Raw genomic sequence first — 72,089 nt, forward strand, 5'->3', positions numbered from 1 at the left:
TATCTCGATCCTCTGTTGAAGCTGAATACTGAGCTATGGCAAATGCAACATCTGAACTGACTTGGATCCTTGCCATTCCCAAAGATTTTGGTGTCCCCATTTCCACAACGCCTAATATGTACTCTGACAACAAGGCTGCCATCCACATAAGTGAGAATCCTCTCTACCATGAATGGACAAAACATGTTGAAATCGACTCACTTCATTCGAGAAAAGGCAAGCAAGGTTCTCTCCAACTGATGCATGTCTCCTCTCACAACAACCTAGTTGACATATTCACAAAGGCTCTTCTCCCTTCCCATTTCAACAACATTGTATCCAAGATGGGTGTCGTTAACATTTACAATCCATCTTGAGGGGGCCTATTAGAGTTAGTTAGTACTGTTAAGTTTATTATTTAGTTGTTAGGAGTAAATGTCAGTTAGTTAAGGTAGTTAGGTTCTCATCCTAACTAACTCAGCTGCCTACTGCCTATATATAGATTCAGCTCATGTATTCCTTTTAATTATCGAGTAATAAAGATAATATTCAAAGTCTTTTGCTTATTTTTCTCTTATAAAATCAAAACACACATAACTAGAATAGTCCACATTACTACATGACACTATTACATGCAAAAATAAAGGATTGTAAAGCATTTTAGGGTCAATTTGATTACACAAGCCCAAATACGTAAGATAAAGAACTCGATCTTTAGCCCTAGTGCAATGATTCCCAGTATGCTTGCAAAAGTAGTGGAGTTGATTCAGTGAAAGAAATCCAAGCCACTATCCAAGAAGCAAGAAAAGCCAATTGATCTCCTTTTTCTTCTTAGAAATCACAGGTACGACCCCCTCCTTGTGGCAGTAAATGCAGGTCCGTTTAATCTTTTTGACCCAAATATCCAGGGTCGGGTTGTTCATGTTGCCCTTCTCCAGAGCGATGAACGATTCCAAATTCTTGTACTCACATATTAGTTCATAGGCAATTGTAAACTTTTGCGCAGAGATTGTGCACATCACCTCTCCCCATATAGTGGTAGTGCCATTGTTGATAATACACCATGTCATGGACCACGACGCGCTTCGTTGTGGCCAATAAATAAGGCACGGGTACTATTTCTTTCTTCCCAATCTTCCGAGCAAGCAATTTTTGAATGCGCCGGTGCAGTCCTGGGTTATGTCGAAGAATATTATTTCGCTGCCGAGACAACCGCAGTGTTGCAGTCTGCCGCCGCTGCTGGCTGGAGGGGGACTACGGCGATGTAGTACTACTGATCAAGATCATCATTTGATTGATCATCTGATCATCTTCATTAGAAGTAGCATTGTTTGTTGTTCTTTTCTCCGTTGAAACAGAGCAAGAAGCCATCTTTGTTTTTACAAATAGGAGTGAAAGTAGTTGAGATAGAAAAAGATGAAAATTTTAATAGGAATAATTACATAAGACACTATTTTTTGTTAAAAAAAATTACATTTTTTACGATTTTTCATAGAAACAGCACGAAAACAACAAGAAAACTACATAAAAGTAACATGAAAATAACATCTAAATAACATCAAAACAACAACAAAAAATAGCATACAATTAACAACAAATTAACAAGAGTACAACATAAAAAGACTGTATTTTCTGTAAATAAAATAAAATAAAATCATAAAAATATTTAAAATTTCGTGAAACCGTATTTTTGTATTTTTTTCTTGTTTTTGTGTATTTGTGAAATAATCCCATTTTAATAGGTTGTAACAATTTAGAAATTATATGTATACTTTTTTTTTTCTTTTTCTGAACGTAAAAATATGTGTACTTATATGCCAAGATAAAATACTTAAGTCAAGAAATGATGCATGAATTTTAAGGGGTACCGTTTTTTTCGTATCCAATGTGTGAAAGAGTAGTATAATAAAAATAATTAGTTACGATTATTCAAAAAAAAAAAATTTGTTACGAAATAACAACACCCTAATAAATGGACATCAATTTTCTATTCAGTTAAACTTGTACAAGCTCACTTTGTTATATGTTTCATATTAGAGAAATGACATTGGGTACTCATGGTGCCAAGCATTTTTGTAAGGTATGATATAACTATTAGTGCAATTTAATATTGGGTCCTATTTATTTTATTTTAATAAATATTATAAAAAATTGCTAACTAATTATAAGGTCACACGTCATTGTGATGCTAAACACCATATAAGTACATCAGCTCTATTTTCATATTAATTTGTTTTTTATAATCTCCTTCTTATCTTTTTATACTTCGTAAAATAAAAAATTGTGAACACACTTCAAAAAACTGAATTTAAATATTTTACCGTGATGTTTTTTATATTATTTTAATATTTTTTTAAAAAAAATACACTATATCTATACTATCATACATTATTATTATTATTATTATTATTATTATTATTATTATTGGCGGCTTGAATCATATGTTTTCTAGATTTATCAATTATCCTTTTTTTATAGATTTTTATTTTATGTGAAAATTAGATACAATTTTATCTATTTTCTCATTATTAATTAATAGATTTTATTTGACATATTTCTTTTATAAAAGAAAATTATGCAGATTCACTTATTTATAAAAGTGAGTAGTTAACCCATTATTTGATTTGTTTTATTTATAAAAGTGAGTAGTGAGATATGAAAATAACAACACCCTTGAATGTAGTGTTGACTACAAGTGAGATACGTGTTGGAATTTATTTTACCAGGAACTTAGATCTACTCACAAGTATGTTATTTAACATCCTAAATATGAACTTTCTAAAACTATGATAAACACATATAAAGTTAAGAAAACCTTACATTGGTTGCAGCGAAATAATATGTATCCTTCCACTCAGATCTCTAACCCTTGTATCATTTCTGTCGCAGAGTATTATCAAGATCTGAGTCCGAATGTCCTTCTCTTTGATTTGGATTCTTCACGATCTTCCAAACTATGATTGAGGCACCACTTGCTGTGTGTGGGCACTACTTTTTCACTATGGTATTTCAAAATTGGAAGAGGAAAAGAGAAATAGGAGGGTCGGCCATAGAGAGAAAGAGAGAAGCTCAATTTTCTGAAAGAGGCAGTTTCCTGAATTACTGAATAACTGCTTTTTCTGCTTTTTTTTTTGTGTGAGTCATCACTTTCTATTTATAGGCAACTACTAGGTTTAGGTTAGTAATTAATTGGCATTAAAATAATGAAAATAATAATGGGAAAATGCTATTCAAGTGGTCGGCCATGGTGTTAATGGGCCTCACATAGATTTTTGGCAGTTTTCACAATTTTCATTTCTATTTTCTCAAAAACGCCAATTTTCCAATTCTAACCATTTAAATGTCAAAACTAATTATTTAATAACTAAAATAGATTATTAAATAATATTGTCATTTAACATAATTATTAATTAGACATATAGAGTCTCTTAATTAATAAATTAAACTAGAATCTCTTTTCTTTACAATTTCACCCCTGCTTAGTGAAAATTCACAAACTAGACATAGTCTAAGTTTAGAATTACAATTGATTAAACATAAATCAATTATTGAGTCTTACAAGCAGTATGGTCTCAACTAGAATGGGGACCAAGGATCTATATTACTAAGCTTCTAATAAGCCGAACCGAATTTACCAAGTAAATTCCCTAACTTATTAATTCCTTGTTGAATCCACTCTTAGAACTTGGAATTGCACTCTCAGACTTATATAGAGCGTTCTATATGTTCCACGATATAGATACGCTATCTCATTTAACCATCGTTATAATCTTAATTTGATCAAAGATCATCTATATAGATTATTTACACCGAGAAGGGATAAATTTACCGTTTCACCCCTCAATATATTTGGCCCCTTAAAACACTTAGCTACATGTAAATGATGTTTTAGTGATCTAAGATATAGTCACTTGAAGGGAATCATCACTTGACTTCTATACACCAGTAGAAGCTATAGATTCCATATTTATGTTCAGCGCTCCCACTCAGCCATACTATCATGTTCCCAAAATATACGTATCACCCTGACCCAAAAGTAGGCTTAACTAATAAATCAAAGAACATGAATAGCACTCCTGAGATTGAGCCTAAGCATATCAGGATTTAGGTTCTTTTAATCTAAGATCAACTAGTGATATTGACTTGGAAAGATACAACGGTAAGTTTATAATATCTTCACTAAGTTCAATATCGGTCCAGTCCAATGTATACTCCATACATTCGAAACTAGTATACTTTACCAATGTCCTGGAAAGAACATAACACTTACTCCAAGTGTAAGTATACTTCATCGCTGATTATCACATCAGTGTAAATCCAAAACACTGATGAAAGAGGGACTTAGTCTTTTGAATCATATAATCACAATCACATTCCACTGTGTTGACAATACTGTAATTGTGAATAAATATATGTTCTGGACTTAACTGATTTTATGCATATATTAAATATATATATATATTAAACCATAAGCATGAAAAATACATGTTAACATAAATCACTTCAAATCTCTTAAATTGATAACTAATCAGATTGTAATGGGTTTTATTTAGGGCACAAAACCCAACAATACGTTGATGAGAACGGTTTTGAAATCATATGATAAGTTTTCTATAAATCTATCAATTTTATAATAATTCAAGGGATCAAGCCTAACATTATGTTATGCAGCTCGTGTCTGACTTCTATTATAATAACAGTATTTGATAAATATGAGTTGAATCGGTCATTTTGTACACACCTAATTTTTTATACAAAATTATATAAAAAATTATATTAAAATTTGATACAATTTATTATTTAGTTATTATTAAATAAAAGTTATAATTTATTTTATATATATAATTTAAATTTTTTTAAACATTGCAAAGCGCGAGTTGTTTACTAGTTTTGAATAGAGTAAGGGATGTATTTGATTTAGATGGTGCACTAGAGAAGCTTCCATCAAATTAATACTTAGTTTATAGGGTAATTTGCGACATAACCTCCTTAAGTGGTCAGGTGTTTGCAATTAACCTCCAATTTTAAAATTTTGGTGGTAAAACCTCCTAAACCCATGTTCTGTTAGCAATTAGTCATTTCCATCCATTTTTTGGTGTTAAGCGCCAAGTTAGAATATCTACGTGTACACAGTGTATACGTGGCACAATTTAATTAGTCCACATGGGTTTAGGAGGTTTTAATTTTTTTAATTGAGAATCAAAATTTTAAAAACAAAAAAAAAAATCACTTTCAATATTTTTTTAAACAGTTTTTTTTTCTTAATCAATATTTTAGACTTCGATCAAACTCGGACCCAAATCCCCCCACGGTCCTGGCGCTAAACCCGACCTCTGACTTGAACCCAAATCCGACCCCGGACCTATACTCGACATAAATAAAATCAAAAAATGAAAATAAATTTTACAAAACACGCTTTTGTTTTCTGTTTTTAAAATTAAAAAACAAAAGTGGTTACAGAACGTATTTTTATTTTTCAAAAGTAAAATTTTTAAAAGCAAAAATTTTACTTTTATTTTGTAATTAAAAAATTAGAAAAGAAAAGTGTTACCAAACGGCACCAGTCATAAAATCAAAGAATAAAATTTGACTTTGACTATTTACACATGGTATAAAGACATGATTTCTTCTTCTTCAGTGTCCGTCTCAAACATAAAATTCACAACATGTCGTCCGAGTTCTCCGACTCGTTCACTCAGCCAGGCGATGACTCAGTTCCCACCACCGGCTCCACTCGTCCTTTCGACGACGATGGTTACCTAGGGTACGACCCCCGCCTCTCCTCCCAGCGATTCGAATCCTTCTCTGCCCCTCAATTCGTCGACTCCGAGTCAATCAAGGACTCGACCACTGACTCACCCATCTTCCACCACAGTTCAACGGTTGACGACGGGTTCGCGGCGCAATCGGTTCCTGAGGCCCAATCTCCGCCATCGGTCTTTACCCAATCGAACGGGCAGGACTTCGATGAAGGGTTTGGTGGATCGGGCGGTCCGATTTTGCCTCCTCCGTCAGAGATGGAACGCGAGGAGGGAGTGGCTCTCAGAGAATGGAGGAGGTAGGGTCTCGAATCCGCTTGCGTTTGATATTTAGTAAAAATAATGGGTGTTGAACCTTTACTGATGTTTAGTTAACAATTAGTTTAATTTCATTTTCAATTGTGTCTGAAATTAGAATCCGTTTTGGTTGATAATAGAAAGAGGAAATTTTTTGCAGTAGATTGTCAGAGTTTAATCAAATATTCTGGAATTTGTTTATTTTTTGTGCTTCAGTTCAGTTAATTTAGAAGAAATAACGTAAAGTTTAGTGAAAAGTGATAGGTGTAAAGAATTCATGGGCTATTTTATGTTCACATACAGACAGAATGCGATTCGGCTAGAGGAGAAGGAAAAGAGGGAAAAAGAGTTGTTGAACCAGATTATTGATGAAGCTGATGAATACAAACTTGAGTTTTACCAGAAGAGAAAGACTGTTTGTGAAAACAACAAAACTTCCAACAGGGAAAAGGAAAAGGTGAGAGTGGATATCTCATATCTCTATTGAAGTTAAAGTTTAGGATGAAATTATTTACAGTACTTTTTCCTTTTATTTTTTCTGGAAATGTTTTGCATCATGCTGTTAGTTCTTACCTTTTCCATTGGTAGTTGAGTTTTTGGTGGCAAAACATCAAAACCCTTTATCATCGATTGTAGTTTTCATTGTTGACCCTCAAGTTCAATTTAGACAAAATACCATTTACTTTAATGCTGCTCGTTTGTTATTTATTATGGCTAAATTAGGTTATGGATAACAGTTTGACATGCATTGAATAGAATTTATGCTCACTGGAAGAGTCCACAGCAGAATGGGTAAAAGTTTTTTTTTTATTATTTTTAATCTAGGTGATCTTTTTTTTTTGCTGGAGTAATCTAGGTGATCTTGCCCCCTTCAAGTGATAGCTGGTATGGTAGTAGTGAGGATTGAGATACTTAGAAATTGCATGGTATGTGTTTGAGCTGTAGCATAGCACATCTATAGGCAATATTTAGCTAACTAGATTTTAGCGGATACTTTGCATCCCGAGTTTAAAGTAAACGATCCTCTTGCAATTGTGAATGCAGGGAACTTATCTCTACACCTTGATCCCTCCTGTATTACATGTTTAACGTAACAATTTCTATTGAACTCCCAGAGTTTCACACGAATGAATCTATAGAATCTGAGGAGACTTTGATTGGTTTTTCATTTGTTTATATATAATAGCAAAGCTTATCATAAAGTGAAGCCTTAAATGGCATTTTAAGATATGGAGGAATTATATATTCTCACAATATCATATATCCTTTTGAAATTATATCTTTTCTTTTATAGGTATTTCTGGCCAATCAAGAGAAGTTTCATGCTGAGGCTAATAAGAACTACTGGAAATCAATAGCTGAGCTTATTCCTAAAGAAGTGCCAGTTTTAGAAAAGAGGAGAGGGAAGAAAGACCAAGAAAAGAAGCCATCTGTTGTTGTTGTCCAAGGTCCAAAGCCTGGCAAACCAACCGATCTTTCTAGGATGAGACAGATACTTGTAAAACTGAAACACAGTACACCTGAGCACCTAAAGCATGCTCCACCACCACCGCCGCCGCCAGTTGCTTCCCCATCAAACGAGGCTAAAAACAAAGCTGCTTCCGTCCCAGCTGCTCCTGCTAAGGCTGTTGCTGTTGCCTAATAGAAACGTTAGTCTGTTTAGGTTAAATTATGTAAGTTGTACTTGATTAGAATGTATGGTGTTCATTGAAGTTTGCCTCTGGTGTAATAGTCAACAGTATTTAAATTTTACCTTTTATGTATAAGAATTTGGCTATTTGAAGAGGATTCACCCCATGTGTGTTATATATGAATATATATCGCGTTTGTTTCACTGTTTCCAGCAATGCAACCTGTCAATGAAATCACCGGGTTCCACATTAATAATTGTTAGTAATGAATGCACTTATTCAATTTATTTCTCTAGTTTAAATATTCTTTTTTCTGACAAATTCAATAAGTCACCAAATTATCTACTTATGCAATCATGTTGTCCCAAATTATTGTCTCTTGTATTCTTCTACCCTTTCCTTCTTTTCTCTGAGAAGGTTAATAATTGCTCTCTTATCAAATTACTCTTGTTCCCTTCGTTTTCCCTTTACAGCTTTCCTTCCCCACCAAGTGAGAAGTCGTTTTTTTCGTTTTTAGTTGAATAGTGTTCTATTGGAATGGATAATTTTAATTGTACAGAGATGAGAGACCGTTGGTGCTTTCTACGAATTTTGCTTTAACAACGGTGGGTCGCAATCTAGGAAGGAAACAGTTACCATGAAGCTTTATTTTTCTGGAAATGAAGTAAAAATTTGTGGTCCTGCTACTAGATATTGTGATCTTGATGATATATGTGATTAAAAATGTATTGCTCGACTTCATGAGTCGGAGATAACGTGGTCCAGATATTTCATCTGAATAGATCTTTTTGATCAGTTGGCTTCTTACAAGTCTGTGCTATTGGATGTGACATGTAATGTTCTTTACAGGCAGTTTTAGAACAAAAGTAACTATTTTGAACTGGGTGACTTATCATTTGCACCATTTCTTTTTCTTTCTTTGAGAATTGAAAATGGGGATATCTCAACAAGTTGCATGGTAAAATGGGTACCGTTTTCACTTCAAAATAGTGATAAACAAGAAACGATGAAAAATTACCGAATAACCATTTTGTTTTTCGAATAGACAATTCAGGTGAAAAGGAGCAACTTCACATGGATTTCGATCTCTCTTGAAAACAAGAACATGACATGATACTATTACTACTACTACTACACCGTGTAGAAAATGAGAAATCAGGAATGTTCAGAACATAACTATTCTAATATTACAAATAATATCATAAATTACATTTTTTAAAAAATTTGAACACCCATCTCTCTAATAAATTTCGGATTACCAATCAAAGCCCAACTCTAGTTAACTCCCTCTAATTTGGTTTCTTTTGAACATTAAAATGGATGCAACTCAAATTTTAAATATAAGAATTTCATCAGTTTATATGCAATGTATGGCAACAGACCAATCACCTACCACGCAGACTAGCAGGAGATCGACCACCTCGCTCACTGCCAATGTCATCTTCTATTTCAATCCCATCTAAGCAAATGCCATTATTGTTAACACTGACTTCAGAACTTGCATTACTGCTCGTGGCAAGAGGAGAGTCTGAAACACTTATTGTTCTGCTTCGTGCAGGGCCCGATCTCACACTGTACATAGAGGATGCCGGAATATTCGTCATCAATGGTCGCAAATTACCTGGAATGGTTCTCCTTATATCCTGTAAAGTGCAATCAGAACATGAATTAGAAAAGGGGAAAAAATGATAGAATTGACACCTTTTTTAACATCTTTCTCATGAGTTATAATACGAGGAAGAAAAAATAATTTTAAGTAAATATAAAAGATAAGAGGGAACTACAATCGACTGATCCAAAAATATAGTACTGTGTGACATCACTTGTTTCATATAATTAATATTAGAATGAGATCTAAGTAATACCATGTGTCGTATAGCCATATCCAGAGATTTCTTTGAAAGTGTTCTACCAAATCCTGAACTGTCTGGGGATGAAGATTTTGCAGAGACGTTGCCATGAGGGGAATTTTTATCATCTTGTCTTGGAGGCACCAGTTTCCGCATATTTATTACTCTTTCCACCATTTTTGTTCCAATTAGAACAGGGCTCACATTGTCATTAGCTTTATAGTGAGTGCGACTCACTGCAGGAACAGAGCTTCCACTCAAATGAGGAATGCCATTTGGAGCACGTCCTCTTGAAGGAGAGCATGATTGTCGTCTTGGTCTTCCACTTGCAGCAGGCTCAACAGACGAAGAACGAGAACTTGGTGCTCCAGGCCTACCTCTAGTGGCTGAAAGTGGCCGGTCTGGAAGAGTTGTTCTTAAATTTGGTGGAGCATCAAGTGAAAAGCCAGGCATCTCAGAGGGCTTCCATGGTCTAGACTTTACTGTAGGAGACGTACCCCGTGAGGGTGCAGGATTTCTAGTTGTCGTGGAAACTGGATTTCTCATTGTCGTGGAAACTGGACTTCTCATTGCCGTGGAAACTGGACTTCTTGTTGTCGTGGGAACTGGATTTCTGGTTGTTGTGGGAATCGGATTTCTAGTTGTTGTGGAGGTTGGCTTTGTAACTGAAGAAGATGATCTAGATAAAGGTACTGATACACTGGAGGCAGATGATGGCGTTGAAGGTCGACGAGTAGGTGTTGCTGCCCTTGATGTGGACTTCGGAGCAGTTACAGTACTTCTAGTTGGTGTTGAAGATCTCATTGTAGACCTTGATAATGGCGTTGTGGATCGTGAGGGAGCTGTTGGCTTAGCTGTGGACATTGGCTTAGCTGAAGCACCTGTGGGCTTAGTCACAGAAGACATTGGCTTACTTGAAGGCAAAGTTGCTCTAGAAGTAGGTGTTGATGGTCTGGATGGTCTTGATGCAGTATTCAAGGAGGGTCGTCCAGTTGGAGTCCCAGGCCTTGATCCTGGACCACCTGATGATGATGGTCTTCGAGCCCCAGCACCCGAGGAATTTAACCCAGGGGATGAAGCTGATTGTTTTGATACTAAACTGCTTCTAGGAGGATGATCCGGCTGGGAGTTTGCCAACTATATTACAATGAAGAGAAAAGGGAAAATGACCACAATCATTGTTTATGTAAAAAAGGTAGCGAATTCATAAACAGAAAATATCAAGGGACAGAACTTGCATATCATACAAAAGAGAACAGAATACAATAAAGTGGCATCTATTTTCATGAAGCCACATGTTCTCACACTCCAATTAATTGAAATGAGACTTTTTTTCAAGAATATAAATCAAAATGACAGAAGTTTTATTAATTATTTCAGATATGTAAATGAATGTGCATGAAATGCTTCCTCAAAGATATGCAGTGAGTGACATATCCTTTCCGTACATTCTTCTCCCTAAGAAAATTCAATATTTGCATCCTAATCTATAAAATTATGGCACAATTTAGCATAATCTGACCAAAGACTTCGCAAATACAAACCCTGATCAACACAAACAGAAATGGCAGCAACCACATGAATATAAAAATTCTAAAGGCTAAATATACAATTTCTGAATTTAAAACAGGAAAGAGAGCTACTAAACTATTAACTGTAAAAAAAATGCTTACTCTGGATTTCAGAGCCGTGGGACGAGGCTTTGGTGTACCAAGTTGACTCATTAAGGTCTTTTGTGATTCCATCTCCAAAGAAGGAAATAGAGGGGTCCCAGGGGGTGTGAGGAGCCTGACACAAAAGAAAATTTTAATTGATACCAACTTAGGAAACAGTTATTTGCATTCCAAAAATGTTATGAGGATATGATTACATTAAAGTTGTAGTGTGAATTCAATACAGCTGTATGGTAAAAAACACAAAGGAAGAAATATTTAATCATAAGTTCATAACTATGAAGGAAAATGTATGTAAACATGTTTTTCATCTGCAAAAACATATCTAATGGCTTTCACATTATTCCCCAAAAGTGCAAACCTCCAAAACTCATGTGGGCGGACGACTGTTAATGGATAAGATTATAATATAAAGAAGAAATAATGCAAGATCTGACAATGGAATCCAGTGGGAAGTGTTGAAAAGAAAGAAAATGAGTAACTTCATAATTGAAGTCTCGTGATTCCGGAGAATATAGAATTGCGTGTTTCTCCATTCCAAACAACTACTTGATCTTTACAATTTTAAGTTTCTTTTCTCCATAGTTTATTTAATTAGCTCCGTTTGTTATTGAATACAAAAGATAGAAAGTACATTAATCTACTTCCCCATAACAATGGAAAACGAAACTTACCAGTCATAGTCATTCTTATCATTCTCTGAGTTCAGAAAATCATCAGCAACAGTCTTGCGTGGAGGTGCAGTCGTTGAAGAGGATATGTTAAAAATTGGAGAAGTTCCTGGTTTCGACCCTGTAACATGAGCACAGAAATCAGACCAATGCCTACAAATAATAAGATTTTAAAAATAAAGAAATAAATAAATCTGCCCAGTAGAAAAATGAAGAAGAAAATCTATAATGAAGTCATAAACATAAAAGTTTGGTACCTAATGGTACATCGAACTCTTCAGCGTTGTTGAGAAAAAGATCGTTTCGTTCCTTTTCTCGCTTTTGCATCTCTAAGAATAATGCAAGCTCTTCTTCTTTCTCTTTCATGGCCGAGGCTCTTAACTGCTGCCTCTGCTTCATCGTCGTTAAAATCTGTGACTCTGGAGCCCTAAAACTACGATTCATCTTCGAAACCAAAATAGCCCCCAAAAAAATCAGATAATTTTCTGAAAAACCTCTTAGACTTTTTTTTATATATTTTTCAAGTCTCCAACAACCACAACAAATTCTACACCAAACGCTTTTTCGTCAACATCATCACAATCAAAATGGCGCTTCGAAACCAAAAATTCGACAAACAATTAGATCTGAAACGAAGTTCAGACGGCGCGAAACTCACACAGCACAAATTACAAGAATTAGTATCACCATTTCTAAGAAAAAGAAGAAGAAGAACTCGGTGATGAAGCTATAGTCTCAAGTGGAAGGAAAATACAGCAACCATCGTTGACGCACGAAGCTCAGGTCGTATACTGAGAGAGAAAGTAGGGGAAAGGAGCTTCAAAGAAGCGCCATTTTTGCAAAGAGGAAGCTCAAAAAGAGTTAAAGATGGGAAAATGAGAGGGTTGAGGGGAAAGGTGAGAGTGGCAGTGAATGGTAAATAGTGAAGGTTTTGGAGTCCGAAATGGGGAAAATGAATGAGGTTGCAGACGAACTGTTCTCGTTGTTTCTCTCACTTAAAGACTACGTTTTCAGGTTTGTGTGCTTTTTGGTGGTTGGGATAATCACGAGATTGCCCTCTTTTTCGTTTTTATTTTTTATATATTTCTTCTGTTTTTTGAATTTTGAAACCATGGATTTTGCTACTCCGTCCCTTTATTTAACTAATATTCTCATACAGTCCCGAATTGCCTTGGAGTTTTCTCATCACGGACTAAACTTCAATCGTACCGGAGATCAACGGTGGAGATTAACTTTTGTTTATTTATTTTAATATTTGTTTTTGTTAAAGGGGCCATACCCATACTAATTAATATTTGAATTTGAAAAATAAATAAATAAATAAAAGGTGATACTTCATTCATAGTTCCGTACTTTGTTTTCCTCAAACTTATGTCTAAAATAAAAATGTTGCCATATTTCTAAGGAACATATTTTTAACTAATTTTGTAAAATTGCTTTTATTTCTTGTTAGGAAGAATAATAGCCAAACATAAATAGTAATATTAAAAAAAAAAAAAGGAACAATGAATGAGATATGGTAGTATCATAGTTCAACAGCAGGTTTTATTTTCATTTTTTTATAAATATAAATATCATTATTGAAGTTGTTCAATGATTGTAATAGTATCTTCATCAAACAAAGAAAATGATTGTAATAGTACTTTTTTTTTTTAAAATAATCAGATGGATATGTCACAGCTATAAACTATGTATATTTAATTGGAAAATAACTGGCTTCAGAAGCCATTTTTAAAAGTTCACTTTGTTTCCCATACATATTATTATTATCATCATTATTAACTAAAAAATAAAAACAATGAAACGAGGCCATCTTCAACGATTTTAAGTCTTGTTATCTTTTTTATTAATAGAGCAAGTATAAATTTTTTTACTATGATGCAATGGAGTGTCATGTGATGCAACTCTATATTTTTCACATTTTGTTTATTAATTTTTTTAAAAATATTTTATGAGAACATTTTTGATGAAGTGCTAAAACCAAGTGTATTATTATATTTTAATATATTTTAAGAAAATATAATTTAATGGTACATTAATTGTTGAAAATTATTTAACCAGAATTTTAAGTTTGGTAACACTTTTTTAATCAATTTTCTGTTTTTAAAATTGAAAAAGTGAAAATATTTTCAAAAACATGTTCTATAAAACTGTTTTCACTTTTCAATTTTTTAATTGAGAATCAAAAAATTTAAAAACAAATAAAAAACTTACTTTCAATATTTTTTTTAAACAGTTTTTTTCTTAATCAATATTTTAGACTCCGACGAGATCCCGCGCCCCCACGGCCCTATCGCTGAACGCAGCCTCTGACCTGAACCCAAATCTGATCCCGAATATAGACCCGACTTAAATAAAATCAAAAAATAAAATAAAAATGAATTCTACAGAACACACTTTTATTTTCTATTTTTCAAATTGAAAAATAAAAGTAGTTACAGAACGCATTTTTATTTTTCAAAAACAAAAATTTTACTTTCATTTTGTGATTAAAAAATTAGAAAACAAAAATGTTACCAAACAACATCTTAATTTATTATTTAAGTATATTAGATTATTACTAATCTAACTCATCTAACATTCTAAATATAGAATTTCTAAAACAATAATGTAAAGCATATAAAGAGTTTATAAAAATCCTTACATTGGTTGCAGCGGAATTCTCCTTTCTGTTGCAGGGTGATTAAGAACTTAACTTGAATTCTCCTTCAGTTGACAAACAGACTACACATTCTTCCTCACTAACCTGAGTATTGCATTGATATGTGTAGGCAGTTACTTAACACTCAAAGTACTTGAAAATAAGAGAAGAAGAACAAAAGAATTTCAAAAATTGTATGTAGAATATAATAGCTCTCTCTTTGATTCTATTTGTCTGATAAAATGAGTCAAAAGTGTTATGGTAATCAAAAGCTATCATATTATATTTATGGTGTTACAACTAGGGTTAGAATTAAAATTAAATAGAAGTCAAAAAAAAAAGTTTAATTAAATCTCTTGGCCGAATTATACAATGAAGCCCATGAGTTTGAATTTTATCATTTTATTGAAACTTATCTTTTCTTCAAAATATTTTTTTTCTATTCTAATTGTTAAACGCTAATTTTATTTTTTTAATAATTATAATTAATTATTAAACAAAATTACCATTTAATGTATTTATCAATTATAGACCTACCAAAGTCTCTCAATTAATAAATAAATCATAAATTATCTTTTCTTCTCAAATTTACCCTTACGTAGTGAAATTCATAAATAAGATATATTCTCATTTAGAATCTTAATTGATTATTAAATCAATTAATTAAGTCTACAAAACAATATTATGGGCTTATGTAACTAAGCTCCCAATAAATAGTTTTAGAATTTACTTAGTAAATTCTCTAACTTATTAATTTCTTCTGACTCCACTATAGAATCGAATTACATTCTTGACTACATAGAATGATGTATTCACCAAGAATAGATACACTATATATTATCCATTGTTTTAATATAAACAATCAACGATCCTCTATAGATAGTCTACATCGAATAAGAACAAAATTATAGTTTTACCCTTAAATATATTTTATCCTTAAAACACATAGCTGCTTGTAAATGATATTTTAAGAAATTAATATAATTACTAAAATAAGTACTCCACCATGTAGCTCATTTAGCCAAGCTTTAAGGAAACCATCACTTCACTTAGAAGTATTTATAAGAGTTATACATTCCATATCTATGATTAGTACTCCCACTCAATTGTACTACTATGTTCTCAAGATGTACGTATGGGCTAATCCTACAGGTAAGTTGGTAACGAATAAGTCAAAGAACATGTGCAATATGATTTAGAACTTAACCATCTCAGGATTGAGAGCATTGATCTAAGATCAGCATATAGTGATATTTACTTAGAAAAGATACTACAGTAAGTTTACGTATCGTTCCACTATAAATATTGGTCTAGTTTGATGTATAGCCATTACATCTAATACAAACTTACTAAACTGATGTCTTGGAAAAGACACTCTACTTATATAAGTTGAAGTAAACCACATCGTTGATTATCATGTTAGTATAGATCCAGTGCATTGATAAATCATAGGACTAGATAGTTTAATCATATAACCATGATTATTTTCCACTATGTAGAAAATACTATAATCATAAGAACAATGTGATAGGGATTTAATAGAATTTGTACATCAAACATATGATCATGTATAATAACATGTGAAACAAGCAAAGTGCTAAATAAGTAATAAAATGAATTTTGTTCTTTATTGATGAAAAAAAAAATAAGATTACATTGAAATTAAATTTTAGTTAGGGCACAAAATTCAATAAACTCTCACTTGCACTAACATAAAACAATCAATACATTTAAACTAATTCTAAATTTCTAAAATGCTTCTCATAGGCAGCCTTTGGCAATGTCTTTGTGAATGGGTCAGCAAGATTATCTTCGGTATCGATCTTCTCCACTTTCACGACTCCTCTAACCATGTATTCTCCAATAATGTGGTATTTTCTCTCTCTATATGTTCGTTCTTCTTGTAGATTCAAGGCTCTTTACTGTTGGTGATAGCCATAGTGTTGTCACAAAGTAACACTAGTGGCTTTTCCATGTTCGAAATAATACCAAGCTCGATCTGTGAAGAACTTTATTAGCCTGACCAATTCCTTAGCAGCCTTAGCAACAACTATGTATTCGACCTCCATGGTAGAGTCAGAGATCGCGGATTATTTAACACTTCTCCAGACCACTACTCCACCCCAAGAGTGAATACCATCCTAGATGTAGACTTTCAGTCATCGACACAAGCCTAAAAATCTGAGTCAGTATAGCTTAAAAGGTTGAGTGAACCACCCTTATAAACCAACATAGAGTCCCTTATTCTCTTCAAGTATTTTAGTATATGCTTAAATATTATCCAATGTTCCTTTCCTATGTTAGAGTGATACCTACTCATAATCCCCATTGCATAGCAGATGTCGGGTCTAGTACACAGCATATCATACATTAGACTTCTAACAACTGAAGCATAAGTGATTCTTCTCATGTCTTATATCTCTTGAGGATCAGTAGGACACTATTCCTTAGATAGAGGCAAACCATGTCTAGAAGGCATGCAAGCAACTTTGGCATTAGACATTGAGAAGCACTTAAGCACCTTATCGATATAAACTGCTTGCACGAGAGCGAGTGATTTATTCTTCAAGTCTCTAAAAATTTGGATCTTGAGAACATAATTTAGCTTCACCTAAGTCTTTCATTTTGAACTGAGTATTGAGCCATTCCTCTATGTTAGTCATCCTTTTAATATTGTTTCCAATGATCAAGATGTCATCCACATGAAGGACTAGAAAAACTATCACTTGATTATCCTTGAGTTGGTAAACACAAGGTTCTTCTTCACTTTGGTGGAAGCCATAGGTTTTTATGATTTCATCAAACCTTTTGTTTCAAGAATGAGAAGCCTGCTTAAGTCCATAAATAGACTTGTTTAGTTTACAGACTTTATCCTCTTATCATGGAATCTTATAGTCTTCGAGTTGATCCATATAGATGGTCTCTTCAAGAATTCTGTTGAGGAAAGCTATCTGGACATCCATTTACAAAATCTCATAATCGAGAGCGCCAGCTATGGAGAGAAGTATTTTGATGGATTTGAGCATGGTGGCTGGACAAAAATTATCCTCATAGTACACACCTTCTCTTTGGATGTAAACCTTTCCTACAAGTCTAGCTTTCAAAGTTTTGACTAGTCCACAATACCTATTTTCTTTTTGTAGACCCACTTGCACCCGATTGGACGATAGTCATTAAGTGCAACTACACCATCCCAGACTTTATTTTTCTTCATTGAATCCATTTTTTTGAATCCATGTTGGCTGACCGTTGTTTCTGTTCCAGACTTGCCATTACCTGCTTATAGGTTAATGGGTCATCATGTCACTATAGATTTGGAATTGAACTCTTAATTACATAGAACACACTATTACCAAAAATAGATGTGATTTGTATTACCCATTGTTATAATACAAATAGTCAAAGATCCTTTATAGATGATCTACATCGAATAGGGACAAATTTATCGTTCTACCCTTCAATGTATTTTATCCTTAAAACACTTAGCTACCTATAAATGATATTTCAATAAACTAATATAATTACTGAAATGAGGCCTCAATCATTTATCTCTATTAAGCTAAGCTCAAAGGAAATCATCGTTTCACTTTTAAATACTTATAGAAGCTATAGATTCCATATTTATGATTAGCGCTCCCACTCAATTATACTACAATGTTCCTAAGATGTAAGTATTTGCTCGAACCATTGTTTATCTTTTACGAACAACTCTAAGAACATAAATAATACAATTGAGATCTAACCTAACCATATTAGGATTAAGATCTATTGACCTAAGATCAACTAACTGATATTGACTTAGATAGATATAACAGTAAGTTTATGATATCTTATCCAAGTTCAATATCGGTCTAATCCGATGTATACTCCATATAGCTGATCCTAGCATACTGTGCCAATGTCCTAGAAAGGACATAACACTTATTCAAGATGTAAGTAGGCTCTATCGCTAATTATCATGTCAGTGTAAATCCAGTGTACTGACAAATTATCGGACTTAAACTTTGAAACATATAATCATGATCATTGTATGTTTTGGATTTAATAGAATTTATACATTAAACTTATAATCATGAAAGAAATCATGTGAACCATGCAGTATAAAATGATTTCTAATGTTTTATTAATTAGTAAATCTGATTATATTAAAATGGGTTTTATTTAGGGTACAAAACCCAACAAACTCCCACTTGCACTAATATAAAACTAAAAGTGCATTTCTCTCAACACCTTGATGTCCAGATAAGGTGTAGTATGTAGTATTATCTTTATAATAGGATCTGACTAGTTATATTCAGTACAAACTTTCTCCACCATTACATCTCCTTAATCACAAAATTCTTGATATAGTGAAATTTATTTCTATATGTTTACTCTTCTTGGGATATTGGATTCTTTACTATTTGGCAATTATATCTTTGTTAGTTAGGAAGCAACACTAGTAGTTAATCCATGACTGGAATAACGCCAAAAGTCGTATAGAACTTTCCATAGGCTGAATAATTTTCTAATAGCCTTCCTGGCCACTTTAACATTCAGTCTCACTAGTAGAGTTAGAGACTCCAAATCACTTTTTACACTTTTCCAAAATCACTGCTCCACCCCCAGAGTAATCACCATCTCATAAGTAGACTTTCTAGCATTAACGCTAGTCTAGAAACCATATTTGGTGTAGTCTAAGAGTATTAAAATACCACCCTTATCAACTAACGTATAGTTCCTCTTTTTATCTTAAGATTTATTTGATTGTTTTCCAATTTCCTTTCCTGGATTAAACTGATACCTACTCATAACTCCCACTCAATAGTAGGTGTCTGGTCTTATGCATACCAAAACATACATGAGACCACTCACTGTTGATGCTTAAGGAACTCTTTCATGACTTTATCTTTTTTGGAGTAGTTGAAATTGTTCCTTAGATAAATAAAATCTATATCTAGGAGTCAAAAGACTTCATTTAGAATTAGCCATTAGAAAAAATGCTTCAACATCTTACTAATGTAAGTTGCTTACACTAGAGTAAGTAAATTACCAGGCATACCACAAGCCACAGGTTTAGATAATCTCAGACCTATAATACTAGGATCAGGAAATTTTGTTAACTCCATTGAATAGACTTATTATCAAAATTTCCCTTCTTGTCCTTGTAATAGAAAACTTTTAGTTACTTCATATGAATGGTTTTAACCATAGTTCTCTTGGCTTTACTTCTTAGTTCTTTATTCTGACTATCCATTACTTGTTTAAACTAACAATAGATTTTTATCACAGGTTTCTTCCAAGTCATAATAGGGTGAGTTCCTTAAAACCCTCCCACTACAACAGCAAATATCTGGTCTAGTGCATGCAAGAGCATACACAATACCTCTTACTATTGAAGTTTAGGGAATTCTTTTCGTGGCTTTTTCCTTTTCTGGAGTAGTTAGAAACAACCCCTAAGATACACGAACTCCATGTTTGGAAGTCAAGTGACCTCCATTAGAGTTAGCCATTTGAAAAATGCTATAGCTCTTTACTAATGTAAGCTGCTTGCAAGAAAGTAAGTAAATTACCATGTATACCACAAGTATTGTTGAAAAGAAAGTATGTAAGCTGCTTGCAAGTATTGTTAAATCTAAACTAATGAAAAGAAGGCAATACCTCTTGTAGCCTATCAAGGGATTCTCGCTATCTTTTAGTATAATTACAATCATCCAATCTAAGAACTATTGTTGAAGAATTCATACCGCAATCTTCTGAGCCAACCTCAACACTCAAGAATACAGTGGGCTATTAGATCTTATAGGATGAATAAATTTATATATTACAGTGTATTCTCAACTCATGAGACACTGTAATTAAGATAGGGTTGATCACAAGATATATCAACAGATATATGCTAGGCTTTGTCGTACAAACGTTCTACACTTAGTACGCATCAAACGTGGGATAAGGTTGTAACTGGGTGTACGGGTGCCTGGTTACAATCCAGTTATATGTTTATGTTTATATTTATGCTTTTCTTACCGAGTTTATCGACTCACAGATATTATTTACATGTGTAGGTAAAGATAAAGCAAAGGTTGAACAGTAGTGAGTTCGAGCTAGATGAAGATTGTACATATCAAGGTGGTTAGACTTAGAATGTTCAGATCATCGGGATAGTTTGGCCTTTATTTTGATAGTTGTTGGGTGACAACTTTTGTTAAACATGTATTTTAAAAAACAAGTGTAACTTTTTAAACGGAATCCCGAAATATGTATTGTATATACTTATCAAGTTTAATTTAATTTATGAATTCATTTAGGAATTCAGAGCAAGGTAGTAGGAAAATGAAGATAACTTTAGATGATATTGAGGAGGAGGTTTTGTTTTGGAAGCCTTCGATTGTGTGCTATGTTCTTGGAGTGAATCCTCCACTGCACATACTTGAGGGTTTTGCAAATAGGATTTGGAAAGATAAGGTTGATCGAGTGAAGGTGTTGTCCTATGGCATATTTCTTATTCAATTTAACTCAATGGAATAGAGAGATCAGGTCATCAATAGGGGATACATTTTCTTCAATCGTAGACCTGTCATTATGAAGTCGTGGGATCCTAATGTCAACTTTAAGAAAGAGGATGTCAAATGTGTACCAATTTGGGTTCAACTTGAGGAATTGGAGCTGAAATATTGGGGCCAAAGATCACTTTTTAAGATAGTTGGGCAGCTAGGGAAACCTCTAATGGTGGATTCTTTCACCAAGGAGAGGGAGAGGCTGAACTACCCTACAGTGCTTGTTGAGGTTATAATGGATCAACATCTACCTGATATGCTAGAATTCGAAAATGAATTTGGGTCGAATACATCAGTTGGAATAAAATATGAGTGGAAACCAGTCACATGTTCCCACTGCTTTGGTATTGGACATTCCACAACTGATTGCAAAAAGGTTACAAATGCCAAACAACATTGGGTTACCAAAAAAGATAACAGGAAGGTCATAGAAACTGATGAGGAGGGCTTCACTAAGGTCTCAAAAGGGAAGAAGGTAGACATGAAAGAGAAGTCAAATGCTGGAGCTGCTGTAACAGTGACTAATAACACTTTCCAGGCCCTGAGTTTGGAGGAATTAAATGGCACTACAAATGGAGATATTGCAGAAAATGGAATCGGTACAGATGGGACAACTGCAGAATATGAGAGCAACATAGGAGGGGGGAGTTCACTCTCTTTCCAATGGATAAATTGCTATGTTGGAATGTTTGAGGAGCCAATAGTCAATCCAAACAACAATTAATAAAGCAATTTATTAATACACAAAAGGTTGATTTTGTTGGTCTTCTCGAGACTAGGGTAAAGGCTCCAAAACTTGGAGCCTTGTACTCTAATGTTTTTGATGGATGGTGTTTCTCTTCCAATATAGCTTGGTATGCAGGAGGGAAGATTGCTATAGGATGGAACCCTTGTAGATTCACTGTTGATATCATCAAATGTACTAGCCAATTAATACATTTGAAGATTTCAACAGTTGAGAGTTTCAATAGTTTTCTTACTGTGGTATATGCTTTTAATAATCGAGGAGAAAGAAGGCTTTTATGGAAGGACATATGTGAATTGTACTCTGATGAAAATTGGTGTCTGATGGGGGACTTTAATGACATTTTGGCCAAAGAGGAGAGGGTGGGGCTTAGGGTTAGATCCTATCCTGACTCTGATTTCTTTAGATGTGTGAACTTCCGCAAACTAGAAGATGTCAAAGCAAGTAAGAAATTTTTCACTTGGACAAACAAGCAACCAGGTGCAGATAGAATCTATTCCAAGATTGACAGGATAATGGCCAATCAAGCATGGATTACCAAGTATGAATTTGTTGAAGCTGTATTCCTAAATGAGGGACTTTTCGATCATTCCCCTGGTATTTTATCTCTACATCCTGGAATGGTGGGGGGAAGCCTTTCAAGTACTTTAAGATGTGGAAATCTCATCCAAAGTATGATGATCACCTAAGAGAAGTGTGAAATTTGGGAATTACTGGCAGCAAAATGTTTCAGGTAGTCTTCAAATTGAAGCAATTCAAAAGTAGATTGAAAATGATAAATAAAGATGGTTACTCTGATTTACAGAAACAAGTTGCTGAGGCCAAAATAGACTTGGATGCTATTCAGAATCAGTTGCAACACCAGCCTCTAGACCCCTCCCTACACCTTCAGGAAAAAGCAACTCGAGAGGGATTGGTGAAAGTGCAGAGTGATTACACTTCATTCTTACAGCAAAAGGCCAAACTCGATTGGATACAAAATGGATATGCTAATACTGCTCTATTTCATGCTTGCATTAAGCAAAGATTGAGGCAAAATCGCATTCTCTCTATTGAGAATCAAGATGGCAGCAGGGTTAATGATCCAAACATCATCACTGAAGCTTTTCTGGACTTCTACAAGGGCCTTCTTGGTACTAATCGGGAGCATAGAAGACAAGTAGATAGGAACATCTTAAATAGAGGTCTTATGGTGACATCGGTTCAAGCAGACAGACTGTTGCAAGAATTCTCAAATGATGATGTGAAGCAGGCTGTTTTCAGCATACCTAGGAACAAATCTCCTGGCCCTGATGGCTTCTCCAGCAGCTTCTTCCAAGATAATTGGGAGATTATTGGGGATGATATATGTGGAGCTGTCCTTTCCTTCTTGGAATCAGGTAACATACTTAAAGAAATAAACTCTACCATAATGACATTGGTGCCTAAGATTAAGTGTCCTAATTCTGTTAAAGATTTTAGACCAATTGCTTGTTGCAATGTGATTTACAAGATTGCAACTAAGTTATTGAGTTCTAGAATCAATAACATCCTCCCTGAAATAATATCACATTCTCAAGGTGGTTTTATTAAAGGGAGGTTCATATGACATAATATTCTAATTTGTCAAGACTTGGTGAGGCATTATGGTAGAAAGGCCAACAAACTCAGTTGCATGATCAAACTGGATCTCCAAAAAGCCTATGATACAATTGAGTGGAGTTTCCTAGAAGAGATGCTAACATGTTTAAACTTCCCTAAGAAGTTCATACAATTGGTAATGAACTGTGTTACAACTCCCAAGTTTTCTCTGATGTTTAATGGAACATTACATGGCTTTTTTGAAGCCAAGAGGGGGATTAGACAGGGGGATCCTATGTCTCCCTTGCTGTTTGTATTGGGCATGGAGTACTTATCTAGACTTACGAGGAAAGTTGGGGAAAAAGAGGACTTCCAATTCCATGATAGATGCTCTGAACTTAAACTCAACCATCTTGCATTTGATGATGATGTTCTTTTATTTTGTCATGGAGATTTCAAGAGCATACTTTACATGTTGCAGGTACTCAAAACTTTCTCTCTTACATCTAAACTGCAATATATTGCAGTAATATGCAACTTGGGGTTGTGAATCATATCATGCCGCTTTTAGGTTTCATAAGGCAAGATATGCCTTTCACTTACCTGGGAATCCCCATTTGTGGGAAAAAGATATCTGGAAAAGAATGTGAATTGCTAGCTGAAAGAATGTCTGCTAGAATTAAAAGTTAGAGTTCCAGGAATCTCTCCTTTACTGGGAGAATCACTCTAATAAACTCTGTTTTAATTGCTATACAGGCTTATTGGAGTCAAATGATGATCTTGCCAAAGAAAGTACTAAGATCCATTGAAGCCATCTGTAGAGCTTTTCTTTGGAAAGGTCAAGCAATGTTCCAGGGAGTAGGGTCAGTGGCTTGGAATAACATTTGTCAGCCTAAAGCCTCAGGTGGTTTGGGAATCAAGAACTTGGAGCAATGGAATAAAGCTGCCATTTGCAAATATGGCTAAGATGGTTTATAGTGTGTACATTAAGAATCAAGAGTGGTGGAGCTACTCTGCTTCAGTACATTCTAGCTGATACTGGAAGAAGATGGTAGCCCTCAAAGATCAGATCAGAGTTTTAGTGGATCCTGAAGCTTTTCAGAGATAAAGATACACTATTTCTTCAGGTTACAAACTATTTATCCCTTCCCCAATCCGACTGAACTGGTGTAGGGAAGTTTGGGCAAGGCTAAACACCCCCAAACACAGTGTAATCACATGGCTGGCCATGTTCAATAGACTGAAAACACAGGACAGGTTGCTTAGATTTGGAGTCCAGGTGAATGGCACTTGCTACCTTCGTGAACTTCAACCTGAAAATTGTCAACATATGTTTTTTAAATGCAAAAGTTGCAGGTTATTGCTTGCTGGAAGTGAAGAAGTGGTTGAATTGGCATGCCCAAACCAATAACCTCCAACAACTGATCAGATGGATCGGGAAAGCCAAAATTTCGAAGTTCAAAAAAAGTGTTTTGGCTACTGTAACAGCAGGTCTGGTTTACAACCTATGGAAATCTCGAAATGATTCAATTTGGCAAAAAACAGTGGTCAATCCTGAAAGAATAATTGAAGAAACAAAATGGACTTTTAAAGTTCGGATTGATATGTTCATGTCTCGAAAAGTCAAGAGTAGTGATAGAGATTGGTTCTTGCCTTATAATATAATGCAAATGTAATTGCTTGTATAGCTTTCTAATTGATTGTATATAGAATTTGACCCTTCAATGGGTGCATATAGGTTGTAAAAAAAAATCTTATTTGTGTAATACAATTCATTGATTTATCAAAAAAAAAATTAATTTATTTTGAAAGGAAATTTTTTTAAAAATATTAATTCTTATTTTAAAAAATACAAAAAAAAAATAATTTTACCAAAACATTTTAAATTTTCTAATTATAAAAAACAAACAACGGTTCAAATATGCATTACCAAAAACAACCTAAGTTAATTACAAAATTGTCATCAATGCCTCTAAAGTACAATACGACTTTATTTGCTGCAGGGGAAAGCGGACCGACCAAAATTAAGCGAGTTGTAACGCTACTATTGCAAATGTTGGTATCAACTTTTGTCATCAATGCCTAAAGTGCCTTACATTTGTGAAGACAAGCGATACACCATACTTGTTGCAGCAGTCTATGGCATCCCCATCTCTGATGCTCCCCCCAGGCTCAGCAATAACACCAATTCCATTCTCACAAGCTTCTTCCACAGCATCTTTCCAAGCTGATCCAAAAAACAACAACAACAAATATCATTTTCATCAGTAAGGATGGCCACTTACATTTTTGTCCTGTGATTTACTTACTATAACTACATCTGGTTTTAAGTTTAAGATCAATCATTGCTTGAATTTTCCCAATCAATCTAACCCCATTGATGAAAAGGATGTGTCATTACCAAATGGGAAGAAAGCATCACTAGCCAAAGCTGCTCCCTTGACCTCATCTCCTGCTTTCTTCAAAGCTATCCTTAAACTCTCCCGACGATTTGGCTGCCCGCTTCCCATTCCCAGCATACAGTTGTTCTGCCCAATGACAAATACAAAAATTGGTGAAGGATTGAAAATGAATTAAACAGTTGGTGAATAGCAATTAATTAGAACTATCTCTTCGCATATTCTCTCACTTCTTTTTCTTTTTTTTGTGAATCAAAACAAAATAAAACATAACCCTTTGGAACTCATCTTTATCATCACTAAAATCTGGGTCCACAGAGGGCAAAGGTTTTCATTTTCTCTTGTTTGGATCCAAACGAAAAGATGAGAAATCTTTTTTAAAAAAAATAAAAAATAAAACTTAAATATCGTGTAACTTTATAAAAAAAAAAATTAAAACTATAAATATGTTAAAAAAAATCTCATAAATTAAATATATTCTGTATTTTATTTCACAAATTTTTCCTTGTAAAAACCAAAGATTTGAACAAAGCCTTTTAACACCAAAAATGATAAAGAATAGTAAACGGGTAGAGAAGTTAAAACCTTTGCTATCACAATAGCATTGCTCTTGACGTGCTTGGCGCACAACCATGCAAACTCTGCATCGCGAAGCTCACTTTCTTCTGGAGCCTTCTCAGACATGACTTTAAATTGTATGTCTTCAGGGGTTAAATCATCAGTGTCCTGAGCTAACCACCCACCACCAACCTGTCTAAGGGAAAGCTTTCCTTTCTTATTGTTTCTCGCCTCAAGGATCCTCAAAGTCTTTGATTTTCCTCGGAGGATCTCAAGCCCTTTCTTTGTATACTTAGGCGCAACCACAATCTCATAGAACATCCTGGTTTCACCACCTGTTGGGCTTCTAAATTCTCTGATTTCCTTAGCAAGAGCCTGAAACCCAAAATAAATAATAGAGCACAACAAATAAACCAAAGATATTGACAAGTAATCACCAGTGATGGCTTCTCAAAGAATGCGGGTTAGACTCTAGTCTAAAGTTGAATAACTAAGCAGTAAATTAAAGTTGAAAGATTGAACTAACCTCATCAACTTCTATGTTGAAGGCAACAATACCACCAAATGCACTCACTGGATCTGCCTTCACAGCTAGTCTATAAGCTTCAAGGATATCATCACGAGAAGCTACACCACAAGGATTTGTGTGCTTTACAACTACACATGTAGGTTTCTTAAACTCTGCCACACAATTCCAGGCTGCATCAGCATCTAAGTAGTTATTGTATGACATTTCCTGCACCCAAAAGATAATAGCTAGTAAGCAATCGTGGTTTAACTGATTCACATTTGTAAATAATGCGAGAAAATTGTTGCCTGCATGCCTTTTAACTATGATTTAACAGCAAGAAAGGAAAATGAAAGTCTAAACACAAAATGTTACTGCGTAGAGTCACATTAGGAAACACAAATTCATAGCTTGGTTCACATGGCAACAGCTTTGCTGCCAAACTGAAGGGGTCAAAAAAGCAGTTTGGTGAACCAGGAAAGATGGCTCCGCAGAGAAGCCAAGACCACAAGTGATCCAAACATGCACATAGGTACCCCAATTATTGTTACTTGTGAAGGAAAATATTCAATAATTTTTACCTTCATAATTTATTCTGTACCCAATTAGTTCCAATAGGAGTTTCAAATTTACATTAAATTGTAACGGAGAGCATTATTTCAGCAGGGTGATCATCAGATTAGTAAATCGAAATGGACTTCAAAGTAATATAATATTGATATAATATATTTGGTGCTTTCATTGTCATATAAGACACAACTTCTAATTAAATATCCACAAGCTGTTCCAATCAAAGTTTCACATGTTACACAAAGATGTCTTTCCGGAAGTAACTTGTTGGAAAAAATAAGGTTCATAATTGACATATTATAAATATTTACAGCAAGCAGATCAGACAAACATAGTTGCATTTACCACTGACCTTCCCATGGTGTTGAATAGCAGTTGCAATACCACCACCATCAACTTCAGAAAGACTCTTATCAGCATAAAATGCAGCCTTTTGATGAGGATTTTCACCATAACGAAGGGAGCTTTTAAGTGTCATCGGCACCGTGATATTAGGAGGAAATTTACCTACGACAAAATAAAGAAGGTTCTCAGTAACACGTGAGACTGGACATCAGAAAAAAGAAAAAAAAAGTATCTTTGTTCTAGCAGAAACTATTTTAATAAAACACCTCCATTTGTCTGCTTCCACAACCACTCTGCGACGGCAGAATCATAAGAAGCAACATGCTGGAAAGCCTTCCATGCAAGCTCTCTACGAAATTGTTGATTATCTTGGTTTCCTTTTAGAAATTCTAAAAGGGCAGGATAGTCTTGTGAATCAACAACAACCAGGACGTCTTTATGGTTCTGTTTAAATTCAGGACACATATTTAAGTTCAGATATGAGACAGCATAACCAAAATCAAAGATGTCAACTGGATTGCATTTTAAACTGATATACAGTGCAACGATAAAGGCTTCATCATTATTTTGTTCATGACAAGGCATATGCCTCATGATTGACTCACACGCATACAAAAACAAATTTGCAAAATGATTCAGATGAAAAACCTTGGCAGCAGCTCTTATCATGGCAGGGCCGCCAATATCAATGTTTTCAATTCCATCTTCAAACTCAATTTCTTTAGTTGAAGTGACTGTATCATAGAAGGGGTACAAGTTCACCACCACAATATCAAACACACCTGTATTACAAAAAGTATCAACCAACTGATATGTTGCAAATAATCATGTGTGTGAGTGAAAGAAAATAACTCATGCAAGGAGAGTGAATGATCTTATTGCATAACTCACCAATTCCATGCTCATTTAGAGCCTCCATATGATGCTTTTCGTCTCTTCTAGCCAGAATACCCCCATGAATATTAGGGTGTAAAGTTTTTACACGGCCATCAAGCTGTAACAGATAACTACAGTTATCTCTTGTGTACATGTTTAAGTATTACTATTGAATAATATTTTGCTCAAAGATCTCCTCCCTATTTTGTTGTCTTGTCTGAGTTGAAAATATTTACACACATAAGAAACAAAGCTTCGATTTTATTTATATATATATATATCAACAAAAATAAAAATGAACCATGTGTAAGAGAGATTATAAGACAGGTATCCTATTCAGTATTAAAAGAGATAAGGCAATTGCAACATTCTTGAACAATAAATTTTGATATATGACTATCATATCTACCAAATGTCCACGACTGTGTTTGAACTTTGAATACATTAGGTGGAAGCACTCAGCAACACACAGAAAGTATGAGGACAGACAAGAGCTGTACATAGGGGACTAATGGGAAAGGTTTCTTTAACAGTTGCTATATTGAACACATAAAAATATTCTTGCAACAGCTTGGGTGAATAAAAAAGTTTTGGAAGTCCTATCTATTGTACCTACGCTTTTTAACAGCCTTTATACCTGAAATTGTGATAGACCCCAAACAGGATCTCCAAATACAGAAGTAAGAACAGTAGGAAACAGAAAGATAACAGTGTGAAGACAAGGATATTATTGAATAGAAATGAAAACACAAGCTAAAACAAGGTTTTCAAAAGACATGCACTCTCCCAAAAGCAAATGCTCACTAAGTACAACAAGTCATATACCCCACTTTGTCCCTCCCTATGCCTTCAAACTTATATCCAACTAAGCATAATCTGATAGCAAACTCAACAATCCAATGCAACTCAGCCACTAGTTCACCTCCTCTGACATTCCCAAACACCCTCGGCATATATGTGGTCTTTTGTTCGTCCTAGCATAGGCAAATTCTACCAAGGGTCTATCAAATTATTTCAATTTTACAATAGAACAAACTTAACACTTTTTGGCACAAAATAAAAAGAGAATACTACAGAATCCTTAAATGTGTGTAGGCACAAAACTTTGAAGATGGAATAAGAAAAATATAAACAAATAAGGGAGTACAGAATGAGTATCGTATTACTTTCTTTTGCCATAAAACGAATGCGATAATATGAATGATCTGTGAAATGTTGAACAGATTTTCAATAAAATTGTAGGGGACGAAAACCATTGTGTGCAAAACAAGCACAAAGGCCTCTCATGAAAGCTAGCGACATTGATGTAAAAGTATGAGTATTAGCAAATTTATATATTTTGATCTACACAGTTGAAATCAGAGAGTTCAATTCCATAAATCACGTGAGAAGTTTAAAAAATAACTCGGGAAAAACAAACAAAAACATACAAATTACTAAGAGCTAGCTTTATAATAAAATTTAATTAAGAAAAGACAAACACGTTTTGGTTCAACATTATGTAATGTTTAAAACTAGAAAATAAAAAGCATGGCAAAAAATATTGAAGCATTAATTATGTTGAAGTTAAAAAAAAATGTTAAACTACAAATATCGAATGTCTCTGAAGGGTCAAAGGTTAAACTACAAAAAAAGTTCAGAAAAGACAACAAAATCTAATGGCAAAAGGTATAATCAAAGGATGAACCAACTCACCATCTCCGGAAAACGAGTCAGTTGTTCTACTTTTGTAACAGACACCCCAGCAGTTTCTAAAGCAGAAGCTGTCCCTCCAGTCGACACAATTGTGTAGCTTCAGTTAATAACAACAGATATCTTAATAGCTTACAAAATTGAACAGTCAAGATCAATTATTATCGGCTACAATTTTATTCCATTAACCCAACTCAATTGAAGTTACACTAATGCCAGTGAGAACCTTAGAAACAGACTAATTAGCAGGAACAAAGTCAACATATACACGACAAGAAAGACTAATTATAAGATGAAGAATTTACCCCAATTTCTGAAGCCCATCCCCTAATAAGGTGAGGTCTCTCTTGTCTGACAGTGATATTAATGCTTGTTTATTACCTGAAAGAGGCCCATAAAAAATTCGATTGTTAAATCTTCATGTCTAAAATATGAATAACAAGTAACCCATATACATCAATACCAGAATGAGTTAGCACGGCTGTTTCATGCGTCACTGTTTCCTGAGCTGCCATTGCTTTGAAAGTAGCAGACCTTGAGTGCAACAGGTACAAGCAGTTAGCTGAAGAAGTCTGCATTATAACACGAATAAAAGTTAACGTAAACAAAACTCTGAGCTGAACTTTTTCCACCGTCCCCCACAGAAGGGGAAAAAACACTGTATAAAATTTGTGTGTGAGTGTGTTGGGAGTATTACCGGAAAAGGACATAGGCTTCTATAGGAATTAGAGCAATTTGGTCGAAGAAGGTTGATATTGGAAATTGAGGAGTTCAATGCCGCTCTAAGTGTAGTGGTTGTGTTGGGAGAAACTGCTGTTAAACCAAACATACCTAAGACAAACAAACAAAGCACAAAGGTGAACAGAGTAATTAGCAGGAACAAAGTTAGTGAACGAGGTTGATAGTTCTAGGGTACGCTGATGAGTTAGTGACAGCACAAAGCAGAAAAAGCCCAGAGATTGAGTGACCATGAGAGAAGAAACCAGTTGAGAACTACCATTTTTTATTACACATCAACTAAATATCACTACAAAATAATTTTAAAGGATAAATACTTTCTTTTATATTCAAATTACAAAAAAATCTCACATAAATTATCAAAATTAAATAACACGAATATAACCTATAAAATTAGATATAAATTAAAGGGTAATAGAAAAGAGTAAAACATAAAATAAAAAATACAAAGTAAATATACTGTGGGATTATAGAATTAGAAGGTTGAAACCTACACTTTGGTTTTGGGACTGCTATCATATGTGAGCTTATGATATTGGACTAACTTTATTTTGGAACACATTTAATATTTTTGATTTCTCTAACCGATCCAATCCAGAGTTGAATATCAGGCAGGCTTGGCAAGTTTAGAGTTTAAGGATTTCGGGTTGAAAAATTAATCCCGAACCCAGCCCGCAAAATGATCAGGGTTCATGGGTCACAGGTTGACCAGATCAATATGTTGACCGGTCAACTCAGTCAATTCTTAAAAAAAAAAACTATATATCCATATTACATAAGGTCTCCAAATTAGATTTCCCCCCTAATTTTTCAAGATAATAAATTTAAATTTAACCCAAAAAAAATAATGCACACAATTTTAAATTTAATAACCTAATTTGCATATAAAAAAATTAAAAACATAATTCTGTAAAAAAAATTAAAATTAATATATTATAATATATAATTACATATTACATTTTAAATAAAAATAAACTAAAATTAATTATCTACATATAAAAATAATAATAAACTGCTCTCCCAAGTCTCACCTGCCTCGGCTCCGCCCGTCGGTGTACGGTGGTGGTGTTGGGCTTAGACTCGGGTCGACGACGAGAAGAGGGAAAGGAGGGAGGAGCGACGACGAACGATGAAGATGAGGAGAGGAGGTCGGTCGGGCACTTGGGGAGAGGTCGACGGCGGTCTGGGACTCCGACGAGTGCGGTGATGGTCTGAGACTTTGAGACTTTAGGATTTGTGTTGGTTGGACCTTAGTGGTCTCTCTGGTTCTTCGTGCGGCAGAAAGACAGTGGTAGATTGTTAAGGTTTAGTTTGTAGGGTTTTTTTTATTTTTTAACTAGTGTGGGTAGCACATACAAGGGATGTGCTGCAATTATTTGTTGAGTGTTATATTTGGTACCGTTTTATTAGTTTAGTAGTTTGTATTTTTAATAATGCTAATACTCTCTATTTTAAAATCATACCTATTTAGTACTTTAAATTTAAAATTTTTTAATAAACTTTAATCAATACAATTAGTCTAAAATTTTATGAATTTTAAATTAAAATTTATTTATTTGATTACATATAACTGTAAACTCTTTGATTAAATTGATAAAATTGTATTGATTAAATTTTATTTTAAGGTACTAAAATGTACAATTTAAAAATATAAGGTACCAATTAAATATTATTGAAAATATAAGATACCAAATATATTTTTTATAAAAGCACAAGGTATTACATGAGTATATTCCCTTATTTGTTCTACTAGTAAATTGTTCGCGTTTCGCGTGCGGCTGTTTATATAAATTGTAAATTATATGTGTAAATATTCATTGAATAATAAAATTGTATCAAATAATTTTAAATTTATTTTATGCATAATTTTAAAAATATATTTATTAAAAAAAATCTATATAAAAAACTCTAAAAAAATAAATAAAAAAAAAACCTCCTCATACAATTTTTCATATACAAAATAAAACACACAAAAAAAAATTCAAATGTATATTATAGTAAAAAAAAGTTTAAAATTAAATAATACTCACACAAAATATAGATCTAAAACAAAAAAGAAAAGACCATAAACTTTCAAATGTATATTATAATGAAGAAAAGTTGAAAATTAAATAATACTCACACAAAATATAGATCTTAAAAAAAAAAAAAAGAGTGCTAGGGAAACTCTCTTATACACTCTCTTCCTAATTGAGTAACATGTGTATTTTATGAGATACGTTCAACAATAACTCCTCCACGATTCAAAAAATATTCTTCTTCCCGTTATATTTTCTCAGTTCATTCATCTATATAATGCGATTGAACTGATAGGAGAAATACATATTTTTCATACGAAAAACAAAAACAAATTTCACTACAAAAAACTTCCATCTGTAATATTATATTTTGTAGAGTGTATTTGACAGTTCTCTACAGCGTAGTGAGGATTTCACGATTGGGCTGTTTTATCTTGGGGACGATTGACAATTTCTGACTACTTGTACATTCTTATAGGCAGTGTCGCAAACGTTTTAAAGAGAGCAACTTAGTGCGCGACTAAACCCAAAACTTTCATTCGGTAATATCTATCATCTTTTATTTTCAATCTTTACAACATCCATCGTCCCTCCATGTTAAATTATTTGGGAAATTTGAATTTTATATCCATGTTTTATACCTAAATTAATTTTTTAAACTAATACTTATATCTATTGAAAAAGTAGGATCACTTTTCCCTATACCCTAAAATACCCCTCTCATTATTTTCAACCCTCTCTTTCTTCCTCTTTTCTCTGTCAAAGAAAGCCTCCCAACCGTATGCACACCGAAAACCCAACCCGTGAGGCTAGATCGCACCACCCAAAACTCGACACCACCCACAGTGAACCACCGCACCCAGCCACCGCACCCACCCCGACCCAGCCCCACTCTCTCGGACCGCCCAAAAGTCGCACCCCGAAAGCCTTCCTCTCTCTGAAATCGCAGGAAAAAAAAAATAATTGCTCCGTCCGATGGTCGGACCATGGGGTCCGACCAATCGGACCCATGGTCCGACCATCGGACCTGGGTCTCTCTTCCTCTCTGTGAAAACACAAAAAAGAAAAAAAAAATTGCTAGAGAACGTACCACTCGTAGCCTTTTTGAACTGAATTCCAGTCTCCTCCAAACTTGTAGCTGATGGTATGGACTGCCAATTTCGAATCGTACAATTCATAATTCTCTCTTGTTTTGCAATAATAGAAGGCAATATCAATGAGTTCCTTAGTAGATCAAGAATATGCTTGTTTTCCCATTTATGATCCTCAACCTCTTGATATTTTCCTGCTTCTCTAGAGATTAAGTTACCTAAGTAACTAGTGCTGAGTTTAATGAGAGAAAGTTTTACACCTGAAGTTGTCCTGGTCTTCTGAAACAAACAATCAAGCACGAACCAAGGAATTTGATTTTCCAACAAAAACAAGTCACGGTTTAGTGTGGACATGCTATTCACACCGAAGATGGGATCCTGTTTCTCTATAAGTTTCTTATTGGTGTTTTTGCAAAACAGCTCAATAATAAAGCAATTTTTTTTTTTTTTGCGTTTTCACAGAGAGGAAGAGAGACCCAGGTCCGATGGTCGGACCATGGGTCCGATTGGTCGGACCCCATCGGACCCCATGGTCCGACCATCGGACGGAGCAATTTTTTTTTCCTGCGATTTCAGAGAAAGGAAGGCTTTCAGGGTGCGACTTTTGGGCGGTCCGAGAGAGTGGGGCTGGGTCGGGGTGGGTGCGGTGGCTGGGTGCGGTGGTTCACCGTGGGTGGTGTCGAGTTTTGGGTGGTGCGATCTAGCCTCACGGGTTGGATTTTCGGTGTGCATACGGTTGGGAGGTTTTCTTTGACAGAGAAAAGAGGAAGAAAGAGAGGGTTGAAAATAATGAGAGGGGTATTTTAGGGTATAGGGAAAAGTGATCCTACTTTTTCAATAGATATAAGTATTAGTTTAAAAAATTAATTTAGGTACAAAACATGAATATAAATTCAAATTTCCCAATTATTTTTCTAAAACTTACCTTAGTTAACTCATTCTCAATTGTACTTAATCGTTCCATAAAATATATAAAAAAAAAAAAACTAAAACTAAAACTCATTCTCAATGGGAAATTTGAAATTCCATCCTTACAAGACCTTAAATTTTTTTTCCCTAAATGCATACTTAATAATATTGGTCATATATGACCACATTCCTAATATCCCACAAATAACCCTCCCATTTGAAAAAAATCAAAAACTCAAATCATCCGTCCATGGCTGCCTCACCCCGACCCTCTCGTTGACCACGGTTTCAGCGCCCGACCACCATGCCCGGCCACCAACAACCACCCACCACCACCGACAGCAGCCGCCGACCACGCACGACCACCGTCCGACCACGCACGACCACCACCCGCAGTCGCGAATATGTCGAAGGTTAGTTTTTCCTTGGTCGGTTTTGGGTTTTTTCAGATCTGAGGTTGAAGACATTGGACCTCCTATTGGTTCGATGCCGTCCGATGGTCCGATGGGGTTGTGGGTTGGGTCCGATGGGTTGTGGGTTGGGTCCAATGAGGTATGTGGGTTGGGTCCGATGGGGTTGTGGGTTGGGGTCCGATAGTCATTCTCGTGGGGTTGGGGTCCGATGGGGTATATGGGTAGGGTCCGATGGGTTATGTGGGGGTCCGATAGTCCGATGGGTGGGGGTCCGATGGGGTATGTGGGTAGTGAGAAAAAAACTAACCTTGGACATATTCCCCACTGTCGGTGGTCAATACCGGTGCTGGTGGTGGTCATGCGTGGTCGTCCGGTGCTAAAGGTGGTGGCGGGTGATCGTCGGAGGTGAACCGGTGGTGGTGGGATGTGGGTGTTGGTTGTTTGTGCGTGTGTGTTAAGCGAGAGGGAGAGAGAAAGTTTTGAGTTTTTGATTTTTTCAAATGGGAGGAGTATTTGTGGGATATTAGGAATGTGGTCATATATGACCAATATTATTAAGTATGGATTTAGGAAAAAAAATTTAAAATCTTGTAAGGATGGAATTTCAAGAACTAGGCTTAAGGCTTTAAAGGGTTACCAAACATGAAAGGTAGCCTTGGACTGCCTGCCTAGTGGATCCTGCAAAAAACATGGACGCCTGCCTAGTACTGCCTTACTCTCTTTTTCTGAGGGCGGTCACATGGAGCAATATAGTTTTCTTTATACATAAAATAAAAATATTTTAATTAACGCATACACCATGGTTGAAAAACAAAGTTAAGAAGAGTAAATGTTAAAAAGAGATAGTGATTTGAAAAAAAAATAAAAAAAAATATATATATATATACTAGAAAAAGCAGAATATATCATTATTAAACTCAGTAACTAAGAAAGAATGTGTCATTGTTATAGAATATCCAAAAAAACCCATCTCCCAAAACTTTACCAATGTCTACAATTACAGCACCAATAATTGACCAACAACCACAGCAGCCACCTCCCATGGCTGTGGTCCAACAAGCCTACACAGCCCATTCGGGTCACGGCTCGGTAGGACCCGTTATAGCGGTCCTTGCTGTCATTACTGTCCTCGGATTCGTTGCCGGAATGATCGGGCGGCTATGCTCAGGTCGCCGAGTCATGGGTCACGGTCAGTACTTCGATTTCGAAGGGTGGGTCGAGAGAAAATGTTCTTCTTGTCTCGACGGCACCGTCGGCCCTCCTCATCGACCACAGCCGCCGCCGTCGAATGCTTCCGGCGTTGAAGTCCCGGTAACATCGAGGTCGGTGGAGACGCCTGCAGAGATCAAGGAAGAGGTCGCAGAAGAGCCAACTCAATATCCACAACAAAACTCACATGCAAGTACTAGTCACTCGTGACTGAGTATCTCATTGTTTCATGGTAATGTGGGTTGTTTTGATAATTTTTTCATCGTTAAATTTTTGATATGTATATATTTGGGTGAGGAGGAGGACGACGAAGTTCGGCAGGAACGAACCAGAAGAACAAAGGAAACGACGTCGTTCCCTCTATGGAACAGATCTTCATGGCAGAATCAGCTGAGTGTGTGTGGACTGAGTGCTTTGGTGGTGAGTTTTGTGCTCACCATTCTCTTCACTTTCACAGTAGTCATGAAGCTCAACCTCAATGTTTCCGCTGCTCTTTTATCGTTACTATTTCTATTAATGAAACTGAAATCTAGTTATTGATGTTATTATCATCTAGGAGTTTTGTGATTTGTTATTGGTTTTGAATCTTGATTTTGGATTGGAGAAGCCAATTTTATATGTTTTTGTTTCCCTGTTTTATGTAGATTTAATCATGGAAACAAATTTTTTTTTCTTTCTTTCTATATTTGAACTCTTACAATGTGTTTCAATTTTCTCTTATTTGGATTTAAAATTGTGCGGAAATGAACTTTTGAGAAATTTTAATAAAGGTTGATTTTAAGGAAATGTATTTTTTTTCTCTTCTATTTTTCTCACTACTATACATATCAATCCAAACTAGCCTAAAAAAAAGATTAGTGTAATGTGTATATATATATACATATATTAAAAAATACCAATTGATTGTTATGATAGGTTTGTTTACTACAATTTGGAGGATGTTTTATATTTTAACTCATTCTTATTCCAAAACAGATTATTGTTCTCAAACTTAAAATAAGAGTAAATACCTAATTAGTTTAGTACTTTAGTCAAACATTTTTGTTTGTCTGTTTTAATAACTTATTTGGCACCAACTTTGAATGTAGGTCCAAACATCAAACTTGTGAACAAAAAATTGGCCGAGTGTGTGCGTATGATGGCCATTCATAAATACATTGTTCGCACTTGTACATTGTTTGGTTGTTCTGTAGACTGGTGTTGTGTCAAACTCTGCAGTAACTGGTGTAGTTTACATATGTATTTGGTGTCTATGTGTAAACTTGGATGTGCCTTTTTTGGAGTACTTGATTGTTGGCCTTTACCTGTTTGTAGTGTTTGATTGTTGGTCTGGGTTGGCATGTTTTGACATCAAGGAGGGTGTATCTATTACACCCCAAGATAGTACAATAGGGTATAATAGATTAAATAAAAAAAATATTTCAGTCATTGTATTGAGGGTGAGTTTGTGAGAGAGAATAGGTTATATACATAAGTAAGGCAAGAAAGGGAGATGCAATGTATGGAGTAAATCTCTATTTACATCAAAGGTGTCTAAGGGCTTCTATTTATTTATTTTGATAGATGCATCTTTAAATTACATTTTAAGTTACATTATTTGGATTCGATCTCATGACCCCCCCCACCCTCCCAAAACTCACACGCACCCCACTACTATATGGCCACTTGAGCTAGCCACAAGTGGTTTAAAAGCTCCAATCTGTTTATGATTAGTTTACTCTAATATTCAATATACTTTTTGGACCGGACTTTCGATAGTTTTCCATAAAAACTCTAGAAGTTTAAGATTCACGATTGATTAAAATTGTTGCTTTCAAAAGTGTACATGTATATCCTTCCTACGGGAGATATACTGCATTGAGTATTTGGCAGAGCACCAGACCATTGTGTGTTTTGTAGAGAGAAAGGTGGAGACTCAGCTAACCATTATTTTCTCATTTGTATGGTGTCCAAAGGCCTCAAGTTCAAGAGCAAATGGTGCATGTGGGTGAGTGAGTTTGGTTTTGTTAATGGGGCTGATATTGTAACCTGGATTTTAGACCCTCCATTCTTGCAACACTTGGTTTGATTCAAAAATAGGAGTTTAGTATCTTTCTTGCAATTATGCTGTCTATGTTTTTGTACTTCCGCATTGAGCTTTTCACAAGAACACCTTCCTGATGGAATTTATTACAAATGAAGTGGAAAAAGGCGTCAGCAACAACTGGAAGGTGCTTACTGTGATCAATAATGATGATGATGCTAAGATTGTGTGTTTTTACTTTTTAGAACTCTCGTCAATCCCTACCTCAGCCAAGAAGAATACGTGTTATGATTGATGCAACTTTTAAAGAGGGAAGGGCTGCTGTTGGGTGGTAGCTAAAGACGAGTGGGAAGTTTTTGCTCTGTTTGGGAAAAAAAGATGAAGGCCAGTGGTCTTTTAGAGTGCAATTTTTTTGGCTTTTTTCTGCTGGTTGACAGGTGATGAATCGGAGTATGATAATGCTAACCTGTACATAGACTGAGAAAAAGTCTCCTCTAAGATGGTCCTTATCTTCCATGTTTTGATAGAGTTTATGTAGGTTGCAACTTTTTGAGTGTCATGTTTCTTGGTTTGATAGAGTTTATAATGTGGCTGCAAAAGAGTTGGCTCGGGTCTATCAAATAATGTTTGTTTTGGATTTCTTGATGTTGGGAAGGTGAATTCTCATGTGATCACAATGTTTTAGCTTTTTAACCTATTTTAAGGTATTAAAAAAACACCATGTCTTGAAATTGCAACTAGTTTTCTAAATGCACAAAACATATTTAATTGAGACATAATATAATATGTGATGAGAATAGTAAATCTAAGAAACCAATCAAACTGTGACATCAAAGATTGTTTCGGTTTGAACAAGCATTCAACAAATCAACTAATCTAATCCTATTAGGGGACAAAAAGCTATGCCCAAGTCTGATTTGCTTGTCAAGAATAGCAAGACTTTGTTGCCTAACACAAAACAAAACTTTAATATTACACGCTATGATCGCAAGAAATTTGAACACAAATCAGATTAGAATGAGATTAGAATCAACAATGAAATGTTTTCAGATATGTTATTGATGAACAAGCGGGCAAGGTGCCCCGAATTAGGAGTCACAGTTTAAAGATACACATGATTTGAACAAAAACAGCAATAATTGGGAGGGTTTAAGAATGTACAATTGGGATATGATTATGAATGTAGATTTAAGCATCATCTGCATCACTTCCACCAACCTGTGACTCATGATTAATCCAATAATTGTTCCCATCAGGACCTGCAATCTTGACCCTGTTCAACATTGAATCCACAACATTTACTTGAAAAATTCACTTGATATTGGTATTAGAATGTTCTCTCTATATAGCTTACTGACCGTTCGAGTACAGATTTTCCTTCTTTGTACTTTTGGTTCTTCTCATGAGCGGTCTCCTGAAATCAACCATCAAAATGACTTAAGGGCTAAAGGATTTAGAAAAACTGTTGAGTACATATCATTACTGTCTCTAATTCTTACATATTTCCACCCAACAATCGATCCACAGCCAACGCAGAAGATATCAGCGACAGTGTGCAATCCAGTCATCATCAGTCTATCTTCTTTCTCTCCAAGAGAGATATTAGATCTGTTAAGTAATTGGATATGAGAATTACATCTAGTAAGGACTTCAAGAATGTAATGTTCCATGACTTCCTCAGAGACAAGAAATCATCCTTTATTAGCCCAATGTCAAATTCAGCTCTTAAAGAAATTAGTCCAAACTTTCCCATCATTTATTTGCCTTTCCTTATAGTTCACATGCACATACTATTGACAAAAACACAACGGACCAAGATTCTAAGCCTTTCAAACTTATTTCATCACTGAGCACACAATATCACACTGAACAATGAAATGCTAAGCCACATCTCAATACTTGTAAGAGCACAATAAAACTTTCACCAGTGCAGCATCAGATTTAGGTTCCACATAATACCAGAGAGTCCATAACTTCCACATTGCATCCACAAGTATTCAAGGGATTCAAGAGTTGAAGGTTATGTTAAGAAGTGCTAACACTTAATAGTACGATCTTACATATGTACACTTGAATTTATTTATTTTTGAGGGGTTGAAATTTGTTTTTTCTAAAGTTTTAAAAATGTTATAAGATTATGTTTACAACATTTGATATTTTTTCAAGGGGGAGAAAAAAGAAAACTTACACCTTACTGAAGAGATAAGCTTTTCCATGCCTGCTATGAAATGACTGTAGAAGCAACAAGGCAAAGCATGTAGTTAGATTATTTGGTTCTTGCTGATCTCACTATTCACATTTGTAGACCACTTGAAACAACAAAAATCAAATAATTATCATCAAGATATTACAAAAATCCATTTTTACAAATTTAAGTCATTATTTATTATAACTCAGCAAAACTAATAAAAGTCTGAAACTAAGCACAACACCAAGAGAATGCTCTCCATATTACTTGATATTTAGTAAATGAAGATACCATAAATGCATATGAAAGATGCATATATGATTGTGTATTTAAGCAGCATCCTTGAAGATACCATATATGCATCTGGCATATGAAGATACCATACGATCAAACAGGTCATTTTGACATCTATGAAAGATACTCTTTCTCAAACAATAAGTTGAAATACTTTACTTTGAAATGTATACATCAAAACTAATTCAAATTAGAAACTAAATATCCATTTCATTCAACCCATAAACCAAGAAAACCTTCCAACAGTTTAGCACGTCCTTAAAGAATTTTAAAACCATCATATAACGTCCCTCACCTCACACAGAACAAACCTTATATGTCCTTGCAGATCAATGTTATAAGTAATCTCATACTCTGACGTTGTGAGACAAGTACATTTCTGATACTTTATTAGGTAGCCAAACGAAGCTTAACTAGCATAAAAAAATTCAATCATTCTCCCACAAGATTACATGTTTACCACCTGAAGCCAAGTACATTGAAATCATCCAACCGAAAAGGATCGGATGGAAAATCAAGTTTTCAGTTTTTGAGCAGGGAAAGAAATGGATCAACTGGCTCAAAGCTAAAACTTGGCTAAAAGCTACAGCCAAAATTGAATGTAAAGTCATGATCATAATTCTCAATCAGTACCACCGCAAATTTTGTTTCATTTATAATCCAAAAAAACGAAACTCCTAGATCACAACGACAAGAATATAAACGCATTATTAAACAAATGTGTGACAACCAATATATTTATAACTTGGTAAGAAGCAAAGAATAAGCAAAATCAACGAAAATTAACAACACCCAGATGAAAACATTACATGATATGACTAATCAAAGCTCGGAAGTGATCAAAACAACCTTTGAAACAACGTCTTCACAAAGAGCGAGATGGGTACGGCAGTGCTTGCAGCTGTAGACCTTCCCTTCTAGACTCACCACAAACAATCTCCCCATGCCTCAACTCTACACTCACAAATCTTCACGAGACAAAAATAATTAGCTAAAAAAGAGAAGATGGGATTAAAGAATAGGCAAAAGGGTCTGCGAGAAAACCGATGGAGCCCAAAAAAAAAGAAGAAATTACAATTGATAAAGAGCTTCTCTAAGATCTAAGAACGTGAAAGGTGTGAAGATATGAAAAAAAAATAATGATTAATTTATGATCACAATAGCAAAGAAAAGAGAAAATGAGGGAAAGAAAGAAAGCAAGGCATGGAACCTGAGAGAGAATCGTTGAAATTACCTTAGCTCTCGTAATGGTTTTAGCAAGAAATGTGGAACGAGAAGCTATCGCATTTCACAATTATATCACTTTTTTTCCTTTTTTTTTTTCCTTCTGTAAAAGTTGAGCATGACAAGACGTATATTTACGGGTTTTTCAATTATTATTCATTGGGGATTTCATTTTGCTTTCTCTAATTTCAAGTAATAAATAAATAAATAATTTTGTTATTTTCAACCACCCCCGATTATTATTCTCAAAAAAAAACAACCCCCGATTATCACTTATTACGTTTATTACTTAAACAACCTTAAGCGAAGTAGCAAATTATTAAGTGATAAAAACTTTTTTTAAGAGTAATTTACTGTCATATTCCTTTATATTTTAATCTCTTCAATTTTTTTATGGCAATACTACTCTTTTAATTTAGAATTTTTTCAATATTATATATAAAAGTGATTTTATTTATAGAAATATTTTTAATAAAATTACTTGCACAAATACTAAAATACCACATCTCTGTAAATATTGAAATCTAAAAAATTATCAAAAATAGAAAAAATGGGAAAAATATCCTTTTTAGAAATTTTTATTGTTTTGCAAGTTTTTCTTAAAACAATTCAATTTTTTAAAAACTGTTTGCAAATTCCAATATGTCTTCTCCTGATGTTGTTGAATGGATTAACTCTTATCTTTCAGATTATAATGCAGCTCAGGTGGGTATTAAGAAGCTTAGTTCGTCTCCAATCTTACAAGATCATGAACAACCTAAGCAAGTCAATCCGGGTTTTTATCAACTTAACACAGATGCGGCATTGTGCTCCTCTCAAGGGAAACTTGGTTTTGGGGCTGTCATTTCAGATTGGCGTGGAAGGATTGTGGCTGGTCTTTCTATTCCAGCGGCTGGTGACTTTGTTCCACTGATGGCTGAAGCTCTTGCCCTTAGAGCGAGTCTTACTTGGTGTTATCTTATCAGAATCCCAATTGCAGTCATCAAATCAGATTCAAAGCTCCTGGTTGATCGGATTCATGGACGAAAGAGAGATCTTTCTGCATTATTAGATGTTGTGGAGGATATTAGCAGTTCTTTGTCTTTATTCCCTAATGTTAGCCTTCTTCATATTAACAGGAAATATAATAATCATGCTCATCTTTTAGCAAAGAAGGCTTTGGGGCTAGACAAAGAAATGAGCTGGAATGGTTCGGTTCCAGTAGTGTAACTCACTGTACTCGTCAAAAAAAAAAAAATAATTCAATTTTTTTACTGTTTTTGATGTAAATAAGATATCAATTAGTTACATTTTATTTAAAAAAAATAATTTAAAGTTAATTTTATTTTATACGCATTTGGTTATTTATTTTAAATAATTAACTTTAAATCATGATTTTTTTTTAAAAAAAAGTAGACTATATTATGTTAGTTTATTATTTAAGATATTTTAAAATTATTTTTTTTTTTAGTAATTTTAAATATATTTTGAGATGTGAAAAATATATATAATTTTGTTAGTATGAAAACGATGACCAAAATAAAAGTAACATTTTAGTTTCTTTTATATTATTAAACAACAAGTAATTAAATTTAAATTTGAAATAAGTAAAACAGCACTACTAAGTAATAAAATAAAATAAAATATTATGAAAAAAAAAAACAAAATAACTAAGTATAACAAATTCACAACAAAACAAAACAAACACCACTATAAATATAACTAATATATATTTTTTCATTTTTTTAATATTTTTATTATATATAAATAAATATAGATAATTTTTTAGTATATATTAAATGTAGTTAGATTTGATTGGATTTTAATTGGATTTTGAGATTGACATTAAATAACCGATCCAATTGAATTAGAATTCAACTTTTAACATCCAATCTAATTTAATTTTTTTTGCAGTTAAATTGATTCGATTCAATAAATAGTAATAATATATTCACATACAAATGTACAAACTTAACATACACTTATGTAACAAGTCACTGTAAGACTTTTTTTTTTCTTTTACTTTTGTAGCAATGAATAATTTTATTAAAAAAGAAAAAAATGTCATACAACTTCAAAGATCAAGAATCCCTAACAAAAAGAATCTTATAAGTGAGATACATTTTAAATATAATTAATTAAATTACTTACTATTTAAATGTATTTTAAATTTGTGTGTACTTATCACTATTCAATATAAAATATTGATTTTTTTTTACCTTTTGATGTCTATTGAAAATTATTGTGTACCATAAAGTTAAGTAGTTTTTTTTTTTTTTTTTTTGTAAGTTGTGACTTATTTTATAAGTATAGTAGTATGTGCCCAGTGTGCTTTGTTTGGTATGAATATATGGTGGAGATTGTTTTGTGTTTATCCTAAGAATATCGTGAAGTAGTAGTGATACATGATCTGTTTCTCAGTTAATAAAGATAAGTTTTTTCTTCATAATATAATATTTCGGAATATTTTTCGTTTAAATAAAAATTCTCCTGTTACCATTAAAGTAGTATGCTAATTAAATTTTATATATTTTATATGGGTATGATTTTATTTACTCACTTGGTCAAGATGCAAGGACTTCAAAAAATAAGTTTTTTTACAATTCTCTTTCTTCAAATTTTACTATATTATTAATTTATATGACATAATTTTAAGATTGTTATTTTCACATTTATTTATTTCTTCAAAATTTATTTATTTGATGTTTTGGTCTAGGTATCAACTTTTATAGCAACAGTTATTGCTTTCTTGGTCAGATTAAGATGAACTCAAGGAAATTTTACTGTTATTCAGGTGAAAGTTGTAGCTCTAATAATGGTTTCATTGGATTGGTTGCTGAAATTGGACTTTTTCTCATTTCTTTTAAGCTTGATTGTTTAGGTTTGATCTCTGCCTTTTTTAAGAGATTTTCTTTCTGTAATGATTTAGGCTCTCTGTTTGATATTTTTTTTAGTTTACTGTAATGAGCGCTTAGCTTTATTATGAGAATTAGTAGATAATTAGAGTCTAATTTCAAAAGTAGACTTTCAATTATTATTTTTATAAATAATAAAGTATAAATACCATTTTGGACCCTCTGTTTTACAAAAGTTACCAATTGGACCCTGTATTTTGTTAAATGACAAAATAGACCCTATATTTTCTAAAATAGTACAAATAGGACCCTGAATTGATTTTTTGTCAAAATAAAGTTTAATTATAATCTGATCTAAAAGTGCTATGACAAAATTGTTTACATTTTTTGTATCTGTTCGTATTAAGCATTGTCTTCAAGTTGGTTGTATTAAAAAAAAAAAAGTTGTCAAAAATTAAGCTCAGGGTCCTATTTTTACTATTTTAGAAAATACAGGGTCCATTTTGTCATTTAAGAAAACACATGGTCCAATCTGTAACTTTTACAAAACACAGGGTCCAAAATAGTATTTACCCAATAATAAATATAGAGATATCTTTGAATTTTAAGTGTGTTATTTATATTATACATGAATTTTATATTTTTATGCTCGGTAATAGTGGAATACGACATATGGCCTACAGGGTCACTTTTTTATAGTTTAGTATTTTTAGAATAGCGGGGTGATCTAGCTAGACATTTGGAATGTCGGGGTTAGGCGAGATTGTGTTATTAGACTATTTTACCCCTAAGCCATTTTACCATTTAAGCTTTAAGGAGGGGGCATTTTAGTTATTTTGACCATGATGGTTAGGTGGCTCCCTCTTTTGTTGGCAACTAGCCACCTAAGGAATAATTAATTTAGGGGTTCTCTTTAGTGGAAGAAAATTAGGTTTATTCAAAAGAAATGACAAAAATAGAAAATCCATTTCTTGTCTATCTCCTTCTGTCTTGTTCAGTTCAAGCAAAAATCAGGGAAGATTTTATCTCCCATTTTTCAATTCTGAGGTTATTAGCAAGGTTTCTAGAGGTGTGATCCTAAGGTAAGCTCCAACTCTAGTTCTCTTTTTTAGTATGTTTTGGTTGGCTTAAGCATGAAGATTATTGAGTTAGTTGCTGTTTATGTTAGATGAGTTTTGCTGCAGTTTTCTGAGTTTATTTTGAGGTTGTTTAAGCTTGTTGGTTTGATTTTTGGTGTTTGTTTGTGGAGTTGACCAAGTTTGAGTTCATGAACTCAAACTTGGTTCAACAATGGTGATTTTAGAATTACTGTGTTTTCTGAGGTTTTATTGCTTGAAAATGATTTATTATGGCATGTATAGATGTTTTGGAGCTTGTGGTATGTTTTATTTTTGTTTTAAGTCATTTTGGGGGTCTTATGTTTTTCTACAGTGGAAAACAGCAGGCTGTTTCAACAGAAACGACCTACCGTTTTTACTGGTGCAAAACTAGAAAAACTGACAGTTTCCCCATTTTATTGTTTTTCTCATGTTTCCTCGATACTTAGGATTTTTCCATGCTAGTTATCGAAAGGAAAACTTTTAGTTTCAATTTTAAGTCCCCGAAAAGCGATTTAGCATATCGCTTATCAGTTTGGCATATGTTGTGACTTAGGGGCTTGTAAACCGTCGAGCAACAGTTTCACTCAGGTTGACAAACACACCTGAATTTAGAATCGAGATAAGATTAGTATAATAATATGTATATGTGAATATATATTTAGCGTGCATGTTTATGAATGCATGTTAGATTACATTGATATAGCGGTATCCAAGTATTAGTATACATAGAGTTATATTGGATACCGATGAATGTATGTTTAGCTAAAGTACTGATTGATGCTATCACATTGATACGACTAGAGTGCTGAGTATAGGCTGATATTATGGTCAATAGTATTGTCGTACGAACAATCTAAACTGAGTACATGTGGGACGTGGGATAAGGTTATGATTGGGTGTATGGGCACCTAATTATAATCCGTTTTTGTTACGATATGATTATGCTTTTCTTATTGAATCTACCGACTCACAGTTATTGTTTACTTGTGTTGGTAAAGGTAAAGCTAAGGCTAAGCAACAGTGAGTACGAGTAGATGCAGATTGTACATATCGGGGCGGTTAGACCTGAAGTGTTTGATCTTCGGGACAACAGACTATATTTTGATTAGTTGCTAGGCAACAAGTTTTGTAACTAATATTTTGTATTTTGGTTGTAAATTTTAAATATCTGGACCCCGACTTTTATAAAGTCTATTTTATTTTAATTAAATATTAATTAAGAAAAGTTTTAATTAAATACGAATTCCAATAAACACGTTGATTAGCAACATATTGCACAATTAACTTTAAATCACGATAACACGTCTAACTTAGTAGGGTGTTACATTTACTGTCTAATTTTCTTAAGGCGTCCCCTATTCATGTAAATTATTCGGCCATTATGGTTACTGAAAAACTGAGTTTTTACAAATGTCAATAATATATATGAAAATATAAAATTGTATACGTCTGCAGAGGCAGAATCCAATTTTGCACCGACAAAACAGAACAGACAGAATATAAAAATAATTGCAGAAAATTAAATAACTTGACACAAGAGATTTGTACATGGTATCAGTGTTCTTTCGAACACTCTTAGTCCACAGGGCCACGTCCAGATAATGAAATCAATTAATAAAGTATCAACAATTACAAAGACAATTGACTTAAACAAGTTTAGACTTCCTCTAAATTATTACCGCAATCCTTTATAATGCACTTTATGAATCTGATTTTTGATACACCTTCAAGCACGAACTCCCTTCGTCTTTGAAGTGTGAGTGCTTACTTCCTCCCGAAGTAAGGCTTCAACAAGTCTTCTCTCGAAGACCACTCTCTTATTCAGTCAAGTCGTTCTAACAAACTCTAGGACAAAGTAAGAACTAATATAAAACACTAGAACCTAGATGAACAACTAGGTTCTCACATAACAAAGACACTCTCCTCACAAATAAGAAAATGCAAAAAATGAATACAAGAAGAGTTTATTCGAATGGTTGCTCTCTAGGTTCTATTTATAAAACATAGAAACCCTAGAGACAACCACAAGATCGAATCTATAGTTGTACAAAACTTTCCTAAGAAAAACTCGATTTGCAGCATCATAATCGGAATCTGACACAACAAATCAGACCAGAAAAGGAAACTTGCCATAAACAGGTCCGATATTGAGTCTTGATTCCTGCCATAAAGAGTTTATATATTATGATTGTATCAAGACACAATCGAATTTAATAAGGAAAAATGTAATAATGAAAGTTTCCTTTAAAAACCAACTTTCCATAAGAGAATTGCTTCTCTTACAAGAAGTTTTCATACAAGAAAAGTTCAGCTGAAAAATGCATCTTTCCAAACATAGAAAAGAGCAATAAAATCCGAATAAACAAGGTAAGATAATCGGGTATGAATGCTAATCAATCTTACCATAAAAGAAAAAATATTTTGCCATCTAACTTACCAAAAAAAGACTTTACAGTTACACGTGAATTAGCTGCGTACGTACTTATGGTGGATGGTGCGCTAATTTGAATGGAGGATCTTCGATCTCTTTTTTTTTTTATGTACTCAACACTAATTTTTTTCTCAATAAAATTTTGTTCATTGTTAAAAAGAAATATAAAATATTGAATACATTCTAAATTATTAATAAAGTGTATTTTTTTTTGAATAAAAATCATAAGATCTATTAGTTAATAAATTCGTTCAAAATAATAGAACGCACTGTTACACTTTTATTTGGGCTTACATTAAATTTTATTGGTTTTATTAAAACTTGGGTTGATTGGATAGTTCTTCGCTGTGTTAGCCCATGTTGTAGGTGATCAATTGTTAATGGGCTTAGCATCTGTGTGTAAAGTCTAGGTGAAGCAGAAGTGTGGGCTTTTCTAGTTAACTGAAGCCTTTGATGAGCAGGCCCAGTCCAACTAGAGTTATGTAGCTATGTCCTCTCCCTAACTCTATAAATACATATTGTCTCATCACAATTGTATACCTTTTGATAATCAGATAAATAGACTGCTTCTGATTTAGAGATCTAGGGAGGAAGACTTAGTTGATAGTATTGTACTATCAAATTGAAGTAATTGCTATGGATGAAATTGAAGTAATTGCTATGGATCACTCAGGTACACATACCTAATTATTATATATTATTATTGTGTTCTATGTTATATACAAATTGATCTTGGAGTTTATATTAATTTTTCTAACATGTGGTATCAGATTGTCTATTGTATATGATTTAGAACCTATAATTTGTATAACAATTAATATGTATATGTTAATTTTCTTTAATTACATATTAATTTCGCTATTATTTTATGTTGAATTTTTTGTTTTTCAATCTTAAAAGTTTAGGGGTTTTATTCCTCGTTAAATTCTTTTTCTTTTGATATACTATTTGCATAAAATTGTTGAGTAAATTAGGAGAATTTCAAGATTAAACTTTTAGGGTTAGTGTGTTTTAATGATGAAATTATATTTGGGTTTTTTGATTATTATTATAATTGATTGAAATTGATTATAAATGAATGATTCTTCATTGTTTTATAATGTGGATACATATTTTAATTTCGGATTAAGTCGAAATTCAAGAAATTTTAGGAATTTTTTTTTTGGGTTTGAAAATTTCGGATTAACTTACTAGATCTACCATTGTTTTGGATGTTTTACCCCAAATTGAATCCATAGGTAGATTAGATTTACAAAACCGATCCAAATCCCTCCTTTTCCCGAAGTTTTCGTCGCATTTTTTGGCCGAAAAACTGCTCCGACCCTCCTGCGCATGAACGGGTCGCGTGACCCGCATCAGGATCCGGCTGGAGGTTGAAGAAGCTTCCGGCCCGCAAAGCCCACTCGTGGCAGTGGCGCGTGGGGCGCGTGCGACTGTTTCGGTCGTCGTTTTTTGGCGTTTCTTTTTTCCATCGTGCTTAGAATTTAATTTCTGATTTTTCTATAATTTTTAAATAATTTTTTGACTCCGTTTAATAATTGTTATTATTTTAATGATAATTATGCAGTTAAAAAATTATTAAAAATATTTTTTGATGATTTTTCGAAATCTGTCCATCATAGAAATTTTTTTGGGTTTCTTCTCGTTCCATAAGACATAGTCACTCTCTTATTTGATTATCTTGACTATGTAATCTACACCAATATTCTTTCTTTCACATTTTTCCATTATTTGTTGTTCTAAAATTTTAAAACTTGATTGTTTGATGTAAAAATAATGTGTTATGGTGGACACTTTATTTTTTATTATCAATATATTACAAGCAATTTATATATAACTTTTTGGAAATTTGGTTGAAAATTATTAAATTTTTAATGATTATTTTATCACCAAATTTCATATGTTATAGAAAATATTTATTTTGGTTGGCTATATAGGTAATTACTTGCCCAAAGGTAGTAGTTATATATATTAGTTCACATTCCATGAAGTGAGTTCATATTAAATGTGTATATTTTAATTATTTGCCCAAAGGTAATAATTTAAATATATATATATTTATTATTATTTTTTGTTTGAATTAATATATATTATTTAAGAAATTTATTTGCCCAAATGTAATAAATTCTTAATTGATATGTATTTTTTCTTTATTGTTAACTCCATGAAGGTAAATCATGTTTGTGTTATATTCTCATTTCAAAGGTGAGTTTATAATTACCAGTTGACTCTACAATATTTTCTAATTGCTTGTCTCATATAGTTTGATCAAGTTTTAATTTTTGGACTTTTTGGTCTCCTTTCTGAGAACAACAATAACGTTTTCATCTAAATTCTGAATGCTTCCAACTTTAAGAGATGGAATCGAGATGTGAAAATTACTTTAGGCATAATAGATTTAGACTTATGCCTGCGAGAAGAAAAATCTGCTGACCTTACTAATATCAGTATTGTTGCCTAGAAAATTCTTCATGCACAATGGAAAAATTCAAATCATCTTAGTCTCATTGCTATGAACAGTTCAATTCCTGAACGTTTATTTAATGGTTTGCCAAACCCCCTCAAATTCTAATGAGTTTTTCAAAGCAGTAGACAAACTATTTGACACTGGTGAAAACACTGCAGTTGGACATTTTATGAATAAAATGACAACCATTCAGTATGATAAATCAAAGGAGTGCGAGGTTTTATTTTGAAAATTATTAATGTTCAATCCGAGTTGAAAGATCATAATATTCCTCTTCTCGAATTTTACACCATTCTTTAAGTTCTTCATGAACTTCTCACATCTTTTAGCTTTATCAAGACAGCCTAAACACTTATAATAAAACATGGAGTTTTAGTGACCTAATTTCTCATTGTGTAGCTGAAACAAACAAGCTAACAAAATGAGAAGAATGAGTCTTCTCACTTTGTTTCTCAACTTAAGCCCAACAAAGGATAAAGAAAATATGAAAAGAAACAATCACAACTTGGGGCTAAGGGATCTCAAGAAGCCAAGTGAGAGGGAGTCAAAGCTTAAAGTGGGCACTTATATTGGAGTTCACGTTATCTATGTTGGCACATTTATTTCTGAATTACAATGTAGTGTTCAGATTATTTTGAACACTACTTTCTTGATTCCTACTTTTAAAAAGTAATTTAGTTTCGCTTCCGCTTTTAGTTCAATAATGATTTTCTTTTCGTCTTGCCAATTATAGTGTTGACATTATGTTTGACTCCGAATAGGAAACTGTTTTTACTCTGATATTCTTTTCCAATTATCATTGACTTCCTTAGCTTCTTTTTTTTAATGTGTGAATATTGTGCGTAAGAGCTCTTATATTAAGATAACATCCTTATTATTATAGTACGATATATTGAGTCATATTTCTAAAGAAAAAGTTGATCGATTACTTTTAGCTAAAATTCTTCCTCCTGTTGATGTTTCTGGTTGGGATACATGTGCTGATTGTACTTGTGGAAAATTGACTAAAATAAGAAATCAGACTACTAACTGTAGTCAATCTTTATTAGAGATTATCCACACTGACATTAGTGGATCTTTTTCCACTATGTTAAGTGTGTCATAACTTCAATAAATGATATTTCTCTATGTGGCTTCACTTGATTCAAGAAAAATCTAACACTCTTGATAAAGTCAAAATCTTTTGAAATGTTCTTGAGAAACAATTAGAAGGAGTCATCAAAGTTATTCTTTCAGATCGTGGAGAAGAATATTATGATCGTTATTCAGAATATGGACTACACATGAGGCCTTTTGTTGAATATTTTCCAGAAATTGTGTAGTTTCTCATTACAATATATCAGGTTCACCTGAGAAAAATGGCGTTGCTGAAAGGAGAAATTGCACTCTCATGGATATGGTTAGAAGCATGATAAGTAGATCAAATCTTCCAGAGTTTGTATGGGGTTGTCCAGCTGAAGTAAGGATTTATGTTCCTAATTTGAAAAAGTTAGATCTGAGAAGAAATCGTTGTTATTTCATTGGTTATCTAATGCGCTCAAAAGGCTATCGCTTTTACTGTCCTACTCGTCGTACGCGAATTGTTGAATCTCAGATTGCTAAATTTCTGAAATTTGATGTTGCTGAAAATATTCCTTCAACATCTCTTGAAATGGGGGAGCATCTAAAGGAATTTTTATTCCTATGTCTTTTTCAAGAGATGATAATAATAGCAGTCTTATTCTTACTCTAGTCGATAACACTCCCATTGCTGATGAATATATTACTCCTAATATCTAAGATGACGAGGGTCCTATTATTGATGAGGAACCTATTATTGAAGAAGGTTTTGTTGTTGATGAGGGTCCTGTTATCAGAGAAATCTAATTGTGGAATATGTCATTCAAAATGATGGTCAACAAATAGAGGTTATTCCAGAAGTACCTCCTATATGGATATCTCAAAGATAAAAGATGTCAATAAGGTGTGATGATAATTTTATTTACCTTGGAGAAGGTGAATGTAATCTTGGTCATTTTATGGAACCTCTCACTTACAGTGAAGCACCTAATTGTCCACATTCTTCAAAATGGATAGAAGCTATGGATGATGGGATTAAGTTCATGGACAAAAATAATGTATATGAGGAAGTTAGTTTTATTACCTGATGGTTTTAAACCAATAGGTTGTAAGTGGATTTTAAAGGCTAAAAGGGATAAAAATGGACAGATTGAAAGGTTTAAAGCGCGTTTAGTGGCTAAAGGCTTTACTCAAAGAGAATGTATTGATTACACTGAAACTTTCTCACTTGTTTTCACTAAAAATTCATTCAGAATTATTATGGCCTTAGTTGCGCATTTTAATTTAGAGTTGCATCAAATGGATGTTAAAACTGCTTTTCTGAATGGAGAATTGAATGAGGAAGTCTATATGTCTCAACCTGAAGGCTACAAGGAAAATAGAAATGACAATTTGGTTTGCAAGTTAAAACGATCCATTTATGGTCTCAAACAGGCATCTCACCAGTGGTACTTGAAGTTTGATAAGGTTGTGACACAGTTGGGTTTCATCGAGAACAAATTTGACTAGTGTATATTTATATGAAGATCAGTGGGAGACGTTATATTTTACTTGTTCCTTATGTAGATGATATTTTACTTGCCAGCAGTGATTTGTCATTACTAAATGAGACCGAAAATTTTCTGTCTACCGATTTTGATATGAAAGATCTTGGAGAGGCATCTTTTCTTTTGGAGATTAAGATTCATCGTGATAAGAATCAAAAATTTCTTGGCTTACCTCAAGAAGCTTACATTAATCGTGTGCTCAAAAAGTTTAACATGGATTTATGTAAGGCTGGTTTTGTTCCTATTCTGAAAGGGACAAATTTACTAAGCAACATTGTCCCAAGAACGACTTAAAAAGAGAAGCAATAAAGAATATCTCATATGCAAGTGTAGTTGGGAGCTTGATCGATGTATGCTTAGGTTTGCACTAGACCTAACATTGCTTTCATAGTCGATGTTCTTGGGAGATATTTATCTGATCCTAGCCATGATCATTGGGTTGCAGTCAAGAAAGTTTTTGAGATATTTGAAAAGAACAAAGAGTTTTATGCTTGTGTATAAGCATGTCGACAATCTCCAAGTTGTTGGTTATTCAGATTCAGATTTTGGTAGTTATGTAGATGATTTAAAGTCAATTTCTGGCTATATTTTCACTTTTGTTGGTGCTGCTATTTCTTAGAAAAAGTGTTAAATAGACTTTAATTATATCATCTACTATATATGTTGAGTTTGTCGTATGTTATGGTGCATCTTTGCAAGCTCTATGGTTAAAGAATTTTGTTTTTAGAGATACGACTAGTTGATTCTATTTCTTCTCCTATACTAATCTATTGTGATAATAATATTGTTGTTTTCTTTTTAAAGAATAATGAGATTAGTAGTGCTTCCAAACATATGGAAATAAAGTATCTCACTTTTAAAGACTTGGTCAAGAAAGGAGACATTGTGATAGAATATTGAAAGACCGAGTTGATGTTTGAAGATCCTCTAACCAAAGGATTGAGTGCCATATTGTTTGATAAACATGTTTTGATATGAACATTTTATAATCTTTTGTTCCTTTAGGTTAGTGGGAGTTTCTTGTTTTATCTTTTGAGATTACATTTATATGTAATTTACTTGTTGATGATATGAACTACTTTGTGGGCCAATACTTTTTTGATTATTGGATGTTTATGCTTTCAGTTAGACTTTGTTATATTCTCGAGAATAATTGAATTGAAAGCATGTAGTTCATATCTTGTTGTGATCATTGTATTTTAAGTATATTTACTAAATGACAATGATATTTTGTTGGCTTAATTTTTTAAGCAAGTTTAGTGACACTTACTTATTTATTAAGTAGTGTATGTTTAATTTCACTAGCTTATTTATTAAGCATCACGGTATCAATGAAATTGAGGACTGATAAGGATATTATGTTATTTTGAATTGATCACATGTTGAACATAATTCCTTACCACACTACTAGACTTATTGACCATGTCGATTTAATACTTTGGTATTTGTGATTATGAATGTCTTTTGTTGAGTTAAAAATAATATGACTGTCATAGTTCATTATCAAAGATTAAATTGAACCGATATGTTGAGATGCTATCAGAGAACTATCATTTTTAAAGTGGCCACAAACGTTTTCCTGTTGTTCAACCCATTAGTCGTTTTCAAACAAAATTATTTTGATATATAATATATATATGTATTACAATTAATGTAGCCCAAGTGGAAGAATGTTAGACTTTTATTTGGGCTTACATTAAATTTTATTGGTTTTATTAAAACTTGGGTTGATTGGATAGTTCTTTGCTGTGTTAGCCCATGTTGTTGGTGATCAATTATTAATGGGCTTAGCATCTGTGTGTAAAGTCTAGGTGAAGCAGAAGTGTGGGCTTTTCTAGTTAACTGAATCCTTTGATGAGCAGGCCCAGTCCAACTAGGGTTATGTAGCTAAGTCCCCTCCCTAACTCTATATATACATATTGTCTCATCACAATTGTATACCTTTTAATAATCAGATAAATAGATTGCTTCTGATTTAGAGATCTAGGAAGGAAGACTTAGTAGATAGTATTGTACTATCAAATTGAAGTAATTGTTATGAATGAAATTGATGTAATTGCTATGGATCAATCAGGTACGCATACCTAATTATTATATATTATTATTGTGTTCTATGTTATATACAAATTGATCTTGGAGTTTATATTAATTTTTCTAACACGCACTTCAATGAAACAGTCATCCAACTGAAGCACACGACCTGTAGAGAAACAAGAGTCTCTTGCCAAGCAATGAGCTAACTTATTTGCAGATCGTTTTACAAAACACAAATTGTGAAGGCATAAAATGTTAGACTTTTATTTGGGCTTACATTAAATTTTATTGGTTTTATTAAAACTTGGGTTGATTGGATAGTTCTTTGCTGTGTTAGCCCATGTTGTTGGTGATCAATTGTTAATGGGCTTAGCATCTGTGTGTAAAGTCTAGGTGAAGCAGAAGTGTGGGCTTTTCTAGTTGACTGAAGCCTTTGATGAGCAGGCCCAGCCCAACTAGGGTTTTGTAGCTAAGTCCCCTCCCTAACTCTATAAATACATATTGTCTCATCACAATTGTATACTTTTGATAATCAGATAAAAAAAATAAACTGCTTCTGATTTAGAGATCTAGGGAGGAAGACTTAGTTGATAGTATTGCACTATTGAATTGGAGTAACTGCTGTGGATCAAACTGAGATAATTGTTATGGATCAATCAGGTACACATACCTAATTATTATATCTTATTATTGTGTTCTATGTTATATACAAATAGATCTTGGGTTAATTGTTAATTTATCTAACATAAAATACCACTCTGAATCGCTTGGACACACACCAAGCTATCTGTTTCCAACATGACTCTATCTCACGAATGAGTTGCAATCCAACTCAATGCTTCTTTAATGCCTATTATCTCAATAATTTTGGGTTGAAGACATCCAATCTTTCCATTCTTGAATGCTTCTACCATAGCACTATGATGATTCTAAACTACACAACTCATGTCAAAAGACAAGACTCGAACCAAAAAAAATTAAAGGAAAAAGACTAAAAAATCATGTCAAAAGACAAGACTAAAGAACCATGTCAAAAGACAAGACTAATGGAAAAACTAAATTAGTTTTAACACATAAACACGATCACAACATTAAAATTAATTAAGGAATGAACTCCTTATAATTCTAACCCCATAAAAACATTAATTGGAATTAAACTAATAATAGTAAATTAATAAATGAAAATAAAAATCTGAAACGGAGAACGTAGTTGAGCCAAACCGAACCACCCTTAGACGACTGCTCTTGAACCCCTCACAAATAAAAAACTTTGGCATCAATCAAAAAGATCAATACAATAATTTTCTCCTTCGGTAATATTCAGATTCTACATTTAATAAGACACGAATTTCCTTTACTATTTCTCAATTTCAGCCACATACGTAGAGTTGATTTGATGAAATTAATTTGTTGAAACACAAATCCAGATTTTGGTAGGATTAGATCTTATTAGATATCGGTATCGTTCCTTACGACTTCCAGTTTTGAGTTAGAGAGAATTAAAAGCATACTTTAATTAGTATCTATTAAATGTTGTTAAGTGTATTTGTATCAAATAATTAAATTGAATTTTCACTAAAAAAAAATAGTAGATAGTATATATTTTGAAATGGAGTACATATTAGACTTTTCTTTTTTTTTTTAATCAATACATAGTAGACTTGAAGAAGATGTATTTCATTTTTCACGACATTTATATATGAAATTGAAAAATAGACAATTTTATAATATATAAACGCTTAATTCAAAAAAAAATATTTATTTATTTATTTATTTCTTCTCTATAAGAGTATACGATAATTAGACTCTGAAGAAGGTTGATGAATTTATTAAGTTATATATATAGACAATAATGATAGTGATCATAATGATGATGATGATGTAGTTGAAGTAAGACAATAAATTAACATAAATTAAGAAGAAGAAAAAAAGCTTGAAAGCAGTATGCCAACTATTTTTTTTTCTTTTCGGTTGTGAATATATATATGTAATGAAATTAAATAAATATGAAAGAGATTATATTTTTATTATTATTATTATTTTTTTTTTTACAAAAGAGATTAGAGTTATTTAATTTACCCATAACTATAGAAAAATTTAAATAATTCAAATACGAAAACAAAATACAATTTTGGATCACAGAATTAATAATTATATATGATAGTACTGAGGAATCAATATCGATGACTTTTGACAAGTCAAACAAATCCATACAAATCGTTGATTTGTTTGAATACGCATTTTATATGGTATATAATAAGTTCATATGCATTTTATATGGTATATAATAAGTTGATATTATATATATATTTTTGAAAGAGGGATAAGAATGACGCTATGACAATCTTGTTAGACCATAATATAATATGAATTTAAAGTATAGATAAACAATATATACTGCGTAATAAACTGTAAATATATTAAAATTATATATGCAATGAAATGATCGAAATACCTTCAGCTATTAATGTTTGAGCTTCAATCCCTGCAATAGTTTTGGTATGGGAATTCGGGCTTCCTCGCTCTCTTAACTCTCTTTAGATAGAATTTTGGTATTTTGAGCCGAATGAGTGAAGAGCTCGAGGACCAAGACCCTATATTATATGTGAGATACTCTATCAGTATCTGTGCCACATTAATTGTCAGAATATTTTGACAATTAATTTAAGAAATCAAATCAGGCAATGAATATTGAAATCTGATCATATATAGAATATTACGTGATTAATTTTGTCCAGATTCAATGAATATAAAATATTCATTTATCACAAAATCAATTCTTTATTTTATTCCATAAATAAAAATATTATAATATTCTCCCACTTGGTCAGCATTTCGACTAAAACTTTCAAAACCAACATTCTTAATTATATAATAAACACACGAATCATAGCGATATGTCTTCATTATGAGTCGAATATTACCTTTCATGTATTAAAATATATTTACTATATAACAATGTACTTAAGCGAATAAACCCTAAACCTTATATTTATTCAGGTCCTCTAAATTTTTTTCAAAAGTTAAGATGCGCATAAATATGAGAAAATAACCGACAGACTCAGTAAGAAAAGCTTATAACATAACATATACCCGACCAGTGATCAGGTGGCCATACACCCATCATCAAGTCATAATCTACATCAAACGCATATAAGTCTTGAACGTTCTTCACAGTATGATTCACCATAATATTAGCCCAACACTATAGTTATATCTCAATGATAGCATCAATCCATACCATAAGTACAATTGACCATAATATCAACCTGACACCATAGTTGTGCCGCCATGATAACATCAACTCGTACTATCCAAAGGTATAACCAATTATAATACTAACCTATACTCAACACTCTAGTCATATTGATGTGGTAGCACTAGTCCATACTTCTTGAATTACCAAACACATATAATCACGATGTGTAGATGCATACTTTTGTACATCAACTATCACTATAACTGAATATGTCATATATCTGGCAATATAAACATGTACATATATATGTGTGTTATACTATTCTTACCTCAATTATAATTCCAAGCGTGTCAGTGAACCTGAATAGAAATAACTACTAATGGTCGAAGGCCCTAAGTCACGTTCATAAAAGAGTCGATAAGAGTTTGCTCCAGAACACTTCCTGATTCTCGAAAAGAATCTAGGGTTTTCTACTGCACTACGTGGTTAAAATACCCTAAAATAAAATTTATATTTTGGCTATGAAATATATATCATACTATATAGCTCGTCGCAAGCTTTGAAACAGTATATAGAACATCTAAAACAGACACCCGAGTGAAAAGTTATGGCCAAAATACAATTTTAATCATCCCAAAATTACCAAAAACGGCAGATCGAATTACTACCCCTTGTAAAAGCGGTAGACCGTTTTTGCAATAAGAAACAAACATATTTTTTCCTCCCGATTCTAACTGAAACCTTTTCAAACTGTCCAAAACTTCTAAACACAATATAACCAACATATTTCATCAAGAAATCATGTCCAAAAACACAATGGAACACAATCCACCATGTTGAAGCCAAATTTGAGTTCTTAGGATTGTAACTTGCACCACACTTGTTGCAGCCAATCAAATCCCTTCAAATCAGTTCTAACAAATCCTAATTAATCTTAAGAAGCTTTTTCTAATCTCACATTACGTGTTTCATTATATATATAATTAGTAGCATAATACGAACTACTTGGTCAAATCTCTTCATTCCTTATATAAAAAGAAAATTAACAATATTTTTTTCCTTTCAAAACCAATATTTGGAAGCTTTCATGTGGTTCAAGTAGAATCTATTTGAATTGGATTCTTTCATTAGGTTTTACTACTCACGTAATTGAAATAGATTATCTTGCACTTGTGTCTACTACTTTTAATAAAAGGCATTTATTTGTGAGTGATCTTAGATCATTATTAGAGGATTTGACAAGTTTGTTATCTAAATTTTTAAGAGTGTCCCAAATTTATATTTGTCGGACGACCAATATAACTGCACATGGATTATCGGATCATGCTCTTCAGGTGGATGAACAATTTATTTAATTGGACAATCTCCCTTTGTGTCTTTGTGATAATTAGTTTCTGGTTATTAGGCCGTTGAACTCTAATTTTTTCTTCAATAATATATTCATTGCTTTTAAAAAAAAAAATTCCTTAAAAAAAAACTTTTTCATAAGAAATGGATTTGTAGTAATTTTCTTTTAAAAAACTAATTAATTATAGATTGAATTTTTGCCTAGAAATAGTACAATCTCGTTTGCAATTGACACCTGGATTTTAGTTCCCAATAAAAAATTATGACGCCATGATCACAATTTGCGAGAAGGTGCAACAGAGATAGGGTTTAGTCGCACACTATACATAGCATAGTAAAGTAAAAGTAGGACATAGAGTGAAGTTAGCAAAGTTGCACATATATCAATTTTATGCAATGACCAAATATTTCTCCCCTACGCCTGATGTAAAGACTGCATCTTTACAAGCATCAGGTCTGAATGACTAATGTATGCAACAACTCGTCTAGAACCCGCAAGTTCAATATTATTAGTACATGAATGCTCAATATGTGACCGACATAGTCACATGCATTTTATTTTATAAAACTTGAAAGGTTCACGTATCAATAAAAATCCTGAGAGGTATTTTTGTATTTTGAAGTGTCCAAAGACCTTATATGTGAGTAGCACCAGAGAGCTCGCGAGTTTATGTGTTACTCAAGAATTTGGATTTCCAATGTACGAGTTCATTAGTCGCACCTGTTTGGATATTAAATAAGAACGGTCAAGATTGTTCTATTATTTATTTTATAAACTTTTTTTTTATCTTAATTAAATGATTAATATTATAATGGCCTTGTCTAACGCGTTATGTAAACTAAAGGATCACTTACTTTTTATATAAAATAGGAATTCAATCCGAATGAAACTAATCACAATCTACATTTTAAAAGTAGAATAAGCAAACTAAACTTTGACTTAACCATTATAATTTTGTGTGTTTTTTATTTGTTTGCTATTTACACTATTAATGGTTTTATTATCATGAGATTTTGCTAGATTAGGTGAATATTTACGATTCTGTAAATGGGTGTTCTTACTTAATTTGAATACTTGCAGTTTTATTTTTTGGTATTTTCTAACTTCCTTCTATAATAATCTCCATTTTTTTTTTGACCAAAAAAAATAGTTTTTCAGCGTAGCTCTCGGAAAGAGAACACAACACAATTTTGAGTTCGTGATGAAATTGACCTCATACCCACATGCAATGTTTCTCTGAAAACAATCGAGCACCAAGAATTTATGATGTTTTTTCCCCTCTTTCTTTCATTATTTTTAATTATAATTGTTATGGTTGCTAATATTGTCAAAACAAGATTTATGTGGAAAGAGGATATGCCTATATGGGACCCTCTTTTTTATTTATTTTATTTTAAGAGATTTGGAAACCAACTCTATCTAGCACCTAACTTTGAGGTCAGCCTATAATTTTCGTGCAGAGTGCTAATACCAATGTTATTGTTGTATAGGCATGTAACCATAATCTAATACCACAATTTTTATAAGGAAAGACACTATTAATAGATTTTATAACAATTAAAGAAATCAAGATAAACTATAACTTAATTATAAAATAATACAAAAATAATACAAGAAGAACATAATAAAATGAGGAGGGTTAATGAGACTCTATTTTGTACTCTCTCTTGCACTTTTTTTATAATTGAATGATAAAAGTTAAATTTTTAGATTGATTTATTTGTACCTATTAATTAACCATAATCTTACCATCTTATTACAATTATGTCATCTTAATGAAATTAATACACTATGTAGCTGAATTATTCTTGTTAAACATAAATAATGAGCACAATATATGTTTGTATGCTGAATAAAATAAGAGTCAAAACTTAAAAAAAATAGGAGTCAAAATAACATTTATACATTTATTTGCCAATTTAAATTTATTCAAAATAATAAGAAAATTATCGAAAGATAAATAGATAAGACATAAGTATCCTGAAGTGATAGAGAAATACTTACTAATTATTCTTGTCTATTTGAAGGTAGTCAATTGTTAGTATACATAAATGATTCAATACCTGTGACAAAAGAGTAATTTCAGAAAAAATATATAAAATTCGTACCATTATTTATTATATTTAATAAGATATTTAAATATATATATATCATCTTTCATATATGATTCAAATACATTGTGAGTATTAAGTAAAAATATGTTTTAATACGTATTTTTTCAAAAATATATCTATTCTATACAGGGCCGGCCCTGACTTTTAGTGGGCCATAGAAAAAAAAATTATTTTGGGCCCTTATTTAGAAAAAATATGGTATTTTTCAAAATCAGTAAAAAAAAATGGTATAATTTTAAAAGGTAAATATTTTTTTTTGGGCCCCTGAGATAGGTGGGCCCTAGGCACAGGCCTAGCCCGCCTATGCCCAGGGCCGGGCCTGATTCTATATAAAGTGTGCCTATATAACTGAAATTCTTGGTTTATGAGAAATTTATGAGTGACTTTTTATTTTTATTTAATAAAATAATAAAATATTATTTATATATAATAAAATAATAATAAAACAAATCCTATTAATATTTGAATTGATATTTAGCATATTTCAACTTTATATATAATCACAACTATAACTCTAGAAATTAAAAATATATATATAAAAAAAAATAATCGTTCATTTTATTTATATTATTTAGAATAATTCATTGTGGTTCAAGATCACAATGAATAGAAAAAGTGGCAAAAACACAAATGTAGTTCAAAATCATAGTAAACTAAGAAAGAATGAGAAGAGATTATTAAGCATTAAATATTCTCAGTAAACACACTCAAAGAATCGCATTGAGAGAGGAAAAAAAAAAAAGAATACCAATTGTGATATATATAAATAAATAAAAGCGAAGAATATTATATAATTATTTATATTCTATATAAAGTATGCCTATATAACAGAATTCTTGATTTATGAAAAAATCATGGGTGCTTTTTATTTATATTAAAAATAAAATGATTTATTAATAAAAATAAAATAGTTTATTAATTTTGAAAATACAATTTTAAAAATTAAAAAGTAAAAACAAAACCAAACCAAACAGATTTTTAAAACTACCAACCAATCAAAAATTTTCGTGTGGACTCATCTTTTAAAGTTTCAGAAACATAAAACTTTTTTGAATTTTAAACTAATCAAGCCTTTGTATATATATGTATAGTTTGATAATAGATATATATGGGGTGGATTTTTAAATAAATTTAATTTTGTTGGTGAAAAAAATGACAAAATTGGTTGTAAATCACAAAGAGATAATTGAGGTTGAAAGGATGAGTAGGGAACCGAATATAGTTTATGATCGTAGATGTATATTTATATTAAAAATAAAATGATTTATTAATAAAAATAAAATGGTTTATGAGAAATTTATGGTTTAAAATATTTAATTTGATATCTTAATTATTAATAAACAATACCATAAATATACATCTACGATCATATAAGAATTTTATTCTAAAACTATACGATCACAGATTAAGTGGTCAAGGTCCAAAGAAAAATAATAATTTCTTATAATCTGAAATCAAGACACGAAAAATAGAAACTAATTGAATAGGACTCTATTCAATTGAGGTGTCGACCATGCATGGTAAGTAAAAAGCTATATATTAAATTTTATGTCATGATATAATTAAAAATTAAATAAGAATTTACTACTATTTATATATTATATATATATTGCTAAAGATGCAAAAGTATTGCATTTATATATCCCACGATGTTTCAAAAATACTTTGAAAAGTTCATCTTGAATTAATTATTAATATGTAATAAAAAATATTAGTTATTATACTATTACTTCAAACAAAGGAAAGTTCTAGCGGTGCTTCTACTTTCTAATCATAAACCTCAATTTTGGCTTCTTTAACCAGCTGCCACACACAACTTACTTACTCTGAATTTATAACCATTTACAGGACACAATATTATAACTCAAACTCAGAAACACTTAGTCGAAACTTGAATGAATAATGCCACTCTTTTAAGTTTTAAGATTGTATATGACTAGGCAATTTTGGTTATTGTATTATTATTCCTGCTACATTGTTGATCATTTTTAGATTTTTGATGTGAAATTTCGTATTGTGAGCTTTTTCGAGTTTCTTATAGACTTCAATGAGTAATAGGTTTATATAATTATACCGGGAATAAATTTTCATAATGTTGTTTGGTGGATTCCTATTTTGTTATTAGGTAACATAATATTATTATTCGTTAGGTCTGTCACAATTATTATTAAGTGAGAATGAATCAATTTAAAAAACTTTTACTATATTGAAAGGTGAGATTGATTTTAATATGAGCTTAGTTATATTTAATTTTATTTTGTATATCTATTGTTTTATTTGAAAACAGGTGAATAAATGACTATACTATATACAATAATTAAGGATATCACTCCAACTACAGAAAGTTGGAAGAATAAAATGAGAGTGTTAGAAAAATTTGAAAAGCGGACAAATAAGAGTTCACCACTCAAATATCAAAAGCTTAATGTTAACAGACGAAAAAGTATACAATCAGTTAATTTACTGTTGAAATTGTCAATACTCTACTAATAAATGCTATATTTTCTGAATTTTGCATGTACTCGCGTTGCAACAAATTATTATTTCATAAATATTTTTTTTTTCCTTAAAAATGAACACAGGGTAATGATGTTGAACCTAATAACTAATAATATATTTTTTTTAATTTTTAATTGTATCACTTTTTAATAACGTTGAAAAAAACTAGCATAAAATTTAGTATACGTGCCTCGCACGTAATTTTTTACTAGTATATATATATATGTCAACTTATATAATATATAACATAAATAATACTTACTTTTTTTTTATTAGGGGGGAATACTTCTCTACGGAGCTTGAACTGAAAAATTATAAAAAGAAATTAGCATTAAATAATATTTAAGAGGTAATACATATATTGAAAAAAGATAAAAAGGAATAGTGATTATCTATTTTATATCATTGAAGAAGAGTTTGCTATTTTTATACTAAAAAATATCCATGAAGATGAGAAGATTAAAAGATAACTTTTCTTTCCTATATAAAATTAGAAATTAGTGGAATAGTAATTATTGTATTAACTTTATTAAAATGGTATAATTGTAATAAGATGGTAAGATAGTGGTTAATTAATAAGTACAAACAAGTCAATCTAAAAATTTGACATTTGTCATTCAACTATGGTGAGAGTTAATAGAGAGTCTCTTTAGTACTCCTCATGTTACAATATTCGTAACATACTTTTATGTCCAATTTACGTATATATGCAGCTAATTTTATGTCCAATTTAAAAAGTTACAGAATGTAATTCGTTAAATGGAATGGTGGGTCTTACATACTTTTAACCTTTTTCTTATTTTTTGTAATTTTTTTATTTATTTGACAACCGATGGTTGTAGGTTTCTTCATCGTTCAATTTTATTTTTTAATTAAAAAATAAAAAAGTACAAAAAGGTATAATCAAGATACTATTTGTGATTTTTTTTAAAAAAAATACTATTTGTGATAGTTAATAGTACAAAAGTACTGTAGACGGTGGGTCCATGTTATAAGACTGGGGTTATTTTTGTCTTTTCTTTCTTTCATATCTTTTATGTATTTGTGCGATGGTAGTGGAGTACATTATATCACGTACCAAGTACATTTATAGTTTTTGCATGGTGTTTAGTAAAACTAGTGTACAAAATATCACGTACCTAGTACGTGCCTTTATGTTTCGTAGTACATTAATAAGAAAAATTTCTTAAAACTTATGAAATTATGTGTTGTTTTATATTGGTATATTTATTTTATTTTAATTAGGTTTTAGATTAAAAATTATCATAGAAATATTTTTTTTCACCTTCTAAGATTGATTTTTTTTTTTATCTAAAATAATTTAGTTGTTCATCAATAATAATTTTAAGATTTTTGAAGCAGTGATTAGTGTCATAAAAATTAAGACATTAATGGAAAAAGAGCTAGTAATATGATTTACTGTAGTATGACACTTGTGTTGAGGCAAACAGTTTCAAGAAATACGAATTGGTGTGGTCATTGAATGAGTCAGATCTGGCTTGATTGTTGGTAGATTGTGGCCCTTGAGATCCATTACTCTGTTGACGGTTTGGGCACTGACGATAATCATGGGTTGATGAGCGACAAATGCAACAATGTCTTGAGTTTCTTGGGTATTGCTCCCCGTTTGGTCCTTCCCTTGTATTTCTTGTACCTTTGGTTCTCACAACTTTTGGGTCTTTAATAATGTTAGGGTTCTTATGATATCTTCCACGTTGTGGCGTCTCTCCTTTTGGATCGAAGCTCAACTTAAATTCTTCCTTAAACATTAGTTTTAGTCGTTCAATCTCTTCCTTTGCATGGTTGTACGAATTCTTTAATTTTGAAGTTATAAGTTAGTGAGGTGAGGGAGCCAAACCTAAGCATCTCATAAATGTGTTGTTGTTGTGGTACTGGCTGGTTAAAATGTAGGTGGAGATTTATCTCTGCAATTTTCCTCCATTGCTTCATGAAAAGAGTATTAGGAATTCTTCTAATGTTTAATCTTTTCATTCTATCCCATAAATATCTACAAGGGTACCCCTGACTTTCATATAGCATGTAGCTACATTGTAGTGCTCGTTGGCCTTCAGAGTAATGAACTTGGTACTGTACTTCCGGATGCTAAAACTTTCCAATATTGAATATCTGCCACTCTCCTTCGTCCTCTTGACCTAAGACAAAATAATTATTCTCCAAATCAAGCTGCTCAACAACCTTGTGGTACATATTTCTTGTGTAGAATTCAACACATTGGTTATAGTATGTGGTCAAGCACGTAGGATTCGGTGGGTGAGGTCGAGTGCATTTGCTTTTAAAGTCATTTGCAGTCTCATTGTGTCTTAGCTTTGAGACTGTCATATCTTTTGTTGTGACAAATTCACGCAAGCAATAATTCTTCTCTAAAAACTTTTTTAGAGCGGAGTTGATCGATTCGTAACGTTGTGTAGTTCTGATTCTTGCGACGAATGAACCCCTTAAATAAGTTTCTGCCCACTGTTTTCTTTTATCAAATGTGTTTGGCACCATTCATTATCTGTTAGTTGAAGCCTATCGATGACATCTAACCATTTTGCTTCAAATTCTTCCTCCGTGTAGTAGTTGTACATCATATCTTTAAATTTTTTAAGAAGATCGTATCTTTAACCTTTTTGGAAGCATTTGTATTGAGATGCCAAGAGCATAGATGGTGTGTAACATCTGGCATGTGTTCCATGATGGCTTGTTTCATGGACACATCTTGGTCAATAGCTACGACATTTGGCTTCTTATGTTCATGGCATTCAAGAATTTTTTTAAGTAGCCAAGAATAGGATGCAAGCTTCTCGTGGAGGAGTAGAGCAAACCCAAAATGCATGTGTTAAAATGGTAGTTGACACTAATGAGAACAGTGAGAGGCTTATTGTATTCATTTGTCATGTAAGTTGTATCAAACCCTAGTACATCTCCGAAAGCCACATAGTCCACACATCCACGTGATAGACAATGAAGAGATTTGGATACTTCTCCGAGAGACAATTGAGAAATCCCAATGCCCCTTCTGATCGTCCATCTCTATCTTTTCTTCTTGCTTGGCACCGACAACCCTATTGTACACATCTCAAAGTTGACATGGCATTCTCTCGTAACCACCACTTTGCAAAGCAACATGAGACATTATGTTGGTAATTTTAATTCCTACCGAGTTTATAGACCTAACTGTTCGGTTTTGTGCCCTAAATAAAACCCATTTCAATATAATCAGATTTACTAATTAATAAAGATCAGAAATCATTTTATGTTGCATGGTTTACATGATTTATTTCATGATTATAAGTTCTATTAGGTCCAGAACATATGTATTTGTTCATGATTATAGTGTTGTCAACACAATGGAATATAATCATGATTATATGTTCAAAAGTTTAGTTCACTGGATTTAGACTGGCATGATAATCAACAATAGGTATACTTACACCTTGGATAAGTGTTATGTCCTTTCTAGGGCATTGGCAAAGTTTACCAGTATCGGATGTATGGAGTATACATTGGAAGGGACCGATATTGAGCTTTGATTAGATATGATAAATTTACCGTAATATCGATTCAATTCAATATCACCTAGTTGATCCTAGATCAAATGATCTTAATCCTGACATGATTAGGTTCGATCTCAAGAGTGTTATTTGTAATCTTTGATTTGTTAGTTAAGCCTACTTTTTGGTAAGGGTGATACGTACATTTTGGGAACACGATTGTACAATTGAGTGGGAGCGCTAAACATAGATATGGAATCTATAGCTTCTATTGAAGTGAAACGATGATTTCCTTCGAGCTTGGTAAATAGAGATAAATGATTGAGATCTCATTTTAGTGATTATATTATTTCACTAAAATATCATTTATAGGTGGCCAAGTATTTTAAGGATAAAATACATTGAAAGGGTGTAACTGTAATTTTATCCCTATGCAATGTAGATCATTTATAGAGGATCATTGATTATTGGGATTATAATAATAGATAATTAATAGCGTATCTATATCGTGGAACATATAGAGCGTTCTATATGACTGAGAGTGCAATTCCAAGTTCTATGGTGGATGCAATGAGGAATTAATAAGTTAGTGAATTTACTTTGTAAATTCTAGATCTACTTATTGGAAGCTCGGTTATATAGGCCCATGGTCTCCATACTAGTTGAGACAAATTGCTTGTAAGACTCAGTTAATTGATTTTAGTTAATCAATTATAATTCTAAAATTAGACATACTATGTCTAATTTATGAATTTTTCACTATGTTATGGCTTGATTGTGAAAAAATAGTGTTTTGGGGCTTATTTGTTAATTAAGAGACTTTATGGAGTTTAATTAATAAATATTATAAATGACAATTTTATTTGATAATTATTTTAATTATTAAGTAAATAGTTTTGACATTTATAGGTTTGAATTGGAAAATATGGTATTATTGAAAAGAAGAATAAGTGATTGAAATAAAGTGGCAAAATTGTAACTAGAGATTGACCTTTTGAAGTGTACGGCAAACAAGTTATTTTTGCCCAATATTTTATTCTTTTCTAATCCATAATAATTCAACCCTAACCCTATTGAAGATGGTATAAAAGGATAGCTATGGTCTCTTCATCCAAACTAATGCCTCCAAAGCTAATAACCTAGCTTTTGATGAGGCCTCTTCCTTCTTCTTCTTTCTTCTTCAATTCGAAACCTAAGCCTTTCTTCACAAATATTTTTCAGCCATTACTGATTGAGTAAGTGTCCACACACATCAAGTTGGTCCTCAATCATAGTATGTAAGACTGTGAAGAATCCAATCAACAAGAAGGAGAGAAAGAGATTCAGGTTCAGATCTTGGTGATACTCTGCTACAGAAAGGATACAAGGGTTAGAGATCTGAGCGGAATGAGTCATTTAATTACGCTGCACCCACTGTAAGGTTTCTCATAACTTTTATGTGTTTATTTATATTGTTTTAGAAATTCATATTAGGATGTTAAACAACATACATGGTAGTAAATCTAGATCCTAGTAAAATATATCCAACACTAACTTGGGCAAGCAAGCCATCAGACACAACTTGGTATGAACTCAAGAATTGTACCTCACTTGGTGAAGCCTATAAATTTCAAGTAACACCACTCAAAAGAAGTAGCACAGCCATTACCGAAACCATATCACATTTAAAAACCTAGTTATCCTTTCATGTTAGAGCACCAAATACAACAAAAAAAAAAAACAATTTTCTATATTGGTTCTTTAATTGAATCAATCTAAAATTTGAGTATATCTCATCCCTATTCTTAATTTATGTTTATGCAGTGAAAAAAAAAGTGCAAGTTCCCCTTATTATTATTGCGAAAGATGTATCTTGGATCAAATAAGATGTTTCATGTAAGAGCACCAAATAATGTCATTCATGTACAACAATTACTCTAAAAATTTCAAGTAACACCACTCAAAAGAAGTAGCACAACCATCACCAAAATCATATCACATTTAAAAGCCTAGTTATCCTTTTATTTTATAGCAGCACATAAGAAAATAGTTTACTATACTGGTTCTTTAATGTAATCAATCTAAAATTTTAATATATCCCATCCCTATTCTTAATTTATGTTTATACAGTGAAAAAGAAATGCAAGTTCCCCTTATTAATATTGAGGAAGATGTATCTTGGATCAAATAAGATGTTTTATGAAAGAGCACCAAATAATACCATTCATGTACAACAATCACTCTAAAGATTTAAAGTAACACCAATCAAAAGAAGTAACAATACCATGATCCAAACCATATCACATTTAAAAGTCTAGTTATCCTTTCATGTTAGAGCACTAAATACACAGATTAAGAGAGATCTTTCTCTTTTCATATGTTACACCACCACCACATAGACAGACATAAAGTAAGGGTGAGATCTTTCTCCTCCATAACATTCAAAACTCATATATTTATTTTTAATGCTTATTACCTATTACACAATTAAGTACTTTAAAATAATACGAAAGTCATTTACTTTTGAAAGAATTCTAATATTTAAAAATGAAACAAAACAAAAAGCATTCCTAGAATTTAGACATGAAACACAACATGGACAACCAACAAACACATATGATAAGTAACTTCAAGACTTTTTATAGATTGATAAATATTTTACTAAGAAGAATGTCAATCTAATGCTTTAATATCAAGCAATATTAGTCAATCTACCATGGTAGTTACTTTACCAGAGCTGGAAAAAAATAGATTTTTCAACCCAAAAAAAGCAAGAAAAAGCTCCACATATGACAAGAGTATACTAATCTATTATTACTTATTACTACTACAAAAATAGTTTTTCTCGATGTTTTTAAACAGTCGTTTAAAGTATTCATGTCAGTTTCTATAACCGTCGCTTATACGACCGTCACAAAATGGGCAAAATAGGCGACGGTTAAAAACTGTCACTAATGTGGACTTCCCAACGGTTTAAATCTGTCGCCTATAACAGGGTATAGGCGACGGTTTTAAACCATCCAGAATGTAAAAAAAAGAAAAAAAAATACATATTAAAAATTTGTATTTTCTCCCATTTCTTTTCCTGTATTAGTTTTATAATTTTACCTAAATTAAAATAAAACAACTGATTAATTTTATTACAATAACAACTAACTATTAAATTTATACAATAACAAAATAAATATATATAATAAATAAAAAAGTATATAAATAAATATATTTATACCAAGCTCGGAGAGAGAGAGAGAGAGAGAGAGAGAGAGAGAGAGAGAGAGAGAGAGAGAGAGAGAGAGAGAGAGAGAGAGAGAGAGAGAGAGAGAGAGAGAGAGAGAGAGAGAGAGAGAGAGAGAGAGAGAGAGAGAGAGAGAGAGAGAGAGAGAGAGAGAGAGAGAGAGAGATGGACGGGAGGTGGTGGTGGTCTGACGTATGAGACAGAGATGAAAAGGACATTGACGAGAGGTGGTAATCGTCCGACGTATGCGATGGAGAGGAGAGGGAGACCGACGGGAGGAGGGGTGGATCGAGATCGATGGACGAGAGAAATGAGAAGAAAGGGAGCCAGATCGAGAGAGGGAGGAAGACAA

At 32.7% G+C, this 72,089-nt stretch overlaps 5 protein-coding genes across 7 annotated transcripts; 2 read left to right on the forward strand and 3 right to left on the reverse strand.

Annotated features, from left to right (window-relative positions):
- The first annotated feature begins 5,552 nt into the window (after window positions 1-5,552).
- Window positions 5,553-7,869, forward strand: LOC115706362 (clathrin light chain 2). The gene is made up of 3 exons (XM_030633981.2): window positions 5,553-6,037; window positions 6,339-6,492; window positions 7,330-7,869. The coding sequence occupies exons 1-3, from the start codon at window positions 5,646-5,648 to the stop codon at window positions 7,675-7,677; spliced, it is 894 nt and encodes a 297-aa protein (XP_030489841.2). The 5' UTR covers window positions 5,553-5,645; the 3' UTR covers window positions 7,678-7,869.
- Window positions 7,870-8,828: 959 nt separating this feature from the next.
- On the reverse strand, window positions 8,829-12,920 carry LOC115706360 (uncharacterized). The gene is made up of 5 exons (XM_030633980.2): window positions 12,118-12,920; window positions 11,864-11,981; window positions 11,190-11,304; window positions 9,532-10,653; window positions 8,829-9,309 (listed from the first exon to the last, which is right to left on the reverse strand). Exons 1-5 carry the CDS (start codon window positions 12,302-12,304, stop codon window positions 9,052-9,054), a joined length of 1,800 nt encoding a protein of 599 aa, XP_030489840.2. The 5' UTR covers window positions 12,305-12,920; the 3' UTR covers window positions 8,829-9,051.
- On the forward strand, window positions 12,804-22,471 carry LOC115703846 (uncharacterized). The gene is made up of 4 exons (XM_061112466.1): window positions 12,804-12,874; window positions 20,789-20,960; window positions 21,009-21,724; window positions 21,817-22,471. The coding sequence occupies exons 1-4, from the start codon at window positions 12,804-12,806 to the stop codon at window positions 22,469-22,471; spliced, it is 1,614 nt and encodes a 537-aa protein (XP_060968449.1).
- A 2,737-nt stretch (window positions 22,472-25,208) lies between these two features.
- LOC115706092 (uncharacterized) lies at window positions 25,209-32,429 on the reverse strand. Of its 3 annotated transcripts, none has more exons than XM_030633615.2 (13): window positions 32,060-32,084; window positions 30,988-31,121; window positions 30,754-30,862; window positions 30,596-30,671; window positions 30,294-30,390; window positions 28,614-28,716; window positions 28,371-28,504; window positions 27,989-28,166; window positions 27,730-27,884; window positions 26,826-27,035; window positions 26,327-26,674; window positions 25,744-25,870; window positions 25,209-25,569 (listed from the first exon to the last, which is right to left on the reverse strand). In XM_030633615.2, the coding sequence occupies exons 2-13, from the start codon at window positions 31,117-31,119 to the stop codon at window positions 25,418-25,420; spliced, it is 1,821 nt and encodes a 606-aa protein (XP_030489475.2). In that variant the 5' UTR covers window positions 31,120-31,121; window positions 32,060-32,084; the 3' UTR covers window positions 25,209-25,417. The 3 variants fall into 3 exon arrangements, with proteins under 3 accessions (XP_030489475.2, XP_030489474.2, XP_060959614.1); XM_030633614.2 differs by lacking the exon at window positions 32,060-32,084 and adding an exon at window positions 31,523-31,805; XM_061103631.1 differs by lacking the exon at window positions 30,988-31,121 and having other exon boundaries at window positions 32,060-32,429.
- Window positions 32,430-39,714: 7,285 nt separating this feature from the next.
- LOC115708271 (protein yippee-like) lies at window positions 39,715-42,625 on the reverse strand. Its single transcript, XM_030636496.2, has 6 exons — window positions 42,408-42,625; window positions 42,023-42,141; window positions 40,880-40,923; window positions 40,191-40,299; window positions 40,050-40,105; window positions 39,715-39,964 (listed from the first exon to the last, which is right to left on the reverse strand). Exons 2-6 carry the CDS (start codon window positions 42,116-42,118, stop codon window positions 39,880-39,882), a joined length of 390 nt encoding a protein of 129 aa, XP_030492356.1. The 5' UTR covers window positions 42,119-42,141; window positions 42,408-42,625; the 3' UTR covers window positions 39,715-39,879.
- Window positions 42,626-72,089: the final 29,464 nt, after the last annotated feature.

Source organism: Cannabis sativa, chromosome 1 (genome assembly GCF_029168945.1).
Source record: "Cannabis sativa cultivar Pink pepper isolate KNU-18-1 chromosome 1, ASM2916894v1, whole genome shotgun sequence".
In the NCBI taxonomy this organism is placed as follows: domain Eukaryota; kingdom Viridiplantae; phylum Streptophyta; class Magnoliopsida; order Rosales; family Cannabaceae; genus Cannabis; species Cannabis sativa.

Coding starts and splice junctions, on each gene's coding strand:
- LOC115706362 (XM_030633981.2), top strand. CDS start 5,646: ATGTCGTCCGAGTTCTCCGACTCGTTCACTCAGCCAGGCGATGACTCA. Junction 6,038..6,338: donor GCTCTCAGAGAATGGAGGAG/GTAGGGTCTCGA, acceptor GTTCACATACAG/ACAGAATGCGATTCGGCTAG. Junction 6,493..7,329: donor CCAACAGGGAAAAGGAAAAG/GTGAGAGTGGAT, acceptor TTTCTTTTATAG/GTATTTCTGGCCAATCAAGA.
- LOC115706360 (XM_030633980.2), bottom strand. CDS start 12,304: ATGAATCGTAGTTTTAGGGCTCCAGAGTCACAGATTTTAACGACGATG. Junction 11,305..11,863: donor GATAAGAATGACTATGACTG/GTAAGTTTCGTT, acceptor CTTTTGTGTCAG/GCTCCTCACACCCCCTGGGA. Junction 9,310..9,531: donor ATATGGCTATACGACACATG/GTATTACTTAGA, acceptor TGCACTTTACAG/GATATAAGGAGAACCATTCC.
- LOC115703846 (XM_061112466.1), top strand. CDS start 12,804: ATGGGGAAAATGAATGAGGTTGCAGACGAACTGTTCTCGTTGTTTCTC. Junction 20,961..21,008: donor ATAAGGTTGATCGAGTGAAG/GTGTTGTCCTAT, acceptor TCAATGGAATAG/AGAGATCAGGTCATCAATAG. Junction 21,725..21,816: donor ATAAATTGCTATGTTGGAAT/GTTTGAGGAGCC, acceptor TCTCGAGACTAG/GGTAAAGGCTCCAAAACTTG.
- LOC115706092 (XM_030633614.2), bottom strand. CDS start 31,547: ATGATAGCAGTCCCAAAACCAAAGT. Junction 30,863..30,987: donor GAAGCCTATGTCCTTTTCCG/GTAATACTCCCA, acceptor GTTATAATGCAG/ACTTCTTCAGCTAACTGCTT. Junction 28,717..30,293: donor TGACTCGTTTTCCGGAGATG/GTGAGTTGGTTC, acceptor TATCTGTTACAG/CTTGATGGCCGTGTAAAAAC.
- LOC115708271 (XM_030636496.2), bottom strand. CDS start 42,118: ATGGGGAGATTGTTTGTGGTGAGTCTAGAAGGGAAGGTCTACAGCTGC. Junction 40,924..42,022: donor GTGAAGACGTTGTTTCAAAG/GTTGTTTTGATC, acceptor TTGCTTCTACAG/TCATTTCATAGCAGGCATGG. Junction 40,300..40,879: donor GCTTATCTCTTCAGTAAGGT/GTAAGTTTTCTT, acceptor ATTACTTAACAG/ATCTAATATCTCTCTTGGAG.